This window comes from Ranitomeya variabilis, chromosome 1 (assembly GCF_051348905.1).
Source record: "Ranitomeya variabilis isolate aRanVar5 chromosome 1, aRanVar5.hap1, whole genome shotgun sequence".
In the NCBI taxonomy this organism is placed as follows: Eukaryota; Metazoa; Chordata; class Amphibia; order Anura; family Dendrobatidae; genus Ranitomeya; species Ranitomeya variabilis.
This window is the reverse complement of record NC_135232.1, coordinates 1,145,974,542-1,146,046,630: the sequence shown is the minus strand read 5'-3', so window position 1 is coordinate 1,146,046,630 and position 72,089 is coordinate 1,145,974,542. Positions and strand designations below refer to the sequence as shown.

At 48.1% G+C, this 72,089-nt stretch overlaps 1 protein-coding gene across 1 annotated transcript; it reads right to left on the bottom strand.

Annotated features, from left to right (window-relative positions):
• Positions 1 to 20,200: 20,200 nt before the first annotated feature.
• On the bottom strand, positions 20,201 to 36,206 carry LOC143793128 (uncharacterized). The gene is made up of 8 exons (XM_077279806.1): positions 35,602 to 36,206; positions 34,621 to 34,642; positions 33,851 to 33,869; positions 33,535 to 33,600; positions 27,765 to 27,827; positions 25,175 to 25,237; positions 23,422 to 23,469; positions 20,201 to 20,478 (listed from the first exon to the last, which is right to left on the bottom strand). The coding sequence occupies exons 1-8, from the start codon at positions 35,644 to 35,646 to the stop codon at positions 20,460 to 20,462; spliced, it is 345 nt and encodes a 114-aa protein (XP_077135921.1). The 5' UTR covers positions 35,647 to 36,206; the 3' UTR covers positions 20,201 to 20,459.
• Between the last annotated feature and the right edge of the window lie 35,883 nt (positions 36,207 to 72,089).

Below are 72,089 nucleotides of genomic sequence, written 5' to 3'. Positions count from 1 at the left end.
CCTGGTCGTTGCAGTACTGTGGCTTCGCCGCTAAGGGGAGCCATAGCACGTTCGATGGCACCGAAGGAGTTCCTCCAATCAGGTATCACAGACACCAATATGTTTCATAGCAGGGCCTCCGGGGGGAGCTAAGGGTGCTATTCATTAGGCCACTCCCCACCATAGTGGGTAAAACTGGGGGTCAGGCAGGAAGTTAGAGAGAACGCTGACGGGATTGAACGGAGCAACACCCTGTGGCAGGGGGTGTTGTGAAGGGAGAGACTGTAGGGTCTCTGCCAGGGGTGGGATCCTGGCAGAGGCTTGGCATTGAGAGAACGTAACGGGACCGTGCCTGCTCAGTATAGCGGCGGTGCCCAAGAAAGGACTAGAAGCGAGACAGATTGTGCTGAGTGAGAAACGAGATCAAGCAGAAGGAGAATACCAGCAGGGGTTGTGCTGAAAGAGGCAGCACCTTGCTGAGGCGCAATACCGGTGGCCGGAACGCCGAGGGAGTGGATTAGCATACAGCTTCAAGCCATACTCCAAACAGCGGCAGGACAGTCGGTCTCAGGCGGGCTGTCTACCACATATCGCCTATGAAGTCTTGGGGGGCAATTGCGGGAGAGGGGCGTCTCTAGGGTCCCGGAAGAACTCCAGGCCTACCTGACAAACGGGTGCCATTCCAACCTGAATACAGGGAAGGGGTGGATTACAGAGGAACATCAAATCGAGTTGTGAGGGAACTTAAGAAACAGACACAACCGTTGTGGGGTCACTTTCCGTGAGCACAGCAGGGAAGGACTACAACACATAGCGCTAAGAAGGAAGGCACAGATTTCCACCTGAGAGGAGAACTCTGGAGGTGCCATTGGACCGGCCGGACTTGCGCAGCCTGGTGAACCGTGTTCTGGACTGAGGACTCAGAGATCTCCAGTAAAGAGGTAAAGAGACTGCAACCTGGTGTCCTCGTTATTTACCGCGACCTGCACCTCACAACTGCACCGCTACATCACTTATTGCACCGGACGTCCCCCACTGACAGACAGGGCCACGGACCGGGTCTAGCCACCGTGACAACCCCGAGACTGAGAACTAGAGGCCCGGCTCCGGGTACCCCTCGGCCCTGCGGCGGTGTGGGGGCGCTCCAAATCTTGGCGTCACGAACAGGATCTACTTAAGCCTGAAGAATCAGGTCATGTGTGCCTAGAGACTGTGATTTGTTGTGCTTAGACTGTACTTTATTGCAAGACTGTGTGCTGCGCCATTAGCCGCAAAAAGTTCCCGCCAAAATCCGCCGCCATTGCAGCGCTGAGGAGAGCGCAGGAAGAGAAGAGGGGCGTGGAGTGGGCGTAGACGAGCTGGAGAGCGCGAACAGTAATGGCCGCCCAGTCTAAATATTTCTGCACGGTAAGGACGTGTCCGTCAGCAGCAGAGATCCGCCTCCTGATCCTTAATGGGGGGCGGAGGCAGAGAAAACGAAACTGCTCACGAAGGAGAGAGCGGGAAAAGGACCAGGAAGAAGGAGCGAGCGACATGGAGGACGCCATGGCGAGCCGCCCGGAGCCGGAGCGTGGGGTCGGAGCAGAGGACTCCCCCAGCCACCCGGAGGGGCACCGCAACCAGGCGTCCACCGCTGATGCTGAATTCCTGCAGGCCGGAGTGGACGAGCTCAGCGACCGACCCCGGCGGACGCAGCTGAGCACTGAGGCCGGGTGGAAGAAGGCCATCATCAGGAGCCTCACCAGACATCTGTCGGCATCCTCATCTGGTCCGGAGCAGGAAAGAAGTCCCAGCGCTCCGAAGCTGGAAAGCAAGGCCCTGCCGGAAAGCGAGGTGCTGCAAGCAGAGATGACAGCGTCGCAGCACAAGGCCCCGCAGCCAGCGTTCCAGACCCCAGCGGAGACGGAGCAGACCGGCACCGGGAGAACCGCATCTGAAGCAGGTAGGAAGAGCCACCCTGCCCTGACGACCGACACCACTCCAGTGACTGCTAGTGCCACAGCTGCTGACTCGGTTCCAGTGACTGATCTTGCAGCAGCCGCTACCTTTGCTGCCACAAATGCCCATACTCAAGCTGCGCAGACCTCCATCGCTGCGCATGATTTAACCATACATGAAAGACGGATTAACGGCGTTTGTCCAGCACTGGGTGTAGCCCTGGACCTCACTTTTCCCAGGCCAGGAAGGGTTAAGTGCCAGGTGCTGCCCTGGAAGCCGTCCAACTAAGCCTCGGAAACCTGAAACTGTAAATAGTTAACTGTTTATTTCCTTGCTGTTTTGCTGCTAAAACCCGTCCTGGGTTAACTCTTAAAGGGATCCCTTTGTTTACCCGGGATCCCTATTGCTTTTTATTTTTGCTTTCACTTTCATTTTTGCTTTGTGTTCCACAATGTTACACAAACTGCGGAAATCATGAACGTTGCATGATTCAAACTTTCTTGTAAATAGTTTGCACCTTCTTAAAGGTGCTTCCTACTGGTTTTAGTTAAAGACACTTTGCGAAGAAACCTTGTCTACTGGTTTTACTTAAGAACTCTTTGCGAAGATGCCGTACCGGAACCTTTGCTGGGCTTGGACTGGCAGCCAGAAAGGGACTGCTACCTCAGAAAGACTTGGTCCCCTCTTAAAGGGGATGTGTGAGATTGAACTTGAGAGAGATACTGTTGCAGAACAGTAATGCCATAATGATGCTTTGAAAAGAAATGTAACTGTTTTACATGCTAAGTTATATGTGTTGAATTTGTTGAAATGTCTGAATAATGTTTTGCAGAAAGAAAAGATGCAGAGAGCCCATAGGGGTAGAGATAGAGATCTGCATAGTTGAAAGTAAGCGAAGTAATAATGAAGGTGAGGATAGAAGGTCAACCCTGCGTCCCCATAGAAAGTTACTTTGTTACTAAGGACAGAAAGTGAACCCGTAGGGGTTAGAGAGTGAGTCCTTAAAGGAGCCGAGTAGAGCGGGCTCAGAGTTCTTTAAACGAAAGGAATGTTATGTCTATACTATGTATAGTAGTGAAAGGCAGTAGGCCCTGGCTGAACGGGGCGGTCCTGTAAAAGAAAGGAGAGGCAGTAGGTCTGGTGCCATAGGGACAGGCGGTCCTGCAGGTTCACAAGAAGGAGAATGTAAAGTTGAAATGCCTTATAATGTGATTATAGGAAGGCCTTTGATAAGCAAAGAGTGTATGTTTCTTAAAGGCAATGTTAATTTATTGTTCCAGAGTTTGCACTGAGTAGAATACCCGGTTGGGTAACAGGAGTTATGGATAGCCTGTAATTTATAATGTTGACTAAGTTTGTAACGTTAAAAGTGTCCTCACCTCCCATAAAGGGAAGCCTGTTCAAGTATCCTTATTGTTTTGCACTCAACAAAATTGTATGTCTGTTTACTAATCTGTATTGTTGTTTTTTCTTCCCAGTCCCGGAGTACTGTGTTTAACCAGGGGGGAGTGCAGCGCCCCAGAGTCCTGGTCGTTGCAGTACTGTGGCTTCGCCGCTAAGGGGAGCCATAGCACGTTCGATGGCACCGAAGGAGTTCCTCCAATCAGGTATCACAGACACCAATATGTTTCACAGCAGGGCCTCCGGGGGGAGCTAAGGGTGCTATTCATTAGGCCACTCCCCACCATAGTGGGTAAAACTGGGGGTCAGGCAGGAAGTTAGAGAGAACGCTGACGGGATTGAACGGAGCAACACCCTGTGGCAGGGGGTGTTGTGAAGGGAGAGACTGTAGGGTCTCTGCCAGGGGTGGGATCCTGGCAGAGGCTTGGCATTGAGAGAACGTAACGGGACCGTGCCTGCTCAGTATAGCGGCGGTGCCCAAGAAAGGACTAGAAGCGAGATAGATTGTGCTGAGTGAGAAACGAGATCAAGCAGAAGGAGAATACCAGCAGGGGTTGTGCTGAAAGAGGCAGCACCTTGCTGAGGCGCAATACCGGTGGCCGGAATGCCGAGGGAGTGGATTAGCATACAGCTTCAAGCCATACTCCAAACAGCGGCAGGACAGTCGGTCTTAGGCGGGCTGTCTACCACATATCGCCTATGAAGTCTTGGGGGGCAATTGCGGGAGAGGGGCGTCTCTAGGGTCCCGGAAGAACTCCAGGCCTACCTGACAAACGGGTGCCATTCCAACCTGAATACAGGGAAGGGGTGGATTACAGAGGAACATCAAATCGAGTTGTGAGGGAACTTAAGAAACAGACACAACCGTTGTGGGGTCACTTTCCGTGAGCACAGCAGGGAAGGACTACAACACATAGCGCTAAGAAGGAAGGCACAGATTTCCACCTGAGAGGAGAACTCTGGAGGTGCCATTGGACCGGCCGGACTTGCGCAGCCTGGTGAACCGTGTTCTGGACTGAGGACTCAGATCTCCAGTAAAGAGGTAAAGAGACTGCAACCTGGTGTCCTCGTTATTTACCGCGACCTGCACCTCACAACTGCACCGCTACATCACTTATTGCACCGGACGTCCCCCACTGACAGACAGGGCCACGGACCGGGTCTAGCCACCGTGACAACCCCGAGACTGAGAACTAGAGGCCCGGCTCCGGGTACCCCTCGGCCCTGCGGCGGTGTGGGGGCGCTCCACTTACACTCTACAGGAGAGAGAGGAGCCCACTGACCATAAGAGCTTACACTCTACAGGAGAGAGGACCCCGCTGACCATAAGAGCTTACACTCTACAGGAGAGAGAGGACCCCACTGACCATAAGAGTTTACACTCTACAGGAGAGAGAGGACCCACTGACCATAAGAGCTTACACTCTACAGGAGAGAGAGGACCCCACTGACCATAAGAGCTTATACTCTACAGGAGAGAGAGGACCTCACTGACCATAAGAGCTTACACTCTACAGGAGAGAGAGGACCCCACTGACCATAAGAGCTTACACTCTACAGGAGAGAGAGGACCCCACTGACCATAAGAGCTAACACTCTACAGGAGAGAGAGGACCCCACTGACCATAAGAGCTTACACTCTACAGGAGAGAGAGGACCCTACTGACAATAAGAGCTTACAGCCTACAGAATAGAGAGAGGACCCCACTGACCATAAGAGCTTACACTCTACAGGAGAGAGAGGACCCCACTGACCATAAGAGCTTACACTCTACAGGAGAGAGAGGACCCCACTGACCATAAGAGCTAACACTCTACAGGAGAGATAGGACCCCACTGACCATAAGAGCTTACACTCTACAGGAGAGAGAGGACCTCACTGACCATAAGAGCTTACAGCCTACAGGAGAGAGAGGACCCCACTGACCATAAGAGCTAACACTCTACAGGAGAGATAGGACCCCACTGATCATAAGAGCTTACACTCTACAGGAGAGAGAGGACCTCACTGACCATAAGAGCTTACACTCTACAGGAGAGAGAAGACCCCACTGACAATAAGAGCTTACACTCTACAGGAGAGAGAGGACCCCACTGACCATAAGAGCTTACACTCTACAGGAGAGAGAGGACCCCACTGATCATAAGAGCTTACACTCTACAGGAGAGAGAGGACCCCACTGACCATAAGAGCTTACACTCTACAGGAGAGAGAAGACCCCACTGACCATAAGAGCTTACACTCTACAGGAGAGAGAAGACCCCACTGACCATAAGAGCTTACACTCTACAGGAGAGAGAGGACCCCACTGACCATAAGAGCTTACACTCTACAGGAGAGAGAGGAGCCCACTGACCATTAGAGCTTACACTCTACAGGAGAGAGAGAGAGGACCCCACTGACCATAAGAGCTTACACTCTACAGGAGAGAGAGGACCCCACTGACCATAAGAGCTTACACTCTACAGGAGAGAGAGGACCCCACTGACCATAAGAGCTTACACTCTACAGGAGAGAGAGGACCCCACTGACCATTAGAGCTTACACTCTACAGGAGAGAGAGAGAGGACCCCACTGACCATAAGAGCTTACACTCTACAGGAGAGAGAGGACCCCACTGACCATAAGAGCTTACACTCTACAGGAGAGAGAGGACCCCACTGACCATAAGAGCTTACACTCTACAGGAGAGAGAGGACCCCACTGACCATAAGAGCTTACACTCTACAGGAGAGAGAAGACCTCACTGACCATAAGAGCTTACACTCTACAGGAGAGAGAGGACCCCACTGACCATAAGAGCTTACACTCTACAGGAGAGAGAGGACCCCACTGACCATAAGAGCTTACACTCTACAGGAATAGAGAGGACCTCACTGACCATAAGAGCTTACACTCTACAGGAGAGAGAGGACCCCACTGATCATAAGAGCTTACACTGTACAGGAGAGAGAGGACCTCACTGACCATAAGAGCTTACACTCTACAGGAGAGAGAGGACCCTGCTGACCATAAGAGCTTACACTTTACAGGACAGAGAGGACCCCACTGACCATAAGAGCTTACACTCTACAGGAGAGAGAGGACCCCACTGACCATAAGAGCTTACACTCTACAGGAATAGAGAGGACCTCACTGACCATAAGAGCTTACACTCTACAGGAGAGAGAGGACCCCACTGATCATAAGAGCTTACACTCTACAGGAGAGAGAGGACCCCACTGACCATAAGAGCTTACACTCTACAGGAGAGAGAGGACCCCACTGACCATAAGAGCTTACACTCTACAGGAGAGAGAGGACCCCACTGACCATAAGAGCTTACACTCTACAGGAGAGAGAGGACCCCACTGACCATAAGAGCTTACACTCTACAGGAGAGAGAGGACCCCACTGACCATAAGAGCTTACACTCTACAGGAGAGAGGACCCCACTGACCATAAGAGCTTACACTCTACAGGAGAGAGAGGACCCCACTGATCATAAGAGCTTACACTCTACAGGAGAGAGAGGACCCCACTGACCATAAGAGCTTACACTCTACAGGAGAGAGGACCCCACTGACCATAAGAGCTTACACTCTACAGGAGAGAGAGGACCCCACTGACCATAAGAGCTTACACTCTACAGGAGAGAGAAGACCTCACTGACCATAAGAGCTTACACTCTACAGGAGAGAGAGGACCCCACTGACCATAAGAGCTTACACTCTACAGGAGAGAGAGGACCCCACTGACCATAAGAGCTTACACTCTACAGGAATAGAGAGGACCTCACTGACCATAAGAGCTTACACTCTACAGGAGAGAGAGGACCCCACTGATCATAAGAGCTTACACTGTACAGGAGAGAGAGGACCTCACTGACCATAAGAGCTTACACTCTACAGGAGAGAGAGGACCCCACTGACCATAAGAGCTTACACTCTACAGGAGAGAGAGGACCCCACTGACAATAAGAGCTTACACTCTACAGGAGAGAGAGGACCCCACTGATCATAAGAGCTTACACTCTACAGGAGAGAGAGGACCCCACTGATCATAAGAGCTTACACTCTACAGGAGAGAGAGGACCCCACTGACCATAAGAGCTTACACTCTACAGGAGAGAGGACCTCACTGACCATAAGAGCTTACACTCTACAGGAATAGAGAGGACCTCACTGACCATAAGAGCTTACACTCTACAGGAGAGAGAGGACCCCACTGATCATAAGAGCTTACACTCTACAGGAGAGAGAGGACCCCACTGACCATAAGAGCTTACACTCTACAGGAGAGAGAGGACCCCACTGACCATAAGAGCTTACACTCTACAGGAGAGAGAGGACCCCACTGACCATAAGAGCTTACACTCTACAGGAGAGAGAGGACCCCACTGATCATAAGAGCTTACACTCTACAGGAGAGAGAGGACCCCACTGACCATAAGAGCTTACACTCTACAGGAGAGAGGACCCCACTGATCATAAGAGCTTACACTCTACAGGAGAGAGGACCCCACTGACCATAAGAGCTTACACTCTACAGGAGAGAAGACCCCACTGACCATAAGAGCTTACACTCTACAGGAGAGAGAGGACCCAACTGACCATAAGAGCCAATAGAGAAGAGAAGGAAGCTATATGCCATAAAAAATATACATTTTTATTGAAATATGAAGCTTAAAATCATTTTAAAAAATTCAAAATGAGGATATAAATATGAATACACCACATCCTAAAGGTAAGGTGCCGAAGAGTGAAATGCCAAAAGAATCATGATTATATCCACGTAATGAAATGTGTGCAAGGCCAAGTAAAAAATAAATATACCCAGAGTTATAAGTAGTAGAAAAAATAATAATATGGCATTAAAGTATCAAAAATTGCCAAGCAAAGTCAAGAGATCATTATGAATCAGCATCGTTCGGTTATAACAGGTGAGAGAATAGTCAGAAATGGGTATTTATAATAGTAGGTGTATAAAGATGTCATGGCTTGTGGAGCAAAACAGTCACAATGTAAAAAGGCCTAGTGCCTATAGGAGCATATTACCTTTAGAGTGGCAGCGGATACCCCAACGCGCGTTTCGTGTATAGCTTTGTCCAGTGTGTATATATAACGTATATACAAAGCAGTCGCAGTATCATCTACATTATATAGGGGATACTGAGATTATATACAGCAGTTTATATACATTATACAGGTCAACTGCTGTATATACATAAATTATATTAAATTTAAACAATAAATGACATCTTGTGACTCCCCCAGATCCCTGGGGGGAAGATGAAGCGCTGAAGCGGGTCCACTGTCCGGTGTTGGATGTGGCCAGGGATTGGTGAGCAGAGCATCCTATGCACATGCGCTGTCTTGTCTCTTGTTTGCACACAGTGATTAGAGCCACAGCCACACGCCCGCACTGACGAGGGCCTCCGCGGAACTTGTCAATGCGTGCACACAGGGCTTTTAGTCAGATTGCCAGTCCGGGTCTGAGGAAGACTATTTCTTGACTGAGCGAGTAACTTTGCAGGACCCTGATCCGATAACCATGGAGTCCTGTGAATCTCTTCATTCGGCTCTACATTACACTGTATTATCTGATGATGCCGGTTACCCAGTGTTTGGCCATGGCACAGGTTGTGCGGCACAAAATCATTGTAAGTTGCTGCTACATTACATAGCAGCAGAAATACAGTGAATAGGGTCACATTATATCCCCTAGGTACCGCAACAAGCAATTAAAAAATCCTAACTTGTCACATCACCGCAGGGGTCGTAATGTGACCCTACTCACTAGCGTCATCCAGAGTCTTAAGGGCCCCAGTGTAAAATTGTGACTTGGCTCCCGCACTCCTGCAAGCCGGTCAGATGTATGGGCCCTTGTAAAGGCCCCGTCTCACATAGCGAGATCGCTAGCGAGATCGCTGCTGAGTCACAAGTTTTGTGACGCAACAGCGACCTCAGTAGCGATCTCGCTATGTGTGACACGTACCAGCGATCAGGCCCCTGCTGCGAGATCGCTGGTCGTGTCGGAATGGCCTGGACCATTTTTTGGTCGTTGAGGTCCCGCTGACATCGCTGAATCGGTGTGTGTGACACCGATCCAGCGATGTCTTCACTGGTAACCAGGGTAAACATCGGGTTACTAAGCGCGGCCCTGCGCTTAGTAACCCGATGTTTACCCTGGTTACCAGCGTAAATGTAAAAAAAAACAAACACTACATACTCACCATCTGATGTCCGTCAGGTCCCTTGCCGTCTGCTTCCTGCTCTGACTGACTGCCGGCCGTACAGTGAGAGCACAGCACAGCAGTGACGTCACCGCTGCACTCTGCTCTCACTGTACGGCGGCACTGTCAGAGCAGGAAGCACACGGCAAGGGACCTGACGGACACCGAAAGGTGAGTATGTACTGTTTGCTTTTTTTGGTAACCAGGGTAAACATCGGGTTACTAAGCGCGGCCCTGCACTTAGTAACCCGATGTTTACCCTGGTTACCCGGGTGCTGCAGGGGGACTTCGGCATCGTTGAAGACAGTTTCAACGATGCCGAAGTCGTTCCCCTGATCGTTGGTCGCTGGACAGAGCGGTCTGTGTGACAGCTCCCCAGCGACCACACAAGGACTTACCAACGATCACGGCCAGGTTGTATCGCTGGTCGTGATCGTTGGTAAATCGCTATGTGAGACGGGGCCTTAAATCCTACAAAGACATAAGTGTTCACCTCCCTTCATTATGTGCTACTGTGCCCTATCATGGTATACATGTCCCCCATTCTGCCTCTGTATAGAAAAAAAACAAATATTGTACTCCCCTCCCTCCAATCCTTTGAGGTGCGGTTTCCTCTTCTGGTGTGACACAGAGGCCAGCTGCTGACATCGGCATGCCAGCTATGGTGATATGACCTCGCTACCATGCCACTCCAATGCCTGGCACACCGACATCAGCTGCTGGCCTCTGATTGGCTGGCGGAGTGTATTGCAGTGCAGGAACCCAGTGAGTCTCTGCACCACAACACACTGCAGCTAATTGTGCATCCTCAGACGCACCTCCAGCTGAACTAAGTGCTGGCATCAGCGGACCCCCCACCAGCACGGTCACAGAGAGTGGGCTGCCCCCCAGGTAATGTAGTGGACATGTAACGGCTCTATCACCATTGTTGATGTAGTGTGAGGGATAGTGATCGGTGCTGTATTACAAAAGATAATCACCCAGGATCACTGCTCTCAGTTCTAATGCTGGAATGAATGATAGCGGTCAGTGCTGGGGCAAATACCAGCAGCCAATGATTCTCTATAAGGTGGGCAGAGGGCAATGCTGGACAAGCCAGACAGTACTAGCTCTGGATGTTAGATTAGAAAAAAAAAGCACAGGGAGTCGCCTAGTCTGAGCATGAAAGCAAACTGGGTGCAGGCAATGAAGCGAAATTCAGAAGTAACGTAAGTTAGTAACAAAACAAAACTTATAGGGGTTTTATAAGCTGCAATAAAACACACTGATAATCCTAAAAAATGCCTCTTTAAATTGGTGCCAGATTAAATTTTATTGTTGTCTGTGCCAGGTGGAATTGGTTGAAGTGGTGGTCTCTGCCAGGTAGGATTGGCTGAAGTGGTGGTCTCTTCCAGGTGGTATTGGCTGAAGTGGTGCTCTCTGCCAGGTAGGATTGGCTGAGGTGGTGGTCGCTGCCAGGTGGGATTGCCTGAAGTGGTGGTCACTGCCAGGTGGTATTGGCCAAACTGGTGCTCTCTTCCAGGTGATATTGGCTGAAGCTCTCTCTGCCAGGTGGTATTGGCTGAAGTGGTGCTCTCTGCCAGGTGGTATTGGCCGAAGTGGTGGTGGCTGCCAGGTGGTATTGGCCGAAGTGGTGGTGGCTGCCAGGTGGTATTGGCTGAGGTGGTGATGGCTGCCAGGTGGTATTGGCTGAGGTGGTGATGGCTGCCAGGTGGTATTGGCTGAGGTGGTGGTGGCTGCCAGGTGGTACTGGCTGAGGTGGTGATGGCTGCCAGGTGGTATTGGCTGAGGTGGTGGTGGCTGCCAGGTGGTATTGGCTGAGGGGGTGGTGGCTGCCAGGTGGTATTGACTGAGGGGGTGGTGGCTGCCAGGTGGTATTGGCTGAGTTGGTGGTGGCTGCCAGGTGGTATTGGCTGAGGTGGTGGTGGCTACCAAGTGGTATTGGCTGAGGTGGTGGTGGCTGCCAGGTGGTATTGGCTGAAGTGGTGGTGGCTGCCAGGTGGTATTGGCTGAGGTGGTGGTGGCTGCCAGGTGGTATTGGCTGAAGTGGTGGTGGCTGCTAGGTGGTATTGGCTGAAGTGGTGGCTGCCAGGTGGTATTGGCTGAGGTGGTGGTGGCTGCCAGGTGGTATTGGCTGAGGTGGTGGTGGCTGCCAGGTGGTATTGGCTGAAGTGGTGGTGGCTGCCAGGTGGTATTGGCTGAGGTGGTGGTGGCTGCCAGGTGGTATTGGCTGAAGTGGTGGTGGCTGCTAGGTGGTATTGGCTGAAGTGGTGGCTGCCAGGTGGTATTGGCTGAGGTGGTGGTGGCTGCCAGGTGGTATTGGCTGAGGTGGTGGTGGCTGCCAGGTGGTATTGTCTGAAGTGGTGGTGGCTGCCAGGTGGTGGCTGTTATGCCGCCTAATACTTATCTGTCCGGCTGGCGCGTTCCCGATGCTCCTCCTCGCTCCTCTCCGTCCGGCTTCTCTAGCGTTCGTCCCTTCAGCAGTGTGCGCATGCGGAGATGTGCTCCTTTCACCGCTGGGGCTTCTGGAAGTTTGTGACCCGGTGGCTCCGCCCCAATATGGCGGCGCCCGTCGGTTACTTCTTCCTGCGTCCGCCCAGGTAAGACGCCTTTGTGTCTATTGTTGCCGCTGGCGTCTCTTTAGGTTTCTCTGGCTCCCTGTCTTTGCTTCTTATGCTGTGACTCAGTCTTGGTTCCATATTCATTGTCTGCCATTCCTTTCAGCCCGTGTTCCCTGCCGTTCCTGTGTCTCTGCCGTCCCTACCAGTCCTGTGTCTCTGCCATCCCTGCCAGTCCTGTGTCTCTGCTGTCCCTGCCAGTCCTGTGTCTCTGTCGTCCCTGCTAGTCCTGTGTCTCTGCCGTCACCTGCCAGTCCTGTGTCTCTGCCGTCACCTGCAAGTCCTGTGTCTCTGCTGTCCCTGCCGGTCGTGTGTCTCTGCCGTCCCTGCCAGTCCTGTGTCTCTGCCGTCCCTGCCAGTCCTGTGTCCCTGCCGTCCCTGCCAGTCCTGTATCCCTGCCGTCCCTGCCAGTCCTGTGTCCCTGCTAGTCCTTTGTCTTTATGCCGGTCAGTACTCTGTCCTTGCCGTTCCTGCCCGTCCGGTAGCTTTGCTGTTCCTTTCTACCCTGTGTTCTGTGCCGTCCCTGCCTGTCCTGAGTCTCTGCTGTTCCTGTCATTTCATCTTCTGTGGTCTTACCCTTAGTCGCCCCTTTGGCTCTGGCAGTTGCGGTTTCATCCTCCTTGGGCCTGTTCCTAACCCTCCCTGTACAGGGGGTGACTCCATCTGGTCTGCTCGTCCTCAGGGGCTCTAAAGCCACGACCCAGAGGGTCCACTTCTCGGGTTCTTTTCTTCCTAACCATGATAGTAGGTACCCCCTCTCTTACTCCCCCCCTCCCCCTTTATAACCAGAAAGGAACCTCCTCAAAATAAGAGGAGCAGTAATATTCTCTAGGGGTTCCCAAGATCTCTCCTCGGGACCAAAACCCTTCCAATCAATCAAATAAAAGGTTCTACCTCTAACAGATTTCCTGGCGAGAATATCCTTAAGTTCAAAAGAACCATCAGAAGTACTGGGTAGATGGGAGTGAGAGGAAGCAGAATAAAAATGATTAAAAATTGCGTAACGAAGCGGGCAATTTCAACTTGTAAGCTACGTTTTTGATACGGTTCAAAATCTCAAAGGGACCGATGTAACGCGGACCTAACTTTTGAGAGGGAATCTTGAGTCTGATGTAGCGTGAGGATAGCCAGACTTTATCGCCAGGACGATACGGAGGAACATCTAAATGCCTCTTGTCAGCATACTTTTTCATTCTGCTGCTAGCCCTCTCAAGCGCCTCCTTAGTCTCTTGCCAAATTTTGGAAAATTCCAAGGACAAGGAAACCAACGCCGATACACCCGAGGTGGGGACAACAGGGAGAGGAATGCCGGGATGTTGCCCAAAAACTACAAAAAAAGGAGACTTAGACGAGGATTCACAAATGTGGTTATTGTAGGCGAATTCTGCCCAAGGAAGAGAAACCCAGTCATTATGATGAGCATTGGTGAAATGCCGAAGATAAGATGTGAGAACTTGATTTACTCGCTCCACTTGACCGTTGGACTGAGGATGGTATGCGGAGGAGAAATCCAGCGATACTTTCATTAATCCGCAAAGAGCTCTCCAAAAACGGGAGGTAAACTGAACTCCTCGGTCGGATACAATATGCTGAGGGAATCCGTGAAGTTGAAAGACTTGATGTAAAAAGATCTTCGCCAACTCAGAAGCGGAGGGCAAGCCAGGCAAGGAAACGAAGTGGGCCATCTTGGAGAATCTATCCACAACCACCAAAATAATGGTGCAAATCGGAGACAAAGTCCATTGCAATATGACTCGAAGGAACAGAAGGCACCGGGAGCGGATGCAGAAGTCCCGAGGAACTTTGTTCCTTGCACATGAGGAACAGGGAGCGTTAAAATCCAGGACATATTGACAGAGTGAAGGCCACCAATAATGGCGAGAAATCAAGGAGAGAGTCTTCTTGCCCCCAACATGTCCGGCAAAGCGGGAGGAATGGCCCCAACGTAAGACTGTCATCTTGTCACGATTTGATACGAAGGTTTCTCCCCGGGGGGGGGAAATGATCATGTTTAGGGGAGCTAAAGAAACGATTTAGGCCGTATCCACAATATGCGCAGGTCTCTCCTCTTCATCCAGTGGTTGAAAAGACCTTGCTAGAGCGTCAGCCTTGATGTTTTTATTACCAGGTCGGAAATGCAGCTCGAAGTCAAAAGGTCCGAAGAACAAGGACCATCTGGCTTGCCGAGGATTCAGCCTTTGAGCGGACTGGACGTAGGCCAGATTCTTGTGATCCATAAAAATGATGAAAGGATGCACGGCCCCTTCAAGATAGTACCGTCACTCCTCCAAAGCCAATTTAATGGCCAATAATTCCTCATCACCAATGGAATAATTACGCTCGGGAGGCGAGAATGCTTTAGAGAAAAAAACCACAAGAGACTAAACGACCCAAGTTAGACTTCTGTAAGAGTACTTCTTCAGCTCCAATAGAGGATGCATCCACTTCAAGAATAAATGGTCTATTAGTATCTGGTCGATGAAGTACTGGCGCTGAAGCAAATTCTTGTTTCAAGGTTTGGAAGGCGACCTCGGCCTCTGGAGGCCAGAGATTAGGGTCGACTCCCTTGCGAACTAGAGCAGAAATTGGTTTAGTCAAGGAGGAAAAATGAGGGATGAATCGCCTATAATAATTGGCAAAGCCAAGAAATCACTGAATAGCCTTCACTCCTAAAGGACGTGGCCAATTTAGAACAGCAGACACCTTTTCAGGATCCATCTTCAGGCCATCCTTAGAGACAATATAACCCAGGAAGGGTACAGAAGACTGTGCAAAGACACATTTCTTCATCTTCGCGAAGAGATGATTCTCCTTTAAATGAAGCAGGACTTGGCAAACGTCTCGTCGATGAGTAGACAAATCTGGAGAGAAGACAAGGATATCGTCTAAGTAGACTACGACACTGGTATAGAGGTAATCTCGAAAAATGTCATTAACGAACCCTTGGAATACAGCAGGAGCATTGCAAAGACCAAATGGCATAACCAAATACTCGTAGTGACCGTCCCGAGCGTTGAATGCGGTCTTCCACTCGTCTCCCGCATGGATACGGACCAAATTATAGGCTCCGCGAAGGTCAAGTTTGGTAAAAATTCATGCTCCCCTAAGGCGGTCAAGGAGTTCTGGAATGAGAGGCAATGGGTATTTATTTTTCACAGTAATGTTGTTTAACCCTCTGTAGTCAATACATGGACGAAGGGTACCATCCTTCTTTTTCACAAAAAAGAACCCCGCCCCAGCAGGAGATGAAGATTTTCGAATGAAGCCTTTGGCGAGGTTCTCCCAAACATAGTCCGACATGGGTTGAGTCTCTGCAGGAGAAAGAGGAAAGATTCTTCCTCTAGGGGGAGTGGTACCAGGAATGAGATCTATAGAACAATCGTAGGGTTGATGTGGTGGAAGATTTTCAGCCTCCTTCTTATCAAAAACATCCGCGTAGGAGGAAAAAACAGAGGGCAACCCGGAAGGAATGGAGAGGGAACAGGGACACACCGGCAGCAGATGAGTCCGACAGGAATCTCCCCAATGAAGAATATTGCCCTTACGTCAATCTAAGAAGGGTTCGTGGACCCGCAACCACGGAAGACCAAGAAGAATAGGATGGGAGATATTGGCTAAGACAAAAAACAAAATTTTTTCTCTATGAAGAGCCCCTATCTGAAGCTCTACCAACTGTGTAACTTGAGTTACGGGCTCTTGCAGAGGTTTTCCGTCAACGGAAGCGAGGAAGAGAGGATTCTCTAGAGACCTAACAGGGACAGAAAATGTAATAACCTCCTCTAACCTAATAAAATTTCCTGCAGCACCCGAGTCCACATAGGCCTCAAGGGAAAAACGTTTATCATGAACATGCAACAAGACAGACAAAGTGAGAGGTGGAGAGGTTTCACATGCACCTACGGAGGCCTCTCTTACCTGTCCTAGGCGGAGTTTTCCGGACGATCTGGACAGGCTCGGAGAAGATGAGAAGAGCTTCAACAGTAAAAACAGAGACCCTGGGCGCGTGTCTTCTTGCGACGTTGTTCAGAAAGTTTTAAACAATCAACTTCCATCAGCTCGGGAGCAGATAGAGAAGCAGAGACTCTGAGACGTGGGCTGGGAGGTCTACGAGAAGATGCAGAAGGACAAGAAAATCTCTCACGGGCTCGCTCCTGAAAGCGAAGGTCAATACGGGTGGCCAGAGCAATTAAATCCTCCAAAATAGTTGGAGTATCTCGGCCAGCTAATTCATCCTTGATACGGCCGGATAGCCCCTGCCAGAAAGCCCCTACTAACGCTTCATTATTCCAACCCAAGTCAGAAGATAAGGTCCGGAACTGGATAGCCTATTGCCCAACGGTTAAAGACCCCTGCTGTAAATTGAACAAAGATTCAGTGGTAGAGGCCAGGCGACCCGGTTCATTGAATACTCGACGAAACGTCTCCAAAAATGGAGTTAACTGAATAACCACGGGATCATCCCGCTCCCAAAGAGGATTAACCCATGCCAAGGGTTAACCTTCCAAGTGCGAAACAATAAAGGCCACCTTGGCCCGATCAGTAGGGTATTGCTGTGGGAATTGCTCAAAATGAAGACACCATTGTTTTAGAAAGCCCCGACATAGTTTGGGATCTCCATTAAAATGAGGAGGCTTGGCCAAACAGGGATGGGGAGGAGGAACAGCAGCTGGAGTAGGAACAGACGCAACTGACTGTAAAGAAAGAAGTCGGCTGTCGACAGATGCCATATAACCCAGGATATGGGACTGGGTATCCCGCTGCTGTACCAGTTCTTGCTGTAAACTGGCCAGCTGGGAGGCATTCCCCGGATCAGAAGACTGAAGAGCGGAGAGACGAGAGTCTATAGATTTCATAAAGGACATCATCCGGGTCTGATTCTCTCGCAAGAAAACAAGTTCTTTCTTGGCAGGCGAAGCTCCGGCGGGATCCATTGCCTTTGTGTACTATCACGGTTAGGAAGAAAAGAACCCCATAAGTGGACCCTCTGGGTCAGGGCTTCAGAGTCCCCAAGGACGAGCAGACCAGATGGAGGCACCCCCTGTACAGGGAGTGTTAGGAACAGGCCCAATGAGGATGAAACCGCAACTGCCAGAGCCAAAGGGGCGACTAAGGGTAAGACCACAGAAGATGAGATGACAAGAACAGCAGAGACTCAGGACAGGCAGGGACGGCAGAGAACACAGGGTAGACAGGAACAGCAAAGCTACCGGATGGGCAGGAACTGCAAGGACAGAGTACTGACCGGTATGATGAAGACGCAGGACTAGCAGGAACGACAAAGACCAAGGACTGGCAGGAACGGCAGAGATACAGGACTGGCAGGGACGGTGGAGACACAGGACCCGCAGGGACAGCAGAGACACAGGACTGGCAGGTGACGGCAGAGACACAGGACTTGCAGGTGACGGCAGAGACACAGGACTGGCAGGTGACGGCAGAGACACAGGACTAGCAGGGATGACAGAGACAAAGGACTGGCAGGGACGGCAGAGACACAGAACTGGCAGGGACGGCAGAGACACAGGACTGGCAGGGACGGCAGAGACACAGGAACGGCAGGGAACACGGGCTGAAAGGAATGGCAGAGACAATGAATATGGAACCAAGACTGAGTCACAGCATAAGAAGCAAAGACAGGGAGCCAGAGAAACCTAAAGAGATGCCAGCAAGAAGCCAGCGACAACAATAGACACAAAGGTGTCTTACCTGGGCAGACGCAGGAAGAAGTAACCGACGGGTGCCGCCATATTGGGGCGGAGCCACCGGGTCAGAAACTCCCAGAAGCCCCAGCGGTGAAAGGAGCGCATCTCCGCATGCGCAGACTGCTGAAGGGACGAACGCCAGAGAAGCCGGATGGAGAGGAGCGAGGAGGAGCATCGGGAGCGCGCTGGCCGGACAGGTAAGTATTAGGCAGAGTAACAGTGGCTGCCAGGTGGCATTGGCAGAGGTGGTGGTGGCGGCTGCCAGGTGGCATTGGCAGAGGTGGTGGTGGCGGCTGCCAGGTGGCATTGGCAGAGGTGGTGGTGGCGGCTGCCGGGTGGCATTGGCAGAGGTGGTGGTGGCGGCTGCCGGGTGGCATTGGCAGAGGTGGTGGTGGCGGCTGCCGGGTGGCATTGGCAGAGGTGGTGGTGGCGGCTGCCGGGTGGCATTGGCAGAGGTGGTGGTGGCGGCTGCCGGGTGGCATTGGCAGAGGTGGTGGTGGTGGCTGCCGGGTGGCATTGGCAGAGGCGGTGGTGGCGGCTGCCGGGTGGCATTGGCAGAGGTGGTGGTGGCGGCTGCCAGGTGGCATTGGCAGAGGTGGTGGTGACGGCTGCCGGGTGGCATTGGCAGAGGTGGTGGTGACGGCTGCCGGGTGGCATTGGCAGAGGTGGTGGTGGCGGCTGCCGGGTGGCATTGGCAGAGGTGGTGGTGGCTGCCGGGTGGCATTGGCAGAGGTGGTGGTGGCGGCTGCCGGGTGGCATTGGCAGAGGTGGTGGTGTCGGCTGCCGGGTGGCATTGGCAGAGGTGGTGGTGGCGGCTGCCGGGTGGCATTGGCAGAGGTGGTGGTGGCGGCTGCCGGGTGGCATTGGCAGAGGTGGTGGTGGCGGCTGCCGGGTGGCATTGGCAGAGGTGATGGTGGCGGCTGCCGGGTGGCATTGGCAGAGGTGATGGTGGCGGCTGCCGGGTGGCATTGGCAGAGGTGGTGGTGGCGGCTGCCGGGTGGCATTGGCAGAGGTGGTGGTGGCGGCTGCCGGGTGGCATTGGCAGAGGTGGTGGTGGCGGCTGCCGGGTGGCATTGGCAGAGGTGGTGGTGGCGGCTGCCGGGTGGCATTGGCAGAGGTGGTGATGGTGGCGGCTGCCGGGTGGCATTGGCAGAGGTGGTGGTGGCGGCTGCCGGGTGGCATTGGCAGAGGTGGTGGTGGCGGCTGCCGGGTGGCATTGGCAGAGGTGGTGGTAGCGGCTGCCAGGTGGCATTGGCAGAGGTGGTGGTGGCGGCTGCCAGGTGGTATTGTCAGCGTTGGTGGTGGCGGCTGCCAGGTGGTATTGGCAGAGGTGGTGGTGGCGGCTGCCAGGTGGTATTGGCAGAGGTGGTGGTGGCGGCTGCCGGGTGGCATTGGCAGAGGTGATGGTGGCGGCTGCCGGGTGGCATTGGCAGAGGTGGTGGTGGCGGCTGCCGGGTGGCATTGGCAGAGGTGGTGGTGGCGGCTGCCAGGTGGCATTGGCAGAGGTGGTGGTGGCGGCTGCCAGGTGGTATTGGCAGAGGTGGTGGTGGCGGCTGCCAGGTGGCATTGGCAGTGGTGGTGGTTGCGGCTGCCGGGTGGCATTGGCAGAGGTGGTGGTGGCGTCTGCCAGATGGTATTGTCAGCGTTGATGGTGGCGGCTGCCAGGTGGTATTGGCAGAGGTGGTGGTGGCGGCTGCCAGGTGGCATTGGCAGAGGTGGTGGTGGCGGCTGCCGGGTGGCATTGGCAGAGGTGGTGGTGGCGGCTGCCGTGTGGCATTAGCAGAGGTGGTGGTGGTGGCTGCCGGGTGGCATTGGCAGAGGTGGTGGTGGCGGCTGCCAGGTGCCATTGGCAGAGGTGGTGGTGGCGGCTGCCAGGTGGCATTGGCAGAGGTGGTGGTAGCGGCTGCCAGGTGGCATTGGCAGAGGTGGTGGTGGCGGCTGCCAGGTGGTATTGGCAGAGTTGGTGGTGGCGGCTGCCAGGTGGTATTGGCAGAGGTTGTGGTGGCAGCTGCCAGGTGGCATTGGCAGAGGTGGTGGTAGCGGCTGCCGTGTGGCATTGGCAGAGGTGGTGTTGGCGGCTGCCAGGTGGTATTGTCAGCGTTGGTGGTGGCGGCTGCCAGGTGGTATTGGCAGAGGTGGTGGTGGCGGCTGCCAGTTGGTATTGACAGAGATGGTGGTGGTGGCTGCCAGGTGGTATTGGCAGAGATGGTGGTGGCGGCTGCCAGGTGGTATTGGCAGAGATGGTGGTGGCGGCTGCCAGGTGGTATTGGCAGAGATGGTGGTGGCGGCTGCCAGGTGGTATTGGCAGAGGTGGTGATGGTGGCTGCCAGGTGGTATTGGCAGAGGTGGTGGTGGTGGCTGCCGGGTGGTATTGGCAGAGATGGTGGTGGCGGCTGCCAGGTGGTATTGGCAGAGATGGTGGTGGCGGCTGCCAGGTGGTATTGGCAGAGGTGGTGATGGTGGCTGCCAGGTGGTATTGGCAGAGATGGTGGTGGCGGCTGCCAGGTGGTATTGGCAGAGATGGTGGTGGCGGCTGCCAGGTGGTATTGGCAGAGGTGGTGATGGTGGCTGCCAGGTGGTATTGGCAGCGGTGGTTGCTGTCGATGTTAAACCGAGGTTTCATAGCTGTATTGAGTGGAGATATAACAAATAATGTTAAAGTGCATTCCAATCACAAGATATTGATGAGCTATCCTTACGACCTATCCCCATAAATTAGCTGTTATAAGCTGTTCTACATCCGGATTTGCATTGTCTGGTCATGACCGCTATTCATTGATTGGGATTCTATTCAATGTGTTTCTATTCAGCCAGAGATCATACACAGCTGATCAGGGGTTGCCAGGTGCTGGACCCCACTAATCTGATATTGATGGTCTACACTAAGCATAGGTAATCAATATCTTGTGAAGTGACAAAACAATCCCTTTATGTAATAGATGAGCATTATTTGTATTTCTTAACATCTAGCCATCCTGGCTAATAATGAATAAATTATTTACTACATCATTTCCTAGAATTACAAGATTACAAGGATGTAATTTAATGCTGAAACCATTCCTGCATGTGATGGCTTAATGGTGTGTGGTTTTACATAAACAAACTAACAAAATGCCTTTACAATTATCATTAGGAACTACATGCAATGCAAATTAGCTAATTTTCAATAACCGTTCACTTACAGAGGTGCTCCCAAAATCGTTATAGGTATTTAGACAGTTAAGTCCATATTTATTTGTGCATGCCAATGCATCTGACTTTTACGTTTCCCCTTTTGGTAAACTCCCCCTCATGTTGCCATCCCATGGCTCCAATGCTATCAGTCGAGCATGCGCAGTTTAGGCTCTATTTTTCCATAGACTGGTTGGCTGAGTATGCACAGTGATCTGGCCTTAATGTCACACTGGGGCCGAGAGGATGCCCAGCATGCGGTGCAACACCAGGGAAGAAATGCAAGGAAACCCGGGCAATAGGGAGAAGGGAGAGGGTTCACCTCCTAACATAAACCTGAGTCTGATACCTGAACTCCCTACAGTCCCTAGTCGGGTCCTTCCCCCCTGTGTGAGAACACCCTGTCTAGTGCGCAGGCCAGGGAGATAGTAGTCCCACTACTACAATAAGACAACACGAGGAAGGTACAACTAACAGTGGGAAAAGACACAACAAGTAACACTCCTTAGCTTCTCCAACAGGAAACTTCACTGCTGCAACTAGAGCTAACACCTCAGCTTATTCAGAGACTGACTGTCAAAGAGGTCAGTATAGAAGAACTATAACCAGCAAGCAGAGAAGCTACCAGTGGGTTTACATAGTGGGAGGGAGTGTTCACAAGATGCTGCAGCTGAGCACTCAAGCTCTAAGTTCACAGCCAGAAGATAGGGTTAAGAACCCTTTTTCAGCACAGAATAAAAGTAAATTCACTCAAAGTAGAGGACAAACACATCCTAAAGAGGACCTGCCATCTAATACACATTGTGACCTTCCGATCCTAGATCCTCCAGGGGTCACATCAGGACCTGACACTGAAGCATCAAGGAGAAGCCATGTGCTACTGGAAAGTCAAACATTGGAGGAATAGGATGGTCGGCTCGGCTCTGTTGGGCTGGATACACAAAGTGGCTGAAGGAGAATAAAAAACGCTAAAAGGGGCGAAAAAGGAATCTCCTGTAGGACTGGTCTGTATATTTACTGTCATAATACAGAATTGGGGCTTGGGGTAAAACATTGTCACTGGGTAATTATGTTTTAAATGCCCAAATGCAGCAAAGAACAGAAGACAAAGAAAACTGTTCCCGAGTCCATATTGACTCCCATGAATGATACGAGAACACTGAGAATACTGGAAGTGTAAATCTTAAAGCTAGAGGCAGCATATTACCGAAACATGAGTGTTAGGGAAAACATCCTCCATTTCCAGATACCATGATATTGCGTACACTCGCTTACTCTGCAAATAAGCCCAGAAGACTCATGAAATATGATGGGATCTCCTGGCACTGTTTATAGCCTGTCCTGTCACTGGTCACCGTCCGTATGGATGGAAGTCGCTGGTCCTGCAGTTCGCACCGTTCATAAAACTGCTGAAGAAGTTCTCGCCAAACGTGCGTCGGGGCGGCGGGGATTGTTCCTACAGCACTACTCTACACGTCCGTCATCTATTTAGGACTGCACGCGCTCTTTGCCTGTTTATATTAGGACAAGTCCACCTAAAGGATTTCTGTGTTACATATAGGGCCCATCTTTATAGAACGCTCTGTTACTGGGTGCATTCCACCTGGTTTATTTACATGGATCCCTACCTCTGGCCTCACATGCTTTTTAATTATTTCATGTATGTTTTTCATGTTTAAATAAAATCCATTATTTTAAGGCATATATGCTCCTTGTTTTTTTTTACCCCCTTTTTTTTGCAAAATCTGCTTTATGTAAGTTGCTTCTTTATTGTCAAGAGAGCAGGTTTTGCCTGTGGAAAAAAAACACAGCAAACACCCAACGTGTGCACAGAGCCTAATGCTATTGTGCCTCACTGATTGTATTGTTAACGTTGTTACTTATGACTGTTGTGTTTGAAATGGTTACACTGTAAAGCGCTGCAGAATAGGTTGGCGCTATATAAATAAAGATTATTATTATTATAATGGTAAAAATTGGTTACATCACCAAGAGTATGTGCACGTAACATATTTAAAGTTTTTTTTTTAAGCAAAGCCTCTGCAAAATTCACCTAAAAAATTATTTCAGGAACTTTTGGAAAGCAATTCCAGTTCATTTCTATAAAAATCCACTTTGTTAATATGAGGAGGCTTTTTTTTCGGTTTAGACAAACACCTGGTGGACAGAAATAAATTACGGGTCATTTCTTTGAACAGGATCCAGAAGGAAACCTCTCCAAACATGGCCCCGTCCAATCAGAAGGCAGAAGCTCCAGGAGAAAACCTCTTCCCAAACCTCTTACTAATCGGGTGTATAACAATAAATGGCCGCTGTCTGTGCAGTCCGATCTATCCAGGAGTGAGGACTCGTCTACACCATTATGTCATCTAGACGGTTGGCTCAGTAATCTCTTACATGATCAGGGTGGTGGTCTTCCCCATCTCATCTTGGGTGGTCTCCTCCCTACAGGACAGGAAACATAGATCATCAGTGCGGATTAGGATCAATATTCACAGGGAAAAGATACAATAAAATCAGACTTTATTAGACATGCATTAAATAGAGCAATACTGAACAGCGACACACAACTCAACCCAAAAATGCTCCAGTGGCCGGGGAGTGACCCTAATGGGAACTACTAGTGTAACCTCGGACAATGTGGGGTCCCAAACTGACCCTCTTACATATCCCACCTAACCTAGAAAGCGCCAATGACGCCCCTGCTCAAACACTGGCCCCAATAATCCCAAATATAGGGGAACGGGGCACCGGTCAGTCACATTACAGAAGGGTCATATTGGGACACAGGTATATTACCCACAAGAGCCGACATATACGCCGATAGTGGCAAACTAACACGGCTTCATCTCCTCGTTATCCGCAAAGGTAAAGGTAAACTAGTCATCTGGGTAATTTCACAATGCATCACTGGGAACGGAAGCTGGCGGCCGCATCGCTCGCATCGGTGGACGCCGGAGGGCGAGAATAGCACGATTTTTTATTTTTCTTTTAAATTATTTTTAACATTATATCTTTTTACTATTGATGCAGCACAGGCAGGTCCAAGTAGACCATCCGCCGCCTTATCCTGGCATTGTAGGGAGGTCATACAGGCACTTGGAGGCCACACACACTACTGAGCATCATTTCCTTGTCTTGGTGCATTTCCACTGAAGTTGGATCCGCCTGTAATTTGATTTTTCACTTGGATTTTGAGTATCATTCCAAATCCAGACCTCCGTGGGATATTAATTTGGATTTACATTGATCATTTTTATGTTTTATATGTAATGAATAAAGATTTACAACTGAATTATTTCATTCCGTGCTATCTAGGATGTGGGATTTTAGTGATCCCTTTATTTTTTTGAGCAGTGTATTTATGAATGAGATCTCCTCGGAGACATCTTTTTTCTAAGCTAAACAAGCCCAACTTTTCTAACCTTTCATCATATGAGAGGTCTCCATTCCTGGTAATAATCTAGTTTCCGCCTTTGAACTGACTCTACCTTCTGAAAATCCTTTTTAAACTATGGAGCCCAAAACTGGATCCCATATTCCAGATGTGGCCTCACAAGTGATTTATAAAGGAGTAACCGTATGGGATTTTATCTTTTTTTATACACGGTAAAATCTTGTTGCCTTTGCAGCTGCTGCCTGACATTGAGTGCTGCTGCTCAGCTGACTTGTCCCCAGAATCCCCCGTCCTTGTCCTGTTCTGTAGTCCCGAGTATACTGCCATCTAATGTATATGCAGCCATAGGATTACACAGCGCGGGGAGCACAGGCCGTGTGGTGGTGCAGGGAGCTGACGGCTCCACTATTGTATTCAGCCATATCTAGGAGGATACGGAATGGACATGTGCCGACCTCCTGAGACCGCTCCCAAACCAAGCGTCCTAGACAGGGGGTATGCTGTAGAGAGTATACATGCTTCTCATTACACCTTGTGTCTTTCTGAAGGAGCCATAGAAAATGCTGATCATGGTCTCTTCTTCCAGGTGCCATTTTAAACAGTAAAATACATAGAATTCATCTAATTTATGTGTCCTATAAACATCCTAAACTGAGAAATGACTTTCACACCCTGACAAGTATCAGCGCAGACAGATGGACAGTGTGTGCAGACAGGTTTTATATCATTTCTACCTGGAAAAAAAGCACTTACAAGGTTTTCTCCATCCTGATTCGCTCTTTCTCCTCCTTCTCCCATCTTTCTTGCATTTCTTTTCTGTTGTACATGGAACATAAATCATCATCTCATATGTAAATGTATAAACATCAGCAATGTGAGGAGCAGCAGTGATCACATTCCCCTCGGTCTCCATGATACAATGTTGTATCCTGAGAGCGGTCACTAGGGGGCGCTCACTGTGTGAGGACAGAAGGCTGGCGGCATAAATACACCGCGTGGCGGTTCTACATCATTCATAGAGGTCGATCCCAGACTTATCTATGGCTTTCATTTCCCATTTTGGATCCTTCATTTTTTACTCCTTCCAAGAGCCACATCCCTTTATGTTTCGGTCTACATAGACATTTGAGGATTTGTCGACACAAGCAGAATTATTTTTTTTTTTTGAATTTGTAAAATGTATTTCTGCTGGTTTGTTGTCTCCATAATCGTACTGACCTGGAGAATCGTATCGTCAGGTCATTATTACTCTACAATGAACATTCTAAGGAAGAATCCCCAAAAACCATTACAGAATTTACTTTTTTTCCTGCAATTTTGGAGAACTTGGAATTTCACTTCTAATACATCACGTGATAAATTGAATAGTGTTTATGAAATATACAACTTGTTCTGCAAATAAACAAGCCCTGATATCGCTATGGATGGAAAAATAAAGAATGATGGCTCTTAGAAGTAGGGGGAGATGAATACGCAAAACAGAACAGCCCCATGTTGGTAAGGGGTTAAATAGGTGAACAGCCGCAGGTGGAGCTCACTCCTGCTGGGCTGTTATAGGCAGATGATGGCTGTGAAACCTAGCAACTATCTCCCTGGGGCAGCTTCTGAGCCGCTCTGTCCTCCTGAGCTGACCACAGGCCGCCATCATTGGGATAACGTGACCTTCCCACTCACAGTCCGTGTATAATGCAGATGTGACCCCTGGGGGCTCCTGCTTGCTCCATCCGCCACTATCCCTCTGCTTTCTACCCCTTCTCTTCACGTGTGGTCGCCAGGAGTCTCCAAACAGTGTTCTTGAGGGATGACTTTCTCTATATGTTTAACATATATAATATCTGACATATTTCTACAGACGCCATATTAAGATATTGGCTCATGTTTCTGCGGCGCCCCAGGGTCCTGGTCATTGCAGTAATATCGTTCTCCTCTAGGGGGAGTGATGTTACGTTTGGAGGCAATAAAGGAGATCTCTTTACCAGGTAACACAAACCAGACAACACACTTCACTCTCCAGTCCGCCAGGGGAGCCATGCTCCTATTTATTAGGGCACTCTTCACAATTAGGTAAAACTGGTGGCCTGGAGAGGAAGTCAGGCAGTTCCCGTCAGGCAGACAGAGAGGAAGGAGGAATATCGAGCAGTTGCTGACAGAGTTGGTCCCTGACAGGGGTGGGATCCTGTCAGAGGCCTAGACAGAAGGCCGCGGAGCTGTGCCTGCCCCACGTGCGGCAGCATCCTAAGAAAGAGACACGAACAGCGAATTGTATTGTAGAGGGTGAGAAACGAAGTCATAGCAAAAGGAGAGGAAACCAGAAGGAGTTCAGCCCTGCACAGGCTGCCTCCTTCTGAGGCGCAGGATCCGGTAGCCGGAACACCGAGGGAGCAACAGTCTCTATGCCTTGCTCCAGAGACTGGCAGGACAGATAATTCCACGTTACCTGCCCGACCTATACCCAGGAGGCACAGTGGCAACTTGTGGGGGCCGGGGCGTGCTAGAGTCCCTGTAAAAAGCCTCAGGCCACCGGTCATATGGGTCTGTCCTATCCATCTGGGGACAGAGAGAGACATAACATCTAGAACATCTACCACAGTTGTGAGGACCTTATGAGAAGCTCAGCAGGGAGGTACTACAACACCCAGGCGCTAGAGGAAGGCTACTGATTTCCACCTGGATAAGGGGACTCTGGATTTGCCTCCAGACCGGCCGGACTCTGCCTGCCCTGTGACCTGGTGCTCTGGACTGTGGACACTGAAGCCTTCAGTAAAGGTAAAGAGTTTGCAACCTTGTGTCCTCGTCCTTCACCGCGCCTCTCACCATCCACACACTGGGAGCCCTGGGGATACACTTCACCTGTGGGAAGGTATACCATCTAGCTGCCATAACATCACCCCAGCGGACCCCTTACAGCAGCGTCGGTCACTCTGACCGAAAACCACAGGTGGCGTCACGAACATTATCCCTTTAAAGACCTTTCCCCCTTTTACACGGACATCCCTAGGGCCACGGACCGGGTCAGCCACCGTGACATCCCCCAGGTACCGAGTACCCCACGTCCCTATGGGGGCGATCCATTTCTTTTCTTCTCACCAGTCCAATAACAATTCCTAATGTTTGTTTCCCATAAAACGCTTTGCCGTCTTTTCCCCCTAAATTCTGATAACTGAGCGACCCCCTGTAAATGTCGCCTCTCTGTGCAGTAGAGATACGGTGGATGATGTGCAGACAGGTTTCTACCATCTGTCCCTGAGTACAAGGAATCGCACATCGCAGATAAGGACACGTCGGGATCATTATGGGATCTACAAGGTTTGCTGAGATTACATCAGTCATTCTCGCCACTTACATAATCTCCTTCCTGCTCTTTGTCAGTCGCCTTTTCTTCTTTGTATCAAGTTTGACATTCTCACTATTGTACAAGAAAGAAAGATCCATTTATGTTAAATGGTCACAAACTCAATATTACGACAAAATGTAAGAAGCTTTGTAATATATCGTATCAGAGAAATCTGCTTCCTTCTCCACTTATGAGCCACTTCTACTCCCATCTGTGTCTTGAACTCACCACCCCCCCAAAAAAAACAGTTTAAAGTGAACCTGTCAGGTCTTATAGCGCTATTATCTGTAGATATTGGGTTAATCTGCAGGTTAATAGCGTTATGAAGGCGCTGGCCGCTGTACTGAAAGTGCGTCACCTGGGAGAAAATGAACTGTTTTTCTTCTGGGAGCCTCCGGCTTTCAGTCATGCAGGCGTGTCCTGAGGAATTAGTCACGGCTCACAGCACTGAGAGTGGTGACTGTAACCGCAACCCGACACAGACTGACAGGTCGCTCAGAAGTGCATCAGTGCAGAGCCGGCTGTCAGTCAGTGTCGGTGTGCGGTTACAGCTGCCCTCACTGTGTACTTAGTGGTGACTGAAGCTGTGCCGGACACTCCTCTATGACTGAAAGCCGGAGGCTCCTCTATTGCCGGCATACACAGTAATCACACTGCACTCAGATGACATCTGAGTGCAGTCCAATGTTTCGCCCACACCCATAGACTTGTATAGGTGACTATGATACAATTGCTAATTTGCATGAGAAAATAATCTCAGCTCTGAGCTGCCCCATAGAATAACACTGCTCCGAGTGCTGTGAGATGTGTTATCATGTAGCACTGGGCCGTGTTATAGGCTCGTGTGAGCGAACCCTTCCCCTGCACATTTACCCCATGTCTACAGGCTGCTTGTCATAGCGCTTGAGGACATGACTGCTTCCCTAGAAACTCCTCCACACGGTGCATCTTTCTTGCGCTGTTATTCTGCACCTTTTCTTGTGGGGGGTCAGTGGCATTTTTTGTTACAAGTGCAACGTGCTGTAGAGTCGGCTTTTTCTCCGACTGTCACCGACCTGATGATTTTCTATCCATCAGCTGTGCTGCTGAATAAACTGATCGTCAGCAGCAGGAGTCTAAGGTTTTTATTCACTTGATAATATCGGCACACTAGGCGGCACAAGGCAGGGAACAGTGCAGAGAATATATGCCCCCGACCAACATTGTCCCGCCCACGGGGCACTTACCTCCTCATTTACATATAATACTATATCCTCTGACACAGCTAAGTGGGGGGACCACGGCGGTGGATTGGGGCGCCAGGAGGCAGAGTCACTGCTGCCGGAAGCTGGAGGCGGTGGCAGGAGTGGAGCGATGCGGTGTGCTCCGGGCTGGGAGGAGGTGGTGTGAGGCGGTGCGAGGCTGTGGCGGGCTCCGGGCTTGGAGGAGGTGTGAGGCGGTGCGAGGCTGTGGTGGGCTCCGGGCTGGGCGGAGGAGGTGTGAGGCGGTGCGAGGCTGTGGTGAGCTCCAGGCTGGGCGGAGGAGGTGTGAGGCGGTGCGAGGCTGTGGTGGGCTCCGGGCTGGGCGGAGGGGGTGTGAGGCGGTGTGAGGCTGTGGTGGGCTCCGGGCTGGGAGGAGGGGGTGTGAGGTGGTGCGAGGCTGTGGCGGGCTCCGGGCTGGGAGGAGGGGGTGTGAGGCAGTGCGAGGCTGCGGTGTGCTCCGGGCTGGGCGGAGGGGGTGTGAGGCGGTGCGAGGCTGTGGTGGGCTCCGGGCTGGGCAGTGGGGGTGTGAGGTGGTGCGAGGGTGTGGTGGGCTCCGGGCTGGGCGGAGGGGGTGTGAGGCGGTGCGAGGCTGTGGTGGGCTCCGGGCTGGGCAGTGGGGGTGTGAGGTGGTGCGAGGGTGTGGTGGGCTCCGGGCTGGGAGGAGGGGGTGTGAGGCGGTGCGAGGCTGTGGCAGGCTCCGGGCTGGGCAATGGGGGTGTGAGGTGGTGCGAGGGTGTGGTGGGCTCCGGGCTGGGCGGAGAGGGAGTGAGGTGGTGCGAGGCTGTGGCAGGCTCCGGGCTGGGCGGAGGGGGTGTGAGGCAGTCCGAGGCTGTGCCGGGCTGGGAGGAGGGGGTGTGAAGCGGTGCGAGGCTGTGGCGGGCTCCGGGCTGGGCGGAGGGGGTGTGAGGCGGTGCGAGGCTGTGGTGAGCTCCGGGCTGGGCGGAGGGGGCGTGAGGCGGTGCGAGGCTGTGGCGGGCTCCGGGCTGGACGGAGGGGGTGTGAGGCGGTGCGAGGCTGTGGTGAGCTCCGGGCTGGGCGGAGGGAGCGTGAGGCGGTGCGAGGCTATGGCGGGCTTCAGGCTGGACGGAGGGGGTGTGACGCGGTGCGAGGCTGTGGTGAGCTCCGGGCTGGGCGGAGGGGGCGTGAGGCGGTGCCAGGCTGTGGCGGGCTCCGGGCTGGGCAGTGGGGGTGTGAGGTGGTGCGAGGGTGTGGTGGGCTCCGGGCTGGGAGGAGGGGGTCTGAGGTGGTGCGAGGGTGTGGTGGGCTCACTCTTCCCATCCTTTTCATTGCGGAGTACCTTGGAAATGTCCTCTGGAGACAGCGCATGCGCAGGTTGAGATCTCGGGATTATAACCACCATATAACGGAGTAATATTAATAATCATGATTATAATTTTATACCGAGTCTAAGACCAAATCTGGGGACATTTCCACTTTGTACCTGGTGGGGGTCCGACTACCAGAACTGCTGCAGATCCTGAGAGTGGAGGGTCCGCAGTGCTGGCTTATTGCCGCATCCCCTCCATTCAGAGGCGTAGCTAGGGTTTCAACTTGGGGGCGAAACATCTGAGTGGGCCCCTAACTAGCTAACCCTGATTACAGCTTATAGTGGAACCTCAGAATATGATCACGCTGTTATTGAAAATAAATCTATATACACAAACGAACATTGATTTTACCGCCATATTGTGACGATATGCAACTTTGATGGTCGCAATACTATGAGTGCCCCTATAACAATACAGTAATGCTAAGTGCCCACTTTACATTTAATAATGTCCCCTAAGTTCCCTCATGTACTGCTCCCTTATACACAGTATGGTGAGCTCAAAGCTTCCATATACACAGTATAAGGCCCCCACAGCTTCCCTATACACAGTATGGTGAGCTCAAAGCTTCTCTATACACGGTATAAGGCCCCCACAGCTTCCCTATACACAGTATGGTGAGCTCAAAGCTTCCATATACACAGTATAAGGCCCTCACAGCTTCCCTATAAACAGTATGGTGAGCTCAAAGCTTCTCTATACACGGTATAAGGCCCCCACAGCTTCCCTATACACAGTATGGTGAGCTCAAAGCTTCTCTATACACGGTATAAGGCCCCCACAGCTCCCCTATACACAGTATGATGATTCTATAACTCCCCGATTCACCGTATGATGTTCTCACTGCTCCCCTATACACAGTATAATGCTGACAGAGCTCCACTAGAAAGTATAATGCCCCCCCCAGAGCTCCCCTATATACAGTGTAATGGGCCAACAGCTCCCATATGCACAATATGCCTTCACAGTTCCCTATACACAGTATGGTGGGTGCACATCTCCCTTATACACAGTATGATGAGCCCGCAGCTCCCTTATACACAGTATGATGAGCCCGCAGCTCCCTTATACACAGTATGATGAGCCCGCAGCTCCCTTATACACAGTATGATGGGCCCACAGCTCCCTTATACACAGTATGATGGGCCCGCAGCTCCCTTATACACAGTATGATGGGCCCGCAGCTCCCTTATACACGGTATGATGAGCCCACAGCTCCCTTATACACAGTATGATGGGCCCACAGCTCCCTTATACATAGTATGATGGGCCCGCAGCTCCCTTATACACAGTATGATGGGCCCGCAGCTCCCTTATACACAGTATGATGGGCCCGCAGCTCCCTTATACACAGTATGATGGGCCCGCAGCTCCCTTATACACAGTATGAGCCCACAGCTCCCTTATGCACAGCATGATGGGCCCGCAGCTCCCTTATACACAGTATGATGGGCCCGCAGCTCCCTTATACACAGCATGATGGGCCCGCAGCTCCCTTATACACAGTATGATGGGCCCGCAGCTCCCTTATACACAGTATGATGGGCCCGCAGCTCCCTTATACACAGTATGATGGGCCTGCAGCTCCCTTATACACAGTATGATGGGCCCGCAGCTCCCTTATACACAGTATGAGCCCACAGCTCCCATTGTCTGGAGCATCATGCAGGACTTACAAGGGATGTAAAGGTAGTGGGCCTTCAAAGAGTAAGACCTAATATGCGGAGACAGGATCAGCAAGGGGAACGTTAGAGAATGGAATCCAGTGGATTTATGAACCTAATTCTGCTAGGCCATTTGGTAGTAATGAAGATTTAGCCTTCACGGGCTTTCTCAGGACTTCATTCTTCCCCTGTCCCCCCCCCCCCATGTATTGTTACTAGTTGTTATCTCTCCCATATATGCACTGACTGAGCTCTTCCGGGATCTCACACACAACCTGTTTTTCCTGCTTTATGGAACGCACTTGAGTCGCTCAGCGCGTGCGCACTGACCGTTGGGCTTATCCACCGCATGTGACTGAAGTCTCTCAGTGGACGCCGCCGCGCACCTGTGTCGGCCGCGCACCTGTGTCGGTGTCTCCTGATTGGCCAGCAGGTGTACTTGCTACTTATAAATAGGGTCTTGACGTCCACCATGACACTTCCCCTGATGAAGCGGCTGTGAGGCAGCGACGCGCGTTGGCTAGAGCAGGCAGACCTGGGGCATGTTGGTTTAGTAAGTCAGATATTGCATTAGCGCAGTCCCATTCATTACATTTGGATCTTGGCTCATTGTTTATGGCTCATCCATGCAGGTGACTACATTTGGTGTATTCTCGCCTTACTCCTCTGTGATGTGCTCACAGACATGGTGAAAGCCATTGATGCCATTGTGATGTGTATATGTGTATTTCTAGAAATTCTATAGACGGCAGCTTCTGATTAGTCATTTCTATACGATCTGGCTCTCGGAGAGTTTGGCTCTTCAGTCCAGGACTTTTAGCTGAAAATGTGAATATGTTTTTCATTTTTTAATCTAACGTCCCCTGACATCACTTCTTCTCTTGGGAATTGTAACGCGGCTCCACATATTTACATTTTCATCTACATTTCGCTCCTGTACATTGGAGGCGATTTCCCCTGTGAGCCCTTTTATTCTCCATTGTATATATATAGTTTTTCTGCTATGTATTTGTAATGTGGACGGCTTTTGGGATTATTTAATATCTTTGCACATTTCTTACTCACCTGCCTTGCATTGTCTCGCATGTCGCTCCACTATGATTTTAACTGTTTTTAATTGTATGTTGTTGTCTAACTTGGCATTGTTAATAAAGCCATTGATGTGGGCATCGGCACTGAGCCCACATCTTTCCCGGCACATGTCAGCTCTTTTGAACAACTGACATGTGCCTCTAACAGCCGTGGGTGGAATCACGATCCACCCTCGGCTGTTAACTAGTTAAATGCCGCTGTCAAACTCTGTCAGCGACATATAGCGCACGCTTCCGGCAAGCAAAACCTATCGGTGACCCTGTCACGTGATGGCGGATCACCGATGGGTTGGCATGACAACGAGAAGTCTCCAGCGGATCTCTTTGGTTGTCACTGCCCGATTGCTCGGAGCTACCTGAATCAGAGGATCAGCCGTCTGAGATCAGGAAACATTGATATCGCTGCATGATCTATAAGGTTTGCTTCTATTAAGGAGTTACATTTTGTTACTTACGTTCTTGTGAACTTCTCTTTAACGTATTTTTTGAATCTTCCAATAGCTCTCATCAGGGGATTCACCCTATAGCACAAGGAGAACATGTCACTGTGTGTGTTAGGTAAGGGAGACACTGGGACTTCTGTGTTACACTGGTCATTTATTGATAAAAGATGTCAGCTCTTAGTTGTCCCCTATCCCCAGTATAGGGCATAAGTTAGTGATTCCGGGGTGCGTCTGCTGGGACCTCCAGCTCTGAGATGTCCCCCCATAGGATGGAGCCGAGGTGGCGCATGCGCCCCACACACTGCACAATGAGAAGAAAGACTCTTACCTGGAAGCTGGTTCTGTAGCTAAAAGACAAACAACAGTTTACAATTAGATTTACTGAACGACCTAATAAATCGCTCAGCGGCAGCGGACGACTTATTGTTCGCTCGTATTCACACGTCATTTTATTCTCAGCCACACAAAACTAAGCCAACGCCTTCTCATTAAGGGGCAGCATCGGATTCTCAGCTTTTTTTTTGCTTTTTTTTTTCGCCTTTTGTGTCCATTTTTACCATCAGTATGTCATCTATTTCTTTTACAGGCAAAAAAAGGAATAAAAAAGCTGGTGGACGTTGTTCCTAGTAGTCAGTGAGTGGGTGAGTTTGGTGGACACTTCGCCCCCGGTGACATGTTCCCGGCCCCATAGACTATAAGGGCCAGTGAGAAATAGACGGCAGCCCCCCTGTACACATGTGAGGAGCCTTTCCTTCCCAACGTTACTGCCCAGAGACTTCCTGACCCCATTATGGGATCTGCTCCGGCATTCAGGCCTCGGCTATACTGTAACTACTGGGGTGCAGGGGGGTTACATCCATAGTGGCGGACACACGGCCGGGGGTCCTGGGGGGCGCTGCCTCTGTTCCCCATCACCCACCGTCATCATTACTGCTCCTGTGCGTCTGAGGCTCCGCTCCGCAGGCGCCATTACATCAATAGACCGCGCCTGCAGTGCAAAGCTCCGTCCCCGCACTGCACAGAGCGGAGCCGGGCGCTGGGAGGAGACGGCGAGGTAGAAATGCTGGAATTGTCACTTCTGAGAAGGTCAATACTTACTTGTCATGGTGGAAATTGGCATCTGTAAATGTAAAAAGAGAAAAGTATAAAGGCCATGAAATATTCCCGCCTCTTCCACCTCCCACAGTCATAGGCTTCTATTACACTGGACAATCAATGGGGTTTCCGTTAATCGCAGCAGATAGATGGATTAATAGTAAGGCGATGTGTGAGCGCCGCTCCGTGCCCCATTCACACCGTCCATACACCGCAGCCTGGTCAGTGACCCCGGCGTCTGCCGGCAGCTCAGCCACAGCGGACTTTATGCTCCATTTATTCAGGTATAAAATCTGTGGAATAGATCTGTAAACGAGCTGCATCTTATCAATCTCTGAAGCTGCGGCCATTGTTTCCATGTTTATGCTAAATAATGGGGGCAAACTATCTTCATCATGAAGTGTCAGGGTCCTTGGAGGGGTCTCAGATGCAGAGCCCACTCCACCGCGGGCAGTTGTCTATAATCTATAGATGTCATCCCCCTCTATCGGAAGCAGCTGGCGTGCCCACTGATTGCCGCTGTTAACCTGTGTAATGCCACTGTCAGCAGAGCTGAGGAAGCTGCCCACCCCAGGCTCTGTATGTCCCACGTCCATAGACAGTGAGCTGCCTGTCACAGGAGGGGCGTGTCAGACCAGGGCTCAGGAGCAGCTAGTCCCAGCAATTATAAGCTACTGGTAATAATACAATCATTGTAAGCAAACAGCAGCATGGAGCGTGATAAGAGGCAGCGCCGACATCTGTGTGTTAACCCCTGCAGCATGCGCTCTTCAGTTTACGGAGCACATACTGCTGACAGGTTTCCTTTAAATAAAAAAAAATGCCGGTTTCCTATGGTGATAACCGTGCTGAGCTGATTAGCCGGGCAGTTGGCCATGCGAAAACAACGGACGTCAGACAACAGAAATTCATCTTCATATATGTCCAGAGATATCGTTACAATCACTGTTCTGAATTACATGACTTTTATTATTTCACACTTACACGACTGGTTTCTGAAATTTCACTCGTTAGTCTCATTAATAGCATAAACCTGAATTAGATAAAAAGAGAAAGGTTTCCTTATAAAAGGCCTAATGTTCAATACCAATTGTATCCATAGTGCATATTGCCATAACGAGCTCATTAACCCCTTCACCCCCGGAGCTGTTTTCGTTTTTCGCTCTCCTCCTTCCCAGAGCCATAACTTTTTTATTTTTCCGTCAATTTGGCCATGTGAGGGCTTATTTTTTGCAGGATGAGATGCACTTTTGAACAATAGCATTGGTTTTACCATGCCGTGTAACAGAAAACGGGAAAAAAATTCCAAGTGTGATGAAATTCAAAAAAGTGCAATCTCACACTTGTTTTTTGTTTGGCTTTTTTGCTAGGTTCACCAAATGCTAAAACTAACCTGCCATTATGATTCTCCAGGTCATTACGAGTTCATAGACACCTAACATGTCTAGGTTATTTTTTATCTAAGTGGTGGAAAAAAATTCCAAAGTTTGCTAAAAAAAAAAAACATTGCGCGATTTTCCGATACCCGTAGCCTCTCCATTTTTCGTGATCTGGGGTCAGGTGAGGGCTTATTTTTTGCGTGTCGAGCTGGTGTTTTTAATGATACCATTTTGGTGTAGATATGTTCTTTTGATCGCCTGTTATTGCATTTTAATGCAATGTCGCGGCGACCAAAAAAACATAATTTTGGCGTTTTATTTTTTTCTCGCTACGCCATTTAGCGATCAGGTTAATCATTTGTTTTTATTGATAGATCAGGCGATTCTGAACGCGGCGATAACAAATATGTGTAGGTTTGATTTTTTTTTTTTAATTGTTTTATTTTGATTGGGACGAAAGGGGGGTGATTTGAACTTTTATATATTTTTTATCTTTTTATATTTTTAAACACTTTTTTTTAAATTTTGGCATGCTTCAATAGCGTCTATAGGAGGCTAGAAGCAGGCACAACTCGATCGCCTCTGCTACATAGAGGTCAATCACAGATCACCTCTATGTAGCAGAAATCCAGGTGTACTGTGAACGCCGACCACAGGGTGGCGCTCAAAGCAATCAGCCATCAACAACTATAGAGGTCTCAAGGAGACCTCTGGTTGTTATGGCAATGCACCGCTGACCCCCGATCATGTGACGGAGCGGAGCGGAGCGAGCACTTCCGGCCGCGCGGCCGGGAGCGCTAGCTAAATGCCGCTGTCAGCGCTTGACGATGGCATTTAACTAGTTAATGGGCGCGGGCGGATCGCGATTCCACTCGCGCTCATTGCGTGCACATGTCAGCTGTACAAAACAGCTGACATGTCGCGGCTTTGAGGTGGGCTGGCAGAAAGGGGTTAACAATTATAAGGTTTTATAATTACAAATTTATGGGAAGTGGAGGAAGCTTGTGATAAGAAATCAGGAGCGTATACAGCGAGCAAATGGGGGATCACAAGGAACGGACGGGGGGTAACACGCACATACTCACTATTACTCTCCTACTGTAACCCTCAGCGGAATCCTGGCCGAGCGGCTGCTTATATAGTCCTCATGATGTCACAATATCCAGTCACCATGGCGACGCTCCTGTGATGTCACAACATTCTAGAATGTGCTAGACCAAGCCCTGCAGCCAATGAGATCAATGGAAATATGTGTAATAAAGTCTATGGAGGGTTTGTAATTGTATGTAAAGAATCTGATACAGTAAATTGTTACAAATAATAAGAAACAACCCCCCCTCCCCCCGAACACATCCGGAGGAGCGTCTTATAACCCAATGTTTTCTTCTATTGTTCTTATACACCATATGGGCAGAAGTATAGGGATACAGAAGTGTAAGACGTCCCATTCTACATCCATAGGCAGTAATTAGAATATTCTCCCTTCCTACAAGATTTTGGAAGTTAAATTAATACTATATATATGGGGAGAACTGGGGCCATCATACTATATATATGGGGAGAACTGGGGCCATCCTACTATATATATGGGGAGAACTGGGGCCATCCTACTATATATATGGGGAGAACTGGGGCCATCATACTATATATGGGGGAGAACTGGGGCCATCATACAATATATATGGGGAGAACTGGGGTCATCATACTATATATATGGGGGGAACTGGGGTCATCATACCATATATATGGGGGGAACTGGGGCCATCATACTATATATATGGGGGGAGAACTGGGACCATCCTACTATATATGGGGAGAACTGGGGCCATCCTACTATATATATGGGGAGAACTGGGGCCATCATACAATATATATGGGGAGAACTGGGGCCATCATACAATATATATGGGGAGAACTGGGGCCATCATAGTATATATATGGGGAGAACTGGGACCATCCAACTATATATATGGGGAGAACTATGGTCATCATACTATATATGGGGAGAACTGGGGCCATCCTACTATATATATGGGGAGAACTATGGTCATCATACTATATATATGGGGAGAACTGGGGCCATCCTACTATATATATGGGGGGAACTGGGGTTATCCTACTATATATATGGGGAGAACTGGGGCCATCATGCTATGTATATGGGGAGAACTGGGGCCACCATACTATATATATGGGGAGAACTGGGGCCATCCTACTATATATATGGGGAGAACTGGGGCCATATATATATGGGGAGAACTATGGTCATCATACTATATATGGGGAGAACTGGGGCCATCCTACTATATATATGGGGGGAACTGGGGCCATCCTACTATATATATGGGGAGAACTGGGGCCATCCTACTATATATATGGGGAGAACTATGGTCATCATACTATATATATGGGGAGAACTGGGGCCATCCTACTATATATATGGGGAGAACTATGGTCATCATACTATATATGGGGAGAACTGGGGCCATCCTACTATATATATGGGGAGAACTATGGTCATCCTACTATATATATGGGGAGAACTGGGGCCATCCTACTATATATATGGGGAGAACTGGGGCCACCATACTATATATATGGGGAGAACTGGGGCCATCCTACTATATATATGGGGAGAACTGGGGCCATATATATATGGGGAGAACTATGGTCATCATACTATATATGGGGAGAACTGGGGCCATCCTACTATATATATGGGGGAACTGGGGCCATCATACTATATATATGGGGAGAACTGGGGCCATCATACTATATATATGGGGAGAACTGGGGCCATCATACTATATATATGGGGAGAACTGGGGCCATCCTACTATATATATGGGGAGAACTGGGGCCATCATACTATATATATGGGGAGAACTGGGGCCATCATACTATATATATGGGAGAACTGGGGCCATCCTACTATATATATGGGGAGAACTGGGGCCATCATACTATATATATGGGAGAACTGGGGCCATCCTACTATATATATGGGGAGAACTGGGGCCATCATGCTATGTATATATGGGGAGAACTGGGGCCACCATACTATATATATGGGGAGAACTGGGGCCACCATACTATATATATGGGGAGAACTGGGGCCATCATACTATATATATGGGAGAACTGGGGCCATCCTACTATATATATGGGGAGAACTGGGGCCATCCTACTATATATATGGGGAGAACTGGGGCCATCCTACTAGATATATGGGGAGAACTGGGGCCACCATACTATATATATGGGGAGAACTGGGGCCATCATACTATATATATGGGGAGAACTGGGGCCATCATACTATATATATGGGGAGAACTGGGGCCATCATGCTATGTATATATGGGGAGAACTGGGGCCACCATACTATATATATGGGGAGAACTGGGGCCATCCTACTATATATATGGGGAGAACTGGGGCCATATATATATGGGGAGAACTATGGTCATCATACTATATATGGGGAGAACTGGGGCCATCCTACTATATATATGGGGAGAACTATGGTCATCATACTATATATATGGGGAGAACTGGGGCCATCCTACTATATATATGGGGGGAACTGGGGCCATCCTACTATATATATGGTGGAACTGGGGCCATCATACTATATATATGGGGAGAACTGGGGCCATCATACTATATATATGGGGAGAACTGGGGCCATCATACTATATATATGGGGAGAACTGGGGCCATCATACTATATATATGGGGAGAACTGGGGCCATCATACTATATATATGGGAGAACTGGGGCCATCCTACTATATATATGGGGAGAACTGGGGCCATCATGCTATGTATATATGGGGAGAACTGGGGCCACCATACTATATATATGGGGAGAACTGGGGCCACCATACTATATATATGGGGAGAACTGGGGCCATCATACTATATATATGGGGAGAACTGGGGCCATCCTACTATATATATGGGGAGAACTGGGGCCATCCTACTAGATATATGGGGAGAACTGGGGCCACCATACTATATATATGGGGGAACTGGGGCCATCCTACTATATATATGGGGAGAACTGGGGCCATCCTACTATATATATGGGGAGAACTGGGGCCATCCTACTATATATATGGGGAGAACTGGGGTCATCATACTATATATATGGGGAGAACTGGGGCCATCCTACTATATATATGGGGAGAACTGGGGCCATCCTAATATATATGGGGAGAACTGGGGCCATCCTACTATATATATGGGGAGAACTGGGGCCATCCTACTATATATATGGGGAGAACTGGGGCCATCCTACTATATGTATGGGGAGAACTGGGGCCATCCTAATATATGTATGGGGAGAACTGGGGCCATCCTACTATATATATGGGGAGAACTGGGGCCATCCTACTATATATATATGGGGGAACTGGGGCCATCCTACTATATATATGGGGGAACTGGGGCCATCCTACTAGATATATGGGGAGAACTGGGGCCATCCTACTATATATATGGGGGAACTGGGGCCATCCTACTATATGTATGGGGAGAACTGGGGCCATCCTACTATATATATGGGGAGAACTGGGGCCATCCTACTATATATATGGGGAGAACTGGGGCCATCCTACTACATATATGGGGGGAACTGGGGCCATCATACTATATATATGGGGGAACTGGGGCCATCCTACTATATATATGGGGAGAACTGGGGCCATCATACTATATATATGGGGGAACTGGGGCCATCCTACTATATATATGGGGAGAACTGGGGCCATCCTACTATATATATGGGGAGAACTGGGGCCATCCTACTACATATATGGGGAGAACTGGGGCCATCCTACTACATATATGGGGAGAACTGGGACCATCCTACTATATATATGGGGAGAACTGGGGCCATCCTACTACATATATGGGGGAACTGGGGCCATCATACTATATATATGGGGAGAACTGGGGCCATCATACTATATATATGGGGGAACTGGGGCCATCCTACTATATATATGGGGAGAACTGGGGCCATCCTACTATATATATGGGGAGAACTGGGGCCATCATACTATATATAAGGGGAGAACTGGGACCATCCTACTATATATATGGGGAGAACTGGGGCCATCCTACTACATATATGGGGGGAACTGGGGCCTTCCTACTATATATATGGGGGAACTGGGGCCATCCTACTAGATATATGGGGAGAACTGGGGCCATCCTACTATATATATTGGGGGACATGGGCCATCATAATATATATATGGGGAGAACTGGGGCCATCCTACTAGATATATGGGAAGACCTGGGGCCATCATACTATATATATGGGAGGAACTGGGGCCATCATACTATATATGGGGAGAACTGGGGCCATCCTACTATATATATGGGGAGAACTGGGGCCTTCCTACTATATATATGGGGAGAACTGGGGCCATTCTACTATATATATGGGAGGAACTGGGGCCATCCTATTATATATATGGGGAGAACTGGGCCATCATACTATATATATGGGGAGAACTGGGGCCATCATACTATATATATGGGGGAAACTGGGACCATCCTACTATATATATGGGGAGAACTGTGGCCATCATACTATATATATGGGGAGAACTGGGGCCATCCTACTATATATATGGGGAGAACTGGGGCCATCATACTATATATATGGGGAGAACTGGGGCCATCATACTATATATATATATGGGGAGAACTGGGGCCATCCTACTAGATATATGGGGAGAAATGGGGCCATCCTACTATATATATGGGGAGAACTGGGGCCATCCTACTATATATATGGGGGAACTGGGGCCATCCTACTATATATATGGGAGAACTGGGGCCATCCTACTATATATATGGGGAGAACTGGGGCCATCCTACTATATATATGTGGAGAACTGGGGCCATCATACTATATATATGGGGAGAACTGGGGCCATCCTACTATATATATGGGGGAACTGGGGCCATCCTACTATATATATGGGGAGAACTGGGGCCATCCTACTATATATATGGGGAGAACTGGGGCCATCATACTATATATATGGGGAGAACTGGGGCCATCATACTATATATATATATGGGGAGAACTGGGGCCATCCTACTAGATATATGGGGAGAAATGGGGCCATCCTACTATATATATGAGGAGAACTGGGGCCATCATACTATATATATGGGGGGACTGGGGCCATCATACTATATATATGGGGAGAACTGGGGCCATCATACTATATATATGGGGGGACTGGGGCCATCATACTATATATATGGGAGGAACTGGGGCCATCCTACTATATATATGGGGAGAACTGGGGCCATCATACTATATATATGGGGAGAACTGGGGCCATCATACTATATATATGGGGGGACTGGGGCCATCATACTATATATATGGGGAGAACTGGGGCCATCATACTATATATATGGGGGGACTGGGGCCATCATACTATATATATGGGGAGAACTGGGGCCATCCTACTATATATATGGGGGGACTGGGGCCATCCTACTATATATATGGGGAGAACTGGGGCCATCATACTATATATATGGGGGGACTGGGGCCATCATACTATATATATGGGGAGAACTGGGGCCATCCTACTATATATATGGGGGGACTGGGGCCATCCTACTATATATATGGGGAGAACTGGGGCCATCATACTATATATATGGGGAGAACTGGGGCCATCCTACTATATATATGGGAGGAACTGGGGCCATCCTACTATATATATATGGGAGGAACTGGGGCCATCCTACTATATATATATGAGGGAACTGGGGCCATCCTACTATATATATGGGGAGAACTGGGCCATCATACTATATATATGGGGAGAACTGGGGCCATCATACTATATATATGGGGGGACTGGGGCCATCATACTATATATGTGGGGAGAACTGGGGCCATCATACTATATATATGGGGAGAACTGGGGCCATCCTACTAGATATATGGGGAGAACTGGGGCCATCCTACTATATATATGGGGGGACTGGGGCCATCCTACTATATATATGGGGAGAACTGGGGCCATCATGCTATATATATGGGGGAACTGGGGCCATCATGCTATATATATGGGGGGACTGGGGCCATCCTACTATATATATGGGGAGAACTGGGGCCATCATACTATATATATGGGGAGAACTGGGGCCATCCTACTATATATATATATATGGGGAGAACTGGGGCCATCATACTATATATATGGGGGGACTGGGGCCATCATACTATATATATGGGGAGAACTGGGGCCATCATACTATATATATGGGGAGAACTGGGGCCATCCTACTAGATATATAGGGAGAACTGGGGCCATCCTACTATATATATGGGAGGAACTGGGGCCATCCTACTATATATATGGGGAGAACTGGGGCCATCCTACTATATATATATGGGGAGAACTGGGGCCATCCTACTATATATATGGGGGAACTGGGGCCATCCTACTAGATATATGGGGAGAACTGGGGCCATCATACTATATATATGGGAGGAACTGGGGCCATCATACTATATATGGGGAGAACTGGGGCCATCCTACTATATATATGGGGAGAACTGGGGCCATCCTACTATATATATGGGGAGAACTGGGGCCATCATACTAGATATATGGGGAGAACTGGGGCCATCATACTATATATATGGGAGGAACTGGGGCCATCATACTATATATGGGGAGAACTGGGGCCATCCTACTATATATATGGGGAGAACTGGGGCCATCCTACTATATATATATGGGGAGAACTGGGGCCATCCTACTATATATATGGGGAGAACTGGGGCTATCATACTATATATATGGGGAGAACTGGGGCCATCCTACTATATATATGGGGAGAACTGGGGCCATCCTACTATATATATGGGGAGAACTGGGGCCATCCTACTATATATGGGGAGAACTGGGGCCATCATACTATATATATGGGGGGACTGGGGCCATCATACTATATATATGGGGAGAACTGGGGCCATCATACTATATATATATGGGGAGAACTGGGGCCATCCTACTATATATATGGGGGAACTGGGGCCATCCTACTAGATATATGGGGAGAACTGGGGCCATCCTACTATATATATGGGGGGACATGGGCCATCATACTATATATATATGGGGAGAACTGGGGCCATCCTACTAGATATATGGGAAGACCTGGGGCCATCATACTATATATATGGGAGGAACTGGGGCCATCATACTATATATGGGGAGAACTGGGGCCTTCCTACTATATATATGGGGAGAACTGGGGCCTTCCTACTATATATATGGGGAGAACTGGGGCCATCCTACTATATATATGGGGAGAACTGGGCCATCATACTATATATATGGGGGAACTGGGACCATCCTACTATATATATGAGGGGAACTGGGGCCATCCTACTATATATATGGGGAGAACTGGGGCCATTCTACTATATATATGGGAGGAACTGGGGCCATCCTATTATATATATGGGGAGAACTGGGCCATCATACTATATATATGGGGAGAACTGGGGCCATCATACTATATATATATATATATGGGGAGAACTGGGGCCATCCTACTAGATATATGGGGAGAAATGGGGCCATCCTACTATATATATGGGGAGAACTGGGGCCATCCTACTATATATATGGGGAAATGGGGCCATCCTACAATATATATGGGGAGAACTGGGGCCATCCTACTATATATATGTGGAGAACTGGGGCCATCATACTATATATATGGGGAGAACTGGGGCCATCCTACTATATATATGGGGGAACTGGGGCCATCCTACTATATATATGGGGAGAACTGGGGCAATCCTACTATATATATGGGGAGAACTGGGGCCATCATACTATATATATGGGGAGAACTGGGGCCATCATACTATATATATATATGGGGAGAACTGGGGCCATCCTACTAGATATATGGGGAGAAATGGGGCCATCCTACTATATATATGAGGAGAACTGGGGCCATCATACTATATATATGGGGGGACTGGGGCCATCATACTATATATATGGGGAGAACTGGGGCCATCATACTATATATATGGGGGGACTGGGGCCATCCTACTATATATATGGGGAGAACTGGGGCCATCCTACTATATATATGGGGAGAACTGGGGCCATCATACTATATATATGGGGAGAACTGGGGCCATCATACTATATATATGGGGGGACTGGGGCCATCATACTATATATATGGGGAGAACTGGGGCCATCATACTATATATATGGGGGGACTGGGGCCATCATACTATATATATGGGGAGAACTGGGGCCATCCTACTATATATATGGGGGGACTGGGGCCATCCTACTATATATATGGGGAGAACTGGGGCCATCCTACTATATATATGGGAGGAACTGGGGCCATCCTACTATATATATGGGGAGAACTGGGGCCATCATACTATATATATGGGGAGAACTGGGGCCATCATACTATATATATGGGGGGACTGGGGCCATCATACTATATATATGGGGAGAACTGGGGCCATCATACTATATATATGGGGGGACTGGGGCCATCATACTATATATATGGGGAGAACTGGGGCCATCCTACTATATATATGGGGGGACTGGGGCCATCCTACTATATATATGGGGAGAACTGGGGCCATCATACTATATATATGGGGGGACTGGGGCCATCCTACTATATATATGGGGAGAACTGGGGCCATCATACTATATATATGGGGAGAACTGGGGCCATCCTACTATATATATGGGGGGACTGGGGCCATCCTACTATATATATGGGGAGAACTGGGGCCATCATACTATATATATGGGAGGAACTGGGGCCATCCTACTATATATATATGGGAGGAACTGGGGCCATCCTACTATATATATATGAGGGAACTGGGGCCATCCTACTATATATATATGAGGGAACTGGGGCCATCCTACTATATATATGGGGAGAACTGGGCCATCATACTATATATATGGGGAGAACTGGGGCCATCATACTATATATATGGGGGGACTGGGGCCATCATACTATATATGTGGGGAGAACTGGGGCCATCATGCTATATATATGGGGGAACTGGGGCCATCATGCTATATATATGGGGGGACTGGGGCCATCCTACTATATATATGGGGAGAACTGGGGCCATCATACTATATATATGGGGAGAACTGGGGCCATCCTACTAGATATATGGGGAGAACTGGGGCCATCCTACTATATATATGGGGGGACTGGGGCCATCCTACTATATATATGGGGAGAACTGGGGCCATCATGCTATATATATGGGGGAACTGGGGCCATCATGCTATATATATGGGGGGACTGGGGCCATCCTACTATATATATGGGGAGAACTGGGGCCATCATACTATATATATGGGGAGAACTGGGCCATCCTACTATATATATATATATGGGGAGAACTGGGGCCATCATACTATATATATGGGGGGACTGGGGCCATCATACTATATATATGGGGAGAACTGGGGCCATCATACTATATATATGGGGAGAACTGGGGCCATCCTACTAGATATATAGGGAGAACTGGGGCCATCCTACTATATATATGGGAGGAACTGGGGCCATCCTACTATATATATGGGGAGAACTGGGGCCATCATACTATATATATGGGGAGAACTGGGGCCATCCTACTATATATATATATGGGGAGAACTGGGGCCATCATACTATATATATGGGGGGACTGGGGCCATCATACTATATATATGGGGAGAACTGGGGCCATCATACTATATATATGGGGAGAACTGGGGCCATCCTACTAGATATATAGGGAGAACTGGGGCCATCCTACTATATATATGGGAGGAACTGGGGCCATCCTACTATATATATGGGGAGAACTGGGGCCATCCTACTATATATATGGGGAGAACTGGGGCCATCCTACTATATATATATATGGGGAGAACTGGGGCCATCCTACTATATATATGGGGGAACTGGGGCCATCCTACTAGATATATGGGGAGAACTGGGGCCATCATACTATATATATGGGAGGAACTGGGGCCATCATACTATATATGGGGAGAACTGGGGCCATCCTACTATATATATGGGGAGAACTGGGGCCATCCTACTATATATATGGGGAGAACTGGGGCCATCATACTAGATATATGGGGAGAACTGGGGCCATCATACTATATATATGGGAGGAACTGGGGCCATCATACTATATATGGGGAGAACTGGGGCCATCCTACTATATATATGGGGAGAACTGGGGCCATCCTACTATATATATATGGGGAGAACTGGGGCCATCCTACTATATATATGGGGAGAACTGGGGCTATCATACTATATATATGGGGAGAACTGGGGCCATCCTACTATATATATGGGGAGAACTGGGGCCATCCTACTATATATATGGGGAGAACTGGGGCCATCCTACTATATATGGGGAGAACTGGGGCCATCATACTATATATATGGGGGGACTGGGGCCATCATACTATATATATGGGGAGAACTGGGGCCATCATACTATATATATATGGGGAGAACTGGGGCCATCCTACTATATATATGGGGGAACTGGGGCCATCCTACTAGATATATGGGGAGAACTGGGGCCATCCTACTATATATATGGGGGGACATGGGCCATCATACTATATATATGGGGAGAACTGGGGCCATCCTACTAGATATATGGGAAGACCTGGGGCCATCATACTATATATATGGGAGGAACTGGGGCCATCATACTATATATGGGGAGAACTGGGGCCATCCTACTATATATATGGGGAGAACTGGGGCCTTCCTACTATATATATGGGGAGAACTGGGGCCATTCTACTATATATATGGGAGGAACTGGGGCCATCCTATTATATATATGGGGAGAACTGGGCCATCATACTATATATATGGGGAGAACTGGGGCCATCATACTATATATATGGGGGAAACTGGGACCATCCTACTCTATATATGGGGAGAACTGGGGCCATCATACTATATATATGGGGAGAACTGGGGCCATCCTACTATATATATGGGGAGAACTGGGCCATCATACTATATATATGGGGGAACTGGGACCATCCTACTATATATATGAGGGGAACTGGGGCCATCCTACTATGTATATGGGGAGAACTGGGGCCATTCTACTATATATATGGGAGGAACTGGGGCCATCCTATTATATATATGGGGAGAACTGGGCCATCATACTATATATATGGGGAGAACTGGGGCCATCATACTATATATATATATATATATATATGGGGAGAACTGGGGCCATCCTACTAGATATATGGGGAGAAATGGGGCCATCCTACTATATATATGGGGAGAACTGGGGCCATCCTACTATATATATGGGGGAACTGGGGCCATCCTACTATATATATGGGGAGAACTGGGGCCATCCTACTATATATATGTGGAGAACTGGGGCCATCATACTATATATATGGGGAGAACTGGGGCCATCCTACTATATATATGGGGGAACTGGGGCCATCCTACTATATATATGGGGATAACTGGGGCCATCCTACTATATATATGGGGAGAACTGGGGCCATCATACTATATATATGGGGAGAACTGGGGCCATCATACTATATATATATATATGGGGAGAACTGGGGCCATCCTACTAGATGTATGGGGAGAAATGGGGCCATCCTACTATATATATGAGGAGAACTGGGGCCATCATACTATATATATGGGGGGACTGGGGCCATCATACTATATATATGGGGAGAACTGGGGCCATCATACTATATATATGGGGGGACTGGGGCCATCATACTATATATATGGGAGGAACTGGGGCCATCCTACTATATATATGGGGAGAACTGGGGCCATCCTACTATATATATGGGGAGAACTGGGGCCATCATACTATATATATGGGGAGAACTGGGGCCATCATACTATATATATGGGGGGACTGGGGCCATCATACTATATATATGGGGAGAACTGGGGCCATCATACTACATATATGGGGGGACTGGGGCCATCATACTATATATATGGGGAGAACTGGGGCCATCCTACTATATATATGGGGGGACTGGGGCCATCCTACTATATATATGGGGAGAACTGGGGCCATCATACTATATATATGGGGGGACTGGGGCCATCATACTATATATATGGGGAGAACTGGGGCCATCCTACTATATATATGGGAGGAACTGGGGCCATCCTACTATATATATGGGGAGAACTGGGGCCATCATACTATATATATGGGGAGAACTGGGGCCATCATACTATATATATGGGGGGACTGGGGCCATCATACTATATATATGGGGAGAACTGGGGCCATCATACTATATATATGGGGGGACTGGGGCCATCATACTATATATATGGGGAGAACTGGGGCCATCCTACTATATATATGGGGGGACTGGGGCCATCCTACTATATATATGGGGAGAACTGGGGCCATCATACTATATATATGGGGGGACTGGGGCCATCATACTATATATATGGGGAGAACTGGGGCCATCCTACTATATATATGGGAGGAACTGGGGCCATCCTACTATATATATATGGGAGGAACTGGGGCCATCCTACTATATATATATGGGAGGAACTGGGGCCATCATACTATATATATGGGGAGAACTGGGGCCATCATACTATATATATGGGGGGACTGGGGCCATCATACTATATATGTGGGGAGAACTGGGGCCATCATACTATATATATGGGGAGAACTGGGGCCATCCTACTAGATATATGGGGAGAACTGGGGCCATCCTACTATATATATGGGGGGACTGGGGCCATCCTACTATATATATGGGGAGAACTGGGGCCATCCTACTAGATATATAGGGAGAACTGGGGCCATCCTACTATATATATGGGAGGAACTGGGGCCATCCTACTATATATATGGGGAGAACTGGGGCCATCCTACTATATATATGGGGAGAACTTGGGCCATCATACTATATATATGGGGGGACTGGGGCCATCATACTATATATATGGGGAGAACTGGGGCCATCATACTATATATATGGGGAGAACTGGGGCCATCCTACTATATATATGGGGAGAACTGGGGCCATCCTACTATATATATATATGGGGAGAACTGGGGCCATCCTACTATATATATGGGGGAACTGGGGCCATCCTACTAGATATATGGGGAGAACTGGGGCCATCCTACTAGATATATAGGGAGAACTGGGGCCATCCTACTATATATATGGGAGGAACTGGGGCCATCCTACTATATATATGGGGAGAACTGGGGCCATCCTACTATATATATGGGGAGAACTGGGGCCATCATACTATATATATGGGAGGAACTGGGGCCATCATACTATATATGGGGAGAACTGGGGCCATCCTACTATATATATGGGGAGAACTGGGGCCATCCTACTATATATATGGGGAGAACTGGGGCCATCATACTAGATATATGGGGAGAACTGGGGCCATCATACTATATATATGGGAGGAACTGGGGCCATCATACTATATATGGGGAGAACTGGGGCCATCCTACTATATATATGGGGAGAACTGGGGCCATCCTACTATATATATATGGGGAGAACTGGGGCCATCCTACTATATATGGGGAGAACTGGGGCCATCATACTATATATGGGGAGAACTGGGGCCATCCTACTATATATATGGGGAGAACTGGGGCCATCCTACTATATATGGGGAGAACTGGGGCCATCATACTATATATATGGGGGGACTGGGGCCATCATACTATATATATGGGGAGAACTGGGGCCATCATACTATATATATATGGGGAGAACTGGGGCCATCCTACTATATATATGGGGGAACTGGGGCCATCCTACTAGATATATGGGGAGAACTGGGGCCATCCTACTATATATATGGGGGGACATGGGCCATCATACTATATATATGGGGAGAACTGGGGCCATCCTACTAGATATATGGGAAGACCTGGGGCCATCATACTATATATATGGGAGGAACTGGGGCCATCATACTATATATGGGGAGAACTGGGGCCATCCTACTATATATATGGGGAGAACTGGGGCCTTCCTACTATATATATGGGGAGAACTGGGGCCATTCTACTATATATATGGGAGGAACTGGGGCCATCCTATTATATATATGGGGAGAACTGGGCCATCATACTATATATATGGGGAGAACTGGGGCCATCATACTATATATATGGGGGAAACTGGGACCATCCTACTCTATATATGGGGAGAACTGGGGCCATCATACTATATATATGGGGAGAACTGGGGCCATCCTACTATATATATGGGGAGAACTGGGCCATCATACTATATATATGGGGGAACTGGGACCATCCTACTATATATATGAGGGGAACTGGGGCCATCCTACTATATATATGGGGAGAACTGGGGCCATTCTACTATATATATGGGAGGAACTGGGGCCATCCTATTATATATATGGGGAAAACTGGGCCATCATACTATATATATGGGGAGAACTGGGGCCATCATACTATATATATATATATATATATATATGGGGAGAACTGGGGCCATCCTACTAGATATATGGGGAGAAATGGGGCCATCCTACTATATATATGGGGAGAACTGGGGCCATCCTACTATATATATGGGGGAACTGGGGCCATCCTACTATATATATGGGGAGAACTGGGGCCATCCTACTATATATATGTGGAGAACTGGGGCCATCATACTATATATATGGGGAGAACTGGGGCCATCCTACTATATATATGGGGGAACTGGGGCCATCCTACTATATATATGGGGATAACTGGGGCCATCCTACTATATATATGGGGAGAACTGGGGCCATCATACTATATATATGGGGAGAACTGGGGCCATCATACTATATATATATATATGGGGAGAACTGGGGCCATCCTACTAGATATATGGGGAGAAATGGGGCCATCCTACTATATATATGAGGAGAACTGGGGCCATCATACTATATATATGGGGGGACTGGGGCCATCATACTATATATATGGGGAGAACTGGGGCCATCATACTATATATATGGGGGGACTGGGGCCATCATACTATATATATGGGAGGAACTGGGGCCATCCTACTATATATATGGGGAGAACTGGGGCCATCCTACTATATATATGGGGAGAACTGGGGCCATCATACTATATATATGGGGAGAACTGGGGCCATCATACTATATATATGGGGGGACTGGGGCCATCATACTATATATATGGGGAGAACTGGGGCCATCATACTACATATATGGGGGGACTGGGGCCATCATACTATATATATGGGGAGAACTGGGGCCATCCTACTATATATATGGGGGGACTGGGGCCATCCTACTATATATATGGGGAGAACTGGGGCCATCATACTATATATATGGGGGGACTGGGGCCATCATACTATATATATGGGGAGAACTGGGGCCATCCTACTATATATATGGGAGGAACTGGGGCCATCCTACTATATATATGGGGAGAACTGGGGCCATCATACTATATATATGGGGAGAACTGGGGCCATCATACTATATATATGGGGGGACTGGGGCCATCATACTATATATATGGGGAGAACTGGGGCCATCATACTATATATATGGGGGGACTGGGGCCATCATACTATATATATGGGGAGAACTGGGGCCATCCTACTATATATATGGGGGGACTGGGGCCATCCTACTATATATATGGGGAGAACTGGGGCCATCATACTATATATATGGGGGGACTGGGGCCATCATACTATATATATGGGGAGAACTGGGGCCATCCTACTATATATATGGGAGGAACTGGGGCCATCCTACTATATATATATGGGAGGAACTGGGGCCATCCTACTATATATATATGGGAGGAACTGGGGCCATCATACTATATATATGGGGAGAACTGGGGCCATCATACTATATATATGGGGGGACTGGGGCCATCATACTATATATGTGGGGAGAACTGGGGCCATCATACTATATATATGGGGAGAACTGGGGCCATCCTACTAGATATATGGGGAGAACTGGGGCCATCCTACTATATATATGGGGGGACTGGGGCCATCCTACTATATATATGGGGAGAACTGGGGCCATCCTACTAGATATATAGGGAGAACTGGGGCCATCCTACTATATATATGGGAGGAACTGGGGCCATCCTACTATATATATGGGGAGAACTGGGGCCATCCTACTATATATATGGGGAGAACTTGGGCCATCATACTATATATATGGGGGGACTGGGGCCATCATACTATATATATGGGGAGAACTGGGGCCATCATACTATATATATGGGGAGAACTGGGGCCATCCTACTATATATATGGGGAGAACTGGGGCCATCCTACTATATATATATATGGGGAGAACTGGGGCCATCCTACTATATATATGGGGGAACTGGGGCCATCCTACTAGATATATGGGGAGAACTGGGGCCATCCTACTAGATATATAGGGAGAACTGGGGCCATCCTACTATATATATGGGAGGAACTGGGGCCATCCTACTATATATATGGGGAGAACTGGGGCCATCCTACTATATATATGGGGAGAACTGGGGCCATCATACTATATATATGGGAGGAACTGGGGCCATCATACTATATATGGGGAGAACTGGGGCCATCCTACTATATATATGGGGAGAACTGGGGCCATCCTACTATATATATGGGGAGAACTGGGGCCATCATACTAGATATATGGGGAGAACTGGGGCCATCATACTATATATATGGGAGGAACTGGGGCCATCATACTATATATGGGGAGAACTGGGGCCATCCTACTATATATATGGGGAGAACTGGGGCCATCCTACTATATATATATGGGGAGAACTGGGGCCATCCTACTATATATGGGGAGAACTGGGGCCATCATACTATATATGGGGAGAACTGGGGCCATCCTACTATATATATGGGAGGAACTGGGGCCATCATACTATATATGGGGAGAACTGGGGCCATCCTACTATATATATGGGGAGAACTGGAGCCATCCTACTATATATATGGGGAGAACTGGGGCCATCCTACTATATATGGGGAGAACTGGGGCCATCATACTATATATATGGGGGGACTGGGGCCATCATACTATATATATGGGGAGAACTGGGGCCATCATACTATATATATGGGGAGAACTGGGGCCATTATACTATATATGGGGAGAACTGGGGCCATCATACTTTATATATGGGGGGAGAACTGGGGCAATCATACTATATATATGGGGAGAACTGGGGTCATCCTACTATATATATGGGGAGAACTGGGCCATCATACTTTATATATGGGGGGAGAACTGGGACCATCATACTATATATGGGGAGAACTGGGGCCATCATACTATATATATGGGGGAACTGTGGCCATCCTACTATATATATGGGGAGAACTGGGGCCATCCTACTATATATATGGGGGAACTGTGGCCATCATACTATATATATGGGGAGAACTTGGGCCATCCTACCATATATATGGGGAGAACTGGGGCCATCATACTATATATATGGGGGGAGAACTGGGGCCATCATACTATATATATGAGGGGAACTGGGGCCATCATACTATATATATGGGGGGAGAACTGGGGCCATCATACTATATATATGGGGAGAACTGGGGCCATCCTACTATATATATGGGGAGAACTGGGACCATCTTACTATATATATGGGGGATACTGGGGCCATCATACTATATATATGGGGAGAACTGGGGTCATCCTACTATATATATGGGGAGAACTGGGGCCATCCTACTATATATATGGGGAGAACTGGGGCCATCCTACTATATATATGGGGAGAACTGGGGCCATCCTACTATATATATGGGGAGAACTGGGGCCATCATACTATATATATGGGGAGAACTGGGGTCATCCTACTATATATATGGGGAGAACTGGGGCCATCCTACTATATATATGGGGAGAACTGGGGCCATCATACTTTATATATGGGGGGAGAACTGGGACCATCATACTATATATGGGGAGAACTGGGGCCATCCTACTATATATATATGAGGGGAACTGGGGCCATCATACTAGATATATGGGGAGAACTGGGGCCATTATACTATATATATGAGGGGAACTGGGGCCATCATACTATATATATGGGGGAACTGGGGCCATCATACTATACATATATTTGGGGAGAACTGGGGCCATCATACTATATATATGGGGAGAACTGGGACCATCCTACTATATATATGGGGAGAACTGGGGCCATCATACTATATATATGGGGAGAACTGGGGCCATCATACTATATATGGGGGAACTGGGGCCATCATACTATATATGGGGGAACTGGGGCCATCATACTATATATAGGGGAAATGGGGCCATCATACTATATATGGGGGAACTGGGGCCATCCTACTATATATATGGGAGAACTGGGGCCATCATACTATATATATGGGGAGAACTGGGGCCATCATTGTATATATATGGGGAGAACTGGGGCCATCCTACTATATATATGGGGGAACTGGGGCCATCATACTATATATATGGGGAGAACTGTGGTCATCATACTATATGTATGGGGAGAACTGGGGCCATCATACTATATATGGGGAGAACTGGGGCCATCCTACTATATATATGGGGAGAACTGGGGCCATCATACTATATATATGGGGAGAACTGGGGCCATCATGCTATATATATAAGGAGAACTGGGACCATCCTACTATATATATGGGGAGAACTGGGGACATCATTGTATATATATGGGGGAACTGGGGCCATCATACTATATATGGGGGAACTGGGGCCATCATACTATATATGGGGGAACTGGGGCCATCATACTATATATGGGGGAACTGGGGCCATCCTACTATATATATGGGGAGAACTGGGGTTATCCTACTATATATATGGGGAGAACTGGGACCATCATACTATATATATGAGGGGAACTGGGGCCATCCTACTATATATATGGGGGAACAGGGGCCATCCTACTATATATATGGGAGAACTGGGGCCATCCTACTATATATATGGGGGAACTGGGGCCATCCTATTATATATATGGGGAGAACTGGGCCATCCTACTATATATATGGGGAGAACTGGGGCCATCATGCTATATATATGGGGGAACTGGGACCATCCTACTATATATATGGGGAGAACTGGGGCCATCCTACTATATATATGGGGAGAACTGGGACCATCCTACTATATATATGGGGAGAACTGGGGCCATCATACTATATATATGGGGGGACTGGGGCCATCATACTATATATATGGGGAGAACTGGGGCCATCATACTATATATATGGGGAGAACTGGGGCCATCCTACTAGATATATGGGGAGAACTGGGGCCATCCTACTATATATATGAGGAGAACTGGGACCATCATACTATATATATGGGGAGAACTGGGACCATCCTACTATATATATGGGGAGAACTGGGGCCATCCTACTATATATATGGGAGAACTGGAGTCATCATACTATATATATGGGGAGAACTGGGGCCATCATACTATATATATGGGGGAAACTGGGACCATCATACTATATATATGGGGAGAACTGGGGCCATCATACTATAAATATGGGGAGAACTGGGACCATCCTACTATATATATGGGAGAACTGGAGTCATCATACTATATATATGGGGAGAACTGGGGCCATCATACTATATATATGGGGGAAACTGGGACCATCATACTATATATATGGGGAGAACTGGGGCCATCATACTATATATATGGGGAGAACTGGGACCATCCTACTATATATATGGGGGAACAGGGGCCATCATACTATATATATGGGAGAACTGGGCCATCCTACTATATATATGGGAGAACTGGGGCCATCCTACTATATATATGGGGGAACTGAGACCATCATACTATATATATGGGGAGAACTGGGGCCATCATACTATATATATGGGGGAAACTGGGACCATCATACTATATATATGGGGAGAACTGGGGCCATCCTACTATATATATGGGGAGAACTGGGACCATCCTACTATATATATGGGGAGAACTGGGGCCATCATACTATATATATGGGGAGAACTGGGGCCATCATACTATATATATGGGGAGAACTGGGGCCATCCTACTATATATATGGGGAGAACTGGGGCCATCATACTATATATATGAGGAGAACTGGGACCATCATACTATATATATGGGGAGAACTGGGACCATCCTACTATATACAGTGGGGCAAAAAAGTATTTAGTCATTCAGCCATAGTGCAAGTTCCACCACTTAAAAAGATGAGAGGCGTCTGTAATTTACACCATAGGTAGACGTCAACTATGGGAGACAAACTGAGAAAAAAAAAATCCAGAAAATCACATTGTCTTTTTTTAACATTTTATTTGCATATTATGGTGGAATATAAGTATTTGGTCAGAAACAAAATTTCATCTCAATACTTTGTAATACATACTTTGTTGGCAATGACAGAGGTCAAACGTTTTCTGTAAGTCTTCACAAGGTTGCCACACACTGTTGTTGGTATGTTGGCCCATTCCTCCATGCAGATCTCCTCTAGAGCAGTGATGTTTTTGGCTTTCCGCTTGGCAACACGGACTTTCAACTCCCTCCAAAGGTTTTCTATAGGGTTGAGATCTGGAGACTGGCTAGGCCACTCCAGGACCTTGAAATGCTTCTTACGAAGCCACTCCTTCGTTGCCCTGGCGGTGTGCTTTGGATCATTGTCATGTTGAAAGACCCAGCCACGTTTCATCTTCAATGCCCTTGCTGATGGAAGGAGGTTTGCACTCAAAATCTCACGATACATGGCCCCATTCATTCTTTCATGTACCCGGATCAGTCGTCCTGGCCCCTTTGCAGAGAAACAGCCCCAAAGCATGATGTTTCCACCACCATGCTTTACAGTAGGTATGGTGTTTGATGGATGCAACTCAGTATTCTTTTTCCTCCAAACACGACAAGTTGTGTTTCTACCAAAGAGTTCCAGTTTGGTTTCATCAGACCATAGGACATTCTCCCAAAACTCCTCTGGATCATCCAAATGCTCTCTAGCAAACTTCAGACGGGCCCGGACATGTACTGGCTTAAGCAGTGGGACACGTCTGGCACTGCAGGATCTGAGTCCATGGTGGCGTAGTGTGTTACTTATGGTAGGCCTTGTTACATTGGTCCCAGCTCTCTGCAGTTCATTCATTAGGTCCCCCGCGTGGTTCTGGGATTTTTGCTCACCTTTCTTGTGATCATTCTGACCCCACGGGGTGGGATTTTGCGTGGAGCCCCAGATCGAGGGAGATTATCAGTGGTCTTGTATGTCTTCCATTTTCTAATTATTGCTCCCACTGTTGATTTCTTCACTCCAAGCTGGTTGGCTATTGCAGATTCAGTCTTCCCAGCCTGGTGCAGGGCTACAATTTTGTTTCTGGTGTCCTTTGACAGCTCTTTGGTCTTCACCATAGTGGAGTTTGGAGTCAGACTGTTTGAGGGTGTGCACAGGTGTCTTTATACTGATAACAAGTTTAAACAGGTGCCATTACTACAGGTAATGAGTGGAGGAAAGAGGAGACTCTTAAAGAAGAAGTTACAGGTCTGTGAGAGCCAGAAATCTTGATTGTTTGTTTCTGACCAAATACTTATTTTCCACCATAATATGCAAATAAAATGATAAAAAAACAGACAATGTGATTTTCTGGATTTTTTTTCTCAATTTGTCTCCCATAGTTGAGGTCTACCTATGATGTAAATTACAGACGCCTCTCATCTTTTTAAGTGGTGGAACTTGCACTATTGCTGACTGACTAAATACTTTTTTGCCCCACTGTATATGGGAAGAACTGGGGCCATCCTACTATATATATGGGGAAAACTGGGACCATCTTACTATATATATGGGGGATACTGGGGCCATCATACTATATATATGGGGAGAACTGGGGTCATCCTACTATATATATGGGGAGAACTGGGGCCATCCTACTATATATATGGGGAGAACTGGGGCCATCATACTTTATATATGGGGGGAGAACTGGGACCATCATACTATATATGGGGAGAATTGGGGCCATCCTACTATATATATGGGGGAACTGGGGCCATCATACTATATATGGGGAGAACTGGGGCCATCCTACTATATATATGAGGGGAACTGGGGCCATCATACTAGCTATATGGGGAGAACTGGGGCCATCCTACTATATATATGGGGAGAACTGGGGCCATCCTACCATATATATGGGGAGAACTGGGACCATCATACTATATATGGGGAGAACTGGGGCCATCCTACTATATATATGAGGGGAACTGGGGCCATCATACTAGCTATATGGGGAGAACTGGGGCCATCATACTAGATATATGGGGAGAACTGGGGCCATCCTACTATATACATGGGGAGAACTGGGGCCATCCTACCATATATATGGGGAGAACTGGGACCATCATACTATATATATATATATATGGGGGGAACTGGGGCCATCATACTATATATATGGGGAGAACTGGGGTCATCCTACTATATATATGGGAAGAACTGGGGCCATCATACTATATATATGAGGGGAACTGGGGCCATCCTACTATATATATGGGGAGAACTGGGGCCATCCTACTATATATATGGGGAGAACTGGGGCCATCCTGCTATATACAGTATATGGGGAGAACTTGGACCATCATACTATATATATGAGGGGAACTGGGGCCATCCTACTATATATATGGGGAGAACTGGGGCCATCATACTATATATATGGGGGGAGAACTGGGACCATCATACTATATGTATGGGGAGAACTGGGGCCATCCTACTATATATATGGGGAGAACTGGGGCCATCCTACTATATATATGGGGGAACTGGGACCATCCTACTATATATATGGGGGGACAGGGGCCATCATGCTATATATATGGGGAGAACTGGGCCATCCTACTATATATATGGGGAGAACTGGGGCCATCCTACTATATATATGGGAGAACTGGGGCCATCATGCTATATATATGGGGGAACTGGGACCATCCTACTATATATATGGGGAGAACTGGGGCCTTCATACTATATATATGAGGAGAACTGGGGCCATCCTACTATATATATGGGGAGAACTGGGACCATCCTACTATATATATGGGGAGAACTGGGACCATCCTACTATATATATGGGGAGAACTGGGACCATCCTACTATATATATGGGGGAACTGGGACCATCCTACTATATATATGGGGGGACAGGGGCCATCATGCTATATATATGGGGAGAACTGGGCCATCCTACTATATATATGGGGAGAACTGGGGCCATCCTACTATATATATATGGGGAGAACTGGGCCATCCTACTATATATATGGGGAGAACTGGGGCCATCATGCTATATATATGGGGGAACTGGGACCATCCTACTATATATATGGGGAGAACTGGGGCCATCCTACTATATATATGGGGAGAACTGGGACCATTCTACTATATATATGGGGAGAACTGGGGCCATCATACTATATATATGGGGAGAACTGGGGCCATCATACTATATATATGGGGAGAACTGGGACCATCCTACTATATATATGGGAAGAACTGGGGCCATCATACTATATATATGGGGAGAACTGGGACCATCATACTATACACTCACTGGCCACTTTATTAGGTACACCTGTCCAACTTCTTGTTAACACTTAATTTCTAATCAGCCAATCACATGGCGGCAACTCAGTGCATTTAGGCATGTAGACATGGTCAAGACAATCTCCTGCAGTTCAAACCGAGCATCAGTATGGGGAAGAAAGGTGATTTGAGTGCCTTTGAACGTGGCATGGTTGTTGGTGCCAGAAGGGCTGGTCTGAGTATTTCAGAAACTGCTGATCTACTGGGATTTTCACGCACAACCATCTCTAGAGTTTACAGAGAATGGTCCGAAAAAGAAAAAAAATCCAGTGAGCGGCAGTTCTGTGGGCGGAAATGCCTTGTTGATGCCAGAGGTCAGAGGAGAATGGGCAGACTGGTTCGAGCTGATAGAAAGGCAACAGTGACTCAAATCGCCACCCGTTACAACCAAGGTAGGCCTAAGAGCATCTCTGAACGCACAGTGCGTCGAACTTTGAGGCAGATGGGCTACAGCAGCAGAAGACCACACCGGGTACCACTCCTTTCAGCTAAGAACAGGAAACTGAGGCTACAATTTGTACAAGCTCATCGAAATTGGACAGTAGAAGATTGGAAAAACGTTGCTTGGTCTGATGAGTCTCGATTTCTGCTGCGACATTCGGATGGTAGGGTCAGAATTTGGCGTAAACAACATGAAAGCATGGATCCATCCTGCCTTGTATGGAGCATCTTTGGGATGTGCAGCCGACAAATCTGCGGCAACTGTGTGATGCCATCATGTCAATATGAAGAGAAAATTGGTGTGCACTAAGGTTGGAATAAAGCGAGGTGCAGGTGTAGAGGACTGGGGTGTCCTAACAAACTACGACTAAATATAATACACCGCACACTCTAAGTATGTTACTTGTGAAAAATTTGAAATTTATTGAGGTGCTATAGACATATCATTCAACAATGCGAAATGCGACCAGAAGTCAAACTGACAACGTTTCGACTCGTCCCGAGTAGTGTTGAGCATTCCGATGCTGCAAGTATCGGGTATCGGCCGATACTTGCTGTATCGGAATTCCGATACCGGGATTCCGATACTCTTGTGGTATCGGGTATCGGGTATCGGAACAACATTAATGTTAAAATGTGTAAAATAGAGAATTAAAATAAAAAATATCGCTATACTCACCTGTCCGACGCAGCCGGGACCTCAGCGCAGGAACCGGCAGCGTTGTTTGTTTAAAATTCCCGCTTTTACATGGTTACGCGAAGTCCCGGCTTGTGATTGGTCAGGGCGGCCATGTTGCCGGGCCGCGGACCAATCACAGCAAGCCGTGACGAAAATACGTCACGGCTTGCTGTGATTGGTCCGCGTCCCGGCAACATGGCCGCCATTAACCAATCACAAGCCGTGACGTCACGGGAGGCTGGAAACGCGCTCATTTTAAAAAGGGCGCGTGTCCAGCCTCCCGTGACGTCACGGCTTGTGATTGGTTGCATCGCGGTCAACCAATCACAAGCCGGGAGGCTGGACACGCGCCCATTTCAAAATGAGCGCGTCCAGCCTCCCGGCTTGTGATTGGTTGATCGTGGCGCAACCAATCACAAGCCGTGACGTCACGGGAGGCTGGACACGCGCCCATTTCAAAATGAGCGCGTCCAGCCTCCCGGCTTGTGATTGGTTGATCGCGGCGCAACCAATCACAAGCCGTGACGTCACGGGAGGCTGGACACGCGCCCATTTCAAAATGAGCGCGTCCAGCCTCCCGGCTTGTGATTGGTTGATCGCGGCGCAACCAATCACAAGCCGTGACGTCACGGGAGGCTGGACACGCGCCCATTTTAAAATGAGCGCGTGTCCAGCCTCCCGTGACGTCCCGGCTTGTGATTGGTCAGGGCGGCCATATTGCCGGGACGCGGACCAATCACAGCAAGCCGTGACGTAATTTCGTCACGGCTTGCTGTGATTGGTCCGCGTCCCGGCAACATGGCCGACCTGACCAATCACAAGCCGGGAATTCACGTAACCAAGTAATAGCGCGATTTTTAAACAAACAACGCTGCCGGTTCCCTCGCTGAAGTCCCGGCTGCGTCGGACAGGTGAGTATAGCAATATTTTTTATTTTAATTCTTTCTTTTACACATTTATATGGTTCCCAGGGCCTGAAGGAGAGTTTCCTCTCCTTCAGACCCTGGGAACCATCAGGAATACCGTCCGATACCTGAGTCCCATTGACTTGTATTGGTATCGGGTATCGGTATCGGATTGGATTCCGATACTGTGACGGTATCGGCCGATACTTTCCGATACCGATACTTTCAAGTATCGGACGGTATCGCTCAACACTAGTCCCGAGTCTTTATCAAAAAGGTCGCTGGAAAGAACAGAACCAGTGTAAGTAACCATACATAAAATATATACATATTTTGCATACATAATAATAGCACATAACAACCCAGAAGAGAGAAAAGGGAGAACAATATATACAAATATACATATAAGACATAGCATAACACAGGTATTTAATCCTGTCTTCGGTAAGAAAGATCCCCATCCTAGAGGTGAGGGTGTCAATCTGCGTGGTTTGGAAGTGATTTCATAAAGTTCAGAGGACGGAGAGTTCGAGAAGAGACCGAAGTGACGTTTACCTTAGCAAGGTGAATAGTAGTATAGCAAAAATACTATACTATATTGCTATACTACTATTCACCTTGCTAAGGTAAACGTCACTTCGGTCTCTTCTCGAACTCTCCGTCCTCTGAACTTTATGAAATCACTTCCAAACCACGCAGATTGACACCCTCACCTCTAGGATGGGGATCTTTCTTACCGAAGACAGGATTAAATACCTGTGTTATGCTATGTCTTATATGTATATTTGTATATATTGTTCTCCCTTTTCTCTCTTCTGGGTTGTTATGTGCTATTATTATGTATGCAAAATATGTATATATTTTATGTATGGTTACTTACACTGGTTCTGTTCTTTCCAGCGACCTTTTTGATAAAGACTCGGGACGAGTCGAAACGTTGTCAGTTTGACTTCTGGTCGCATTTCGCATTGTTGAATGATATGTCTATAGCACCTCAATAAATTTCAAATTTTTCACAAGTAACATACTTAGAGTGTGCGGTGTATTATATTTAATCATGTCAATATGGACCAAAATCTCTGAGGAATGCTTCCAGCACCTTGTTGAATCTATGCCACAAAGAATTGAGGCAGTTCTGAAGGCAAAAGGGGTCCAACCCGTTACTAGCATGGTGTACCTAATAAAGTGGCCGGTGAGTGTATATATGAGGGGAACTGGGGCCATCATACTATATATATGGGGAGAACTGGGGCCATCATACTATATATATGGGGGGAGAACTGGGGCCATCCTACTGTATATATGGGGAGAACTGGGGCCATCCTACTATATATATGGGGGGAGAACTGGGGCCATCCTACTATATATATGAGGAGAACTGGGACCATCATACTATATATATGGGGGGAGAACTGGGGCCATCATACTATATATATGGGGGGGAGAACTGGGGCCATCATACTATATATATGAGGGGAACTGGGGCCATCCTACTATATATATGGGGAGAACTGGGGCCATCATACTATATATATGGGGGGAGAACTGGGACCATCATACTATATATGGGGAGAACTGGGGCAATCCTACTATATATATGGGGAAACTGGGGCCATCATACTATATATATGGGGAGAACTGGGACCATCTTACTATATATATGGGGGATACTGGGGCCATCATACTATATATATGGGGAGAACTGGGGTCATCCTACTATATATATGGGGGAACTGGGGCCATCATACTATATATATGGGGAGAACTGGGGCCATCCTACCATATATATGGGGAGAACTGGGACCATCATACTATATATATATGGGGGGAACTGGGGCCATCATACTATATATATGGGGAGAACTGGGGTCATCCTACTATATATATGGGGAGAACTGGGGCCATCCTACTATATATATGGGGAGAACTGGGGTCATCATACTATATATATGAGGGGAACTGGGGTCATCATACTATATATATATGGGGAGAACTGGGACCATCCTACTATATATGGGGAGAACTGGGGCCATCATACTATATATATGGGGAGAACTGGGGCCATCATACTATATATATGGGGAGAACTGGGGCCATCATACTATATATATGAGGGGAACTGGGGTCATCATACTATATATATGGGGAGAACTGGGACCATCCTACTATATATGGGGGGAACTGGGGCCAGCATACTATATATATGGGGAGAACTGGGGCCATCATACTATATATAAGGGGGGAACTGGGGCCATCCTACTATATATATGGGGAGAACTGGGGTCATCTTACTATATATATGGGGAGAACTGGGGCCATCCTACTATATATATGGGGAGAACTGGGGCCATCCTACTATATATATGGGGAGAACTGGGGCCATCCTACTATATATATGGGGAGAACTGGGGTTATCCTAATATATATATGGGGAGAACTGGGACCATCATACTATATATGAGGAGAACTGGGACCATCATACGATATATGAGGAGAACTGGGACCATCATACTATATATAGGGAGAACTGGGACCATCCTACTATATATATGGGGGGAACTGGGGCCATCACACTATATATATGGGGAGAACTGGGGCCATCATACTATATATATGGGGAGAACTGGGGCCATCCTACTAGATATATGGGGGGAGAACTGGGACCATCCTACTATATATGGGGAGAACTGGGGCCATCCTACTATATATATATGGGGAGAACTGGGGCCATCATACAATATATATGGGGAGAACTGGGGCCATCATACAATATATATGGGGAGAACTGGGGCCATCCTACTATATATATGGGGGAACTGGGGCCATCCTACTATATATGGGGGAGAACTGGGACCATCATACTATATATATGGGGAGAACTGGGGTCATCATACTATATATATGGGGAGAACTGGGGCCATCCTACTATATATATGGGGAGAACTGGGACCATCATACTATATATGAGGGAGAACTGGGGCCATCATACAATATATATGGGGAGAACTGGGGCCATCATACTATATATATGGGGGGAACTGGGGCCATCATACTATATATATGGGAGAGCTGGGGCCATCCTACTATATATATGAGGAGAACTGGGGCCATCCTACTATATATATGGAGGAACTGGGACCATCCTACTATATATATGAGGAGAACTGGGGTCATCATACTATATATATGGGAGGAACTGGGGCCATCCTACTATATATATGGGGGAACTGGGGCCATCCTACTATATATATGGGGAAAACTGGGGCCATCCTACTATATATATGGGGAGAACTGGGGCCATCCTACTATATATATGAGGAGAACTGGGGCCATCCTAATATATATATGAGGGAACTGGAGCCATCATACTATATATATGGGGAGAACTGGGGTTATCCTAATATATATATATGGGGAGAACTGGGGCCATCCTACTATATATATGAGGAGAACTGGGGTTATCCTAATATATATATGGGGAGAACTGGGGCCATCCTAATATATATATGGGGAAAACTGGGGCCATCCTACTATATATGAGGAGAACTGGGACCATCATACTATATATATGAGGGAACTGGAGCCATCATACTATATATATGAGGAGAACTGGGGTTATCCTAATATATATATATGGGGAGAACTGGGGCCATCCTAATATATATATGGGGAGAACTGGGGCCATCATACTATATATGAGGAGAACTGGGACCATCATACTATATATGAGGAGAACTGGGACCATCATACTATATATGAGGAGAACTGGGACCATCATACTATATATGAGGAGAACTGGGACCATCATACTATATATAGGGAGAACTGGGACCATCCTACTATATATATGGGGGGAACTGGGGCCATCACACTATATATATGGGGAGAACTGGGGCCATCATACTATATATATGGGGAGAACTGGGGCCATCACACTATGTATATGGGGAGAACTGGGGCCATCATACTATATATATGGGGAGAACTATGGTCATCACACTATATATATGGGGAGAACTGGGGCCATCATACTATATATATGGGGAGAACTGGGGCCATCATACTATATATATGGGGAGAACTGGGACCATCCTACTATATATATGGGGGGAACTGGGGCCATCGTACTATATATATGGGGAGAACTGGGGCCATCATGCTATATATATGGGGAGAACTGAGGCCATCCTACTATATATATGGGGGAACAGGGGCCATCCTACTATATATATATGGGGAGAACTGGGACCATCCTACTATATATATGGGGGAACAGGGGCCATCCTACTATATATATATGAGGAGAACTGGGGCCATCCTACTATATATATGGGAGAACTGGGGCCATCCTACTATATATATGGGGAGAACTGGGACCATCATACAATATATGGGGAGAACTGGGGCCATCCTACTATATATATATATATATATATATGGGGAAACTGGGGCCATCATACTATACATATGGGGAGAACTGGGGCCATCCTACTATATATATGGGGAGAACTGGGACCATCATACTATATATATGGGGGGAACTGGGGCCATCATACTATATATATGGGGAGAACTGGGGTCATCCTACTATATATATGGGGAGAACTGGGGCCATCCTACTATATATATGGGGAGAACTGAGGCCATCATACTATATATATGAGGGGAACTGGGGTCATCATACTATATATATGGGGAGAACTGGGACCATCCTACTATATATGGGGAGAACTGGGGCCATCATACTATATATAAGGGGGGAACTGGGGCCATCATACTATATATATGGGGAGAACTGGGGCCATCATACTATATATAAGGGGGGAACTGGGGTCATCATATATATATATGGGGAGAACTGGGGTCATCTTACTATATATATGGGGAGAACTGGGGCCATTCTACTATATATATGGGGAGAACTGGAGCCATTATACTATATATATATATGGGGGGAGAACTGGGGCCATCATACTAGATGTATTGGGAGAACGGGGGCCATCCTACTATATATATGGTGAGAACTGGGGCCATCCTACTATATATATGGGGAGAACTGGGGCCATCATACTATATATATGGGGGGAGAACTGGGACCATCCTACTATATATGGGGAGAACTGGGGCCATCCTACTATATATATGGGGAGAACTGGGGCCATCATACAATATATATGGGGAGAACTGGGGCCATCATACAATATATATGGGGAGAACTGGGGCCATCCTACTATATATATGGGGAGAACTGGGGCCATCCTACTATATATATGGGGAGAACTGGGACCATCCTACTATATATATGGGGGAACTGGGGCCATCCTACTATATATGGGGGAGAACTGGGACCATCATACTATATATATGGGGAGAACTGGGGTCATCATACTATATATATGGGGAGAACTGGGGCCATCCTACTATATATATGGGGAGAACTGGGACCATCATACTATATATGGGGGAGAACTGGGGCCATCATACAATATATATGGGGAGAACTGGGGTCATCATACTATATATATGGGGGGAACTGGGGTCATCATACTATATATATGGGGGGAACTGGGGCCATCATACTATATATATGGGAGAGCTGGGGCCATCCTACTATATATATATGAGGAGAACTGGGGCCATCCTACTATATATATGGAGGAACTGGGACCATCCTACTATATATATGGGGAGAACTGGGACCATCCTACTATATATATGAGAACTGGGGCCATCATACTATATATATATGGGGGGAACTGGGGCCATCATACTATATATATGGGGGGAACTGGGGCCATCCTACTATATATATATGGGGAGAACTGGGGCCATCATACTATATATATGGGGGGAACTGGGGCCATCCTACTATATATATGAGGATTACTGGGGTGTTGTGAATTCTGTTTCTGGGCTCCCTCTTGTGGTCACAGGTGGTACTGCGTGACTTTGGCTTTAGGCTCCCTCTGGTGGCTTTGTGTGGTCTGTTGGTCTCTGGCCTCCACCTGTTTCATTAGTAGCAGGGAGGTTCCTATTTAGCTCTGCTTCTCTGACATTCATTGCCGGCTGTCAATGTAATCAGAAGTGCTCAGCTTCCTTCTGACTACCTGCTCCCAGACCTCTCAGGATAAGCTAAGTTTTTGTCTTTCAGTTTTTGTGCTTTGCCTTATTGTGCTTTTGTCCAGCTTGCTAAAAATGTGAGTTTATGCTTGCTGGTAGCTCTAGTGGGCTGAGGTTCTCCCCATGTGCCATGAGTTGGCACATGGGTTCTTGTAATCTCAGGATAGGTTTTTTGATTAGGGTTTTCTGCTGACCGTTTAGATCCCTGTTGTATCTTTCTGCTTTCTAGCTATAGCGGGCCTCATTTTGCTAAATCTGTTTTCATACCTATGTACGTGCCTTCCTCTCATTTCACCGTTAATACATGTGGGGGGCTGCTATATCTTTGGGGTCATTTCTCTGGAGGCAAGTTAGGTCTTTGTTTCCTCTACAGGGTTAGTTAGCTCTCAGGCTGTCGCGAGACGTCTAGGATCATCGTAGGCACGTTCCCCGGCTATTGCTAGTTGTGTTTGTCAGGAGTAGGGCCGCGGTCAGCCCAGGTTCCATCACCCTAGAGCTCGTCCTATTATTTTGTATTTTGCTCTTGTCCTTTTGCGATCCCCAGCCATTGGGATCATAACAGTACAGCCGGCCCACAAGGTGTTAATTGTACGGCAGAAGCAGGAGAAGAGAAGTCTTGAGGATTTTTATTTTATTTTTTTTCCTTTGGGTCTGCTGCCTTGTCTCTAATTGCGGTCTAGCTGCTTCTCACCTCCTCTTAATCTTAGAGTGGCTCTGACCCCAGCTGTTGATATGGATGTCCAGAGTTTGGCTTCTAGCCTGAATAATCTTGCCGCTAAGGTTCAAAATATACAAGATTTTGTTGTGCACACTCCTATGTCTGAACCTAGAATTCCTATTCCAGAGTTCTTTTCTGGAGATAGATCTCGGTTCCTGAATTTTAAGAACAATTGTAAATTGTTTCTTTCTTTGAAATCTCGCTCCTCTGGTGATCCTGCTCAGCAGGTTAAGATTGTCATTTCTTTTCTGCGGGGCGACCCTCAGAATTGGGCATTTGCATTGGCACCAGGGGATCCTGCATTGCTCAGTGTGGATGCATTTTTTCTGGCACTGGGTTTGCTCTATGAAGAACCTAACCTGGAGATCCAGGCTGAAAAAGCTTTATTGGCCCTTTCTCAAGGGCAAGATGAAGCGGAGGTATATTGTCAGAAATTTCGGAAGTGGTCGGTGCTTACTCAGTGGAATGAATGCGCCCTGGCTGCAAATTTCAGAGATGGTCTTTCTGAGGCCATTAAGGATATTATGGTGGGGTTCCCTACGCCTGCAGGTCTGAATGAGTCTATGACTATGGCCATTCAGATTGATCGGCGTTTGCGGGAGCGCAAACCTGTGCACCAGTTGGCGGTGTCCTCTGAACAGTCACCTGGGAATATGCAATGTGATAGAATTCAGTCCAGAAGTGAACGGCAAAATTATAGGCGGAAAAATGGTTGTGCTTTTATTGTGGTGATTCAGCTCATGTTATATCAGCATGCTCTAAACGCACAAAAAAGGTTGATAAATCTTTTGCCATTGGTACTCTACAGTCTAAGTTCATTCTGTCTGTAACTCTGATTTGTTCACTGTCATCAATTTCTGTCAATGCCTATGTAGATTCAGGTGCTGCCTTGAGTCTTATGGATTGGTCATTTGCCAGACGCTGTGGTTTTAATCTGGAGCCTTTGGAAGTCCCTATTCCCCTGAGGGGAATTGACTCTACGCCATTCGCTATGAATAAACCTCAGTACTGGACACAGGTGACCATGTGCATGACTCCCGTTCATCAGGAGGTGATTAACTTCCTAGTACTGTGTAATGAGCTGGCCGGCTCTGACTGTTCTGTTATCATTGACATAGAAGAATCTGTGACAGACACTGCCCCCGTGTGGCCAGAAGTTATACCTATGCCGAATGTGATTACAGAGAAACAAACTGTATTGGCTAGACTCCCCCCTGTTATGTCATGTGACCAGGAAGGAGAGAGAGAAGAAGAAGAGCCCGGGAAATCAGTCTGTGCAGAGAGAGGTCTGGGTTTGCTAGCGTCCTCCTGTGAATGCGATATAACAGATTGTCTGGATGATCCCTCTCCCTTGAAAGCTGACTTCCAGATTGTTCCCAGCTCTCACACTGCAGAGCACTCAGCGGTGACATCTCCACAGATCCTGAACGCACGAACTGTAAGCGGGTCCTCTGTTGAGAGGCCGAATATTCACTCAGTGGTGACATCCCCACAGATCCTGAACCCACGAACTGTAAGCGGGTCCTCTGTTGAGAGGCCGAATATTCCACCCCTACCTGCCGCACCCCAAGGACTACAGTCTGGACCTGAGAGACGGAGCTTTGTTTAATCCCTGCAGAGACAGACAGGCCTGCGACGTGGGAAGATAACCTTCTGGAGCAAAGAGACTGGTAACGTGTGGATAGGGACAGTGAGGGATAGTTTGTTATTACACGTTAATTCTGTGAATAGGCATTTTTTGTATTGTCTACAATTGTGTTCCGCTGTGTTAGGAAAAATGTATAACAGTAAAGATATGTTTGATAAAATGGAATCTGGGTGTGGAAGTTTTGCTGAGCCAGATCATGGATATACATGGGCGAACTTGCCCTCATCCACTTCATCTGGCGTAGTCGGCAGGATCTGTGCCCAGCAGGATTCCCACCCAGGCCCAGTATATAGTCAGAAACCGCCGCCGGTGTCCATTGTAAACCAGGTCAGGAAATTTGGCGGGCGAAACTACCCCGTACCAGAGTGGGCGGAACAAGTGCGGATACTGGGAGAAATGTATAATATTGACCCTAAGACCTTGGCAGAAATGGCGGTACTGACGCTAGAGGGGGAGGCATGGACGACAGTCAGACTGGAGACGGTCAGGGGGCAGCGTACGTTGGAGGATTTGGTGCGGGTGCTGGAAAAGACCTATGGGCCTACTACGTACCAGGGAACACTGCGATACCTGTTCTTTAGACGGACACAGCTTGAATGGGAAGACATTCCCCAGTATGCAAATGCCCTTCAGGTACTCCTTGAACAAGTCTGTGCAAAAGGGGAACAGCTGGCTACTATAGCTCCTCGTGACCTGGTACTGAGAGACCAATTCGTTATAGGGCTGAGAGACCAGTATCTTAACC

What these genes read in the sequence shown, in the direction of transcription:
- LOC143793128 (XM_077279806.1), bottom strand. Translation starts at nt 35,646, where the DNA reads ATGCTATTAATGAGACTAACGAGTGAAATTTCAGAAACCAGTCGT. An exon ending in AAATTTCAGAAACCAGTCGT is followed by an intron (nt 34,643 to 35,601) that starts GTAAGTGTGAAA and finishes TTACATTTACAG; the next exon opens with ATGCCAATTTCCACCATGAC. An exon ending in AAAGAGAAGTTCACAAGAAC is followed by an intron (nt 27,828 to 33,534) that starts GTAAGTAACAAA and finishes CTTGTACAATAG; the next exon opens with TGAGAATGTCAAACTTGATA.